Source organism: Hipposideros armiger, unplaced genomic scaffold (genome assembly GCF_001890085.2).
Source record: "Hipposideros armiger isolate ML-2016 unplaced genomic scaffold, ASM189008v1 scaffold_904, whole genome shotgun sequence".
NCBI lineage: Eukaryota > Metazoa > Chordata > Mammalia > Chiroptera > Hipposideridae > Hipposideros > Hipposideros armiger.
In genome coordinates this window covers 171,435-235,693 of record NW_017732254.1, presented here as the reverse complement: position 1 = coordinate 235,693, position 64,259 = coordinate 171,435, and the positions used below count along the sequence as shown (strand labels likewise).

The following is a 64,259-nucleotide window of genomic DNA, read 5'->3' as shown; positions in this document are numbered from 1 at the left end:
CTACTGCTTGAGCAACGTTGACCAAAGTGTCCACTTGTATACATTTTTTTACCCCCTCCCCCAACCCCGCATATCACCTAGTCATTCCTTTGCATACAGAAGGAACAGAAAACAGAATTCTCCTCTGTGTCAGAAGTTGCATGTTCTCTGGGCATAGCATGAAGAAAAGTCCTCTTTTTGCCCTAAGCAAAATGTTGTCTGTTAGCTGCCAGTATCTGGCTCCTAGAAAACAGATCAACCCTAAGGTCTCTAAAAAGTACTAACCACAGACTTCTTGCACCTCCTAACTGTTGCATAGCTTTCTCCCTGGTGCTACCCAGTCAATGCTCCCTTTTATGGCTGCATATTGGCCTTGCAGAAGCTATTAAAAAAAAAAAATCAACAATCTGAGGAACCTGGACTGAGATCCCAAATGCATTCCTCAATAAAAGCTGATTTAAACCTCCAAACCATTGTTCTTATATTTATTGCCATAGTTTCTATAGATAACTATAATTTATTAAATGCATGCTATATACCAGTGTTTTACTCATACATGCATTAGCTCTAAGGTTCAGAATGTTCCAATTTATAGATGATTAAACTGAGGTTTAGAAAGATCAAGCAATTTTCCTAAAACCACAAAATTAGCAAGTGTTAGAGTTCTGGCTGAACCGGATCTGTCTCAGTCCAAAACTCAATCTCTTAGCAACTCTGACCTGTAATGGGAAGATAAGAAACACATTAATATTAAACGTAGTAAGTGATAAAACATAAATTATCAGAAAGATACAAATTGTCAGTGTTCCTCTTACATTTTCCGGTTCCTTTATCTTCTAGTCATGGTTCATTTGATGGGAAAACTAGAAGAGGTGAATGATGTCAGACTGAATGAAATGCAGAAAATGTAGGAAGCTCTGTTTCTGTTTTGTGCACAGCATTTCTAGAAAACTTCCAGTAGGTGGCAGTGTTTAAGAGCATTGCTGATAGCCACAGCTTGACCTCAGGTGATTGGGTGTCAAATAAGAATCTAGAAACTGGCCCACATTTGCATTTCCAGTCACTTTATTCATTGTCCTTGGAAAGGTTCAGGAGCTAAAGCATTACCATTTCCAGATAGTTGTTTAATTTAAAGTTCACCCTTCAACTTTCAGATACAGAATACTGACTTTAATAATTACCATAAATTTGGTTAATCTTATTTTGGGAATTCTGCGTAAGGTCCTTGAAATTGTTCCGAAAACCAAGTCCATCTTGGGAATTTTGTGGGCTAAGCTTACAGAGTGGTATTTAAATAGCTATTGTTTTGCATTGTGTCTCAAATTCCTAGGTGATGTGTGACATACAGGGTCACTCTCTGTTGACATTGCACAGGATTTATTAAGAATGCTTATACTTTGCCTAGAAACAGAAGAGGCTATCACATTCCTATAATAGCTAAGGTCTTTTACAAACTGCTCCGCATTCATCTTTTCTTTACAACACTGCAACCCGCATCCCTCAACCCTGTGAACATTCCTGCCGTTCCCACATTCAATCTCTCTATTAAATAATTCCTTGCATCATTTTTTCTCAACCCATGTACCTACCTTGCTTCAAAATGCTCTTCAAAAACATTCTCTAAGCATCATTTATTGACTAATTTTGTGCATTTTCTCAGATCCTATGAAACCAATTTTCCATAATTTCTATTCTTAGATATGTTTATCCTGAAAATTTTCAATTTAATATTTATTCAATACACATTAAAAACTATTCTGAGATTTTTATATATCCAAAGAGTCATCTGTTTCTCATATTAAACATCATTCTATTTCTCATATTAAATATCTTTAGAATTTGCATTCTTTTAAGAATTGGGATTTCTTTCAAAGAGCAGAATTTGTTCTCAGGTACTTAAAATCAAATGTGCATAATATTCAATGCTCCTTTTTCTTTGATTGCTATTTTTTATATGTGTGCAAACTTGTTACTGCAATATAATACACATACAGAAGAATATGCATATCACAGGCATAGAGATGATAAATTCTCATTAAGTAAATATAGCCATGTAGCTGTCGACAAAAAACATCCAGCCTAAGAGAAAACTTATAGGAGTTTATTTGAGCCAAACTGACGACAATTGCTGGGAAGCAAAGTCTCAACGGATTGAGAAAATGCTCCAGAAAATGGCCATTTTGCAATTTATTTTATACATTAGAATCAAAGGAGGAGGGTTACATGAAATCCATTGGTTGTAGATTAAGAGGGTGGGAGAAAGCAAAGCAGGGAAATCTCTGGGATTGGATACGAAGTAAAATGGAAGGCACAGACTATTTTTACATTGGTGGGCACAGGATAGTTAACAATTAACATTTTACAGCACACAGAGATCTTATTTAGGGAACAAGATAACAAGGAGGGGTTCTGTGGTCTTATGCTCTGGTGCAGTGGGTTGTGCCCTGAGTGGTCCGGAAAAAGGGATTACTCTGACATTCCAAGGGTATACTATCTTAGATGTAAAACGACAATAGACAGGCTCACTTAAGGTGACTGACCTTTGTCAAGGAAGCTACAGGCCAAGGATGTGACTTCCCACCATGGCCCACCTTTGTTAGGAATTTTTATGTTCACGCCGTCCTTTGTGGTTATTTTCGATCTCCTGAGCTTCTCAGGTTTAATAAGTGGCCCCTTTTCCGTCCACATAGCCAAGACTTAGATCTAGAGACTGAAGGTTATCAGAACCTGGAGCTCTATCGAGACCTCTTCCAGTCACAACCCCCATCACCACTTCCCTGACTCCCAACACCATAAATTCACATCTAATTTAAAAATGTATAAATCATCTGCATACTAGTAATAGATTAAAGCAGAAAGATGTGTAGGATAACATAACTAACTAGTGACTGTACTTCATTTCCATTTATTTATGTAATTCCTACAACAACCCTATGAGTTGTGTCCTTCCATTTACCTAATTTTCAGATAAGGGAAACTGAATATTAGAGTAAAGACAACATTTCCTTAAGGGTGCACAGACAGTGAATGGAAAAATTGAGATTCAAAATGTGATTTCTCCTATTTTAGAGACCCAGTGCCCAATCACTATGCTCTACATAAGGGGAAAAAAAATTTAAAAATCAATATAATGAATAAAATTATCATTTATTCTTGGGATGTTTTGGAAGAGGAAGTAAATTAAATTGATAATAAGGTATGTGTCTTAAATATGGGCAAACAAAAAGGAAAGAAAGGTTTTACCAAAGAAGAGAAAGTGTTGGTTCATTAAGATAAAGTCCATTATATTCTCCCTATTTATATATGGTATCTTTTAAAATTAAACCCTTCTATTATATTATTTTCTTTATGTCAATTTCATTGCAGCACAAATAGAATCATAGTAAACTTGAGTGCTGTGACATAAGAATCAATTAATTTAAGAAATGACCGTGTTCACTATTGCTCTCAGATATCATATTTGTATCTCATACACATTCTCATTTCTCCTTCTCTGTAGGTGCACCATGTCAGGAAGAAAAATCCAATCTGCCATTAGAAATGGTTCTGAAACTTTTTTTTTTTAACTAACAAAAAAAAGAGGGTGTCTTTTTAAAAAATAACATCGAAAGAAATTAAGTTTGGTCTAGGCAGGAAGAAAATAAATTTCTGGCCTCATTCATGTGTTTTAGAGTTTTCCTATAAGATTACCTATTTACTTTTAAGTACATGCTTAACAGCTTAGTTTATATAGTCCACACGTAACTAGATGTGAAATAGTTATGTAGAAAATGCCAGGCAGCTGGGAGGACTTGTCACTTGGTGAAAATGACAAAGGGGTTTTGTGGGACCATATAGCTCTACCTCTTAAACACCTTTAGATTCAAAGGGTTACATGAATTTGTGCAGTGGCTACTAGGTATAAAACTAGTGTAGGCTGTCCACACTGGACCCATAATCACCCAATATGGGGCCAATCGAAAAGTTAATTGCTGGAGACTTCCGGTGGCTGAGGTGGTTTTCACCCAATGGGGGGTTGCCCAATGTTTAGGAACTTCTGGAATAAATGTTTGAAAGTTCCTTTAACTCTTTCAAAGTTACCTGCATTTTAGAAGTTTATATAACTAAATAAATATTCATGTGTTGAGTATGGTGTGTGTGTGAGAGAGAGACAGGGACAGAGAGATTGTCAGAAAGAGACACCTTTGGAAACTGCTGGTAAAATAGCTGGACTTTCTCCCTTGGAAAAATGCACATGTGCATATATAGATAGCTTTATATAAAAATTTAGAGGTTTTATAAGTCTTCTGAAAGGTTAGGAAGGCTTACATCAATGGATGGGATTTTAGGCAGTGTAGAAAGGTAAACTAAAACTTTTCAGGAAACGCGGAATGTTAAGAACAGAGAACATCCCTGGTTTAAACACAGACACACAGCCTGAGTTTCTGAACGAAGTTAAGGAAGATGCTGTGCCCACAACCTTGCACTTCATGCTCTGACAATCCAAAGTCACTCGTCGCTCTGTAGCTTACAGTCTGCCATTCCATGTCTCAGAGTCTTTGCGCGGATTTGCCCCCCTTCCTCTCCTCTCGCTTCTCCTCTCCTAAGGTTGAGCTGAGGTTTCTTCAACTCAATCTTAGGAGTGAGTATACAGCTTCCATTTTTCTGGAAGCTTTTCCTGACTGCCTAAACCCTCTATGCTCTCAGGTGAGGCCAGAATGCCCCAAGTATCTCCTGCTCATTAGTACATCATTTCAAGATCTCTAGACTCTAAACAATTTGAGCCCAAGAACTATGAGTTATTTCACTTTGTGTCCTCAGGTCTTAACACAGTGCCTGGAGCACGAAATGTTTTTGAATAAATGAATAATTGCTTAAAGTTCAGATGCCCCTGAACTCCTTTTCAGAAGAACTTGAAACAATATCACTGCCTTTGAACAGGCTTGTTTAAAAGGAGCATGTACCCATGAATAAATTATCCCATCTTCTCTCACTTTCAGCAAAGCATACTCTGAAAGAAAATGAGGCAGCTCCTGCTGAGTGAGTTCCCAAGAGGCCAGTTTTTAAGAAATGAATTTTTATAGTAAACATTTCCCATCTCCTTTCATTACATTTTTCATTATTATTGTTTAAATAAATATAAGTATGTACGGTATAAAATTTTAAAAGCTACCAAAAGATATACAGTGAAAAGTAAATTTTCTTCCCATCCCACACACTCAATCTTCTCCCCCAAAGCAACCACAACTGGCAGTATTCATAGCCTAGGCATGTAAAAATACTTTTCATTACGTTTCAAGATATACGCTCAAGAGTAAGAATTTGCTTGTGGCTAAAATATTCTCAATCTTTAACAGTTGCTGAAAGAAAGGAAAAGCATGCTGTGGAGGCACTTCCTAATGGGCAGGCTGAGTGTGAGGTACCTGTAAGGTACCAGGAAAATCAACCCGGCAGATGGTTAAAAATAGAGCGCTGAGTCTCAGAGAGAGGTCTGGGCAGGAGATGGAGATCAAAGGTAAGAAATGGCTGATGCCACTGGAATGATGTTAATGGCCCAAGCACCTTACATAGAGGGAGGTGAGATTCTGGCATCACACTGATTCACAGGAAGCACCAATACTAAGGTCAGATGCAAGAAGAAGAGCTAATACCAAACCCAAGGAGGATCAATTAAAGATTGTCTTAGGTTAGGCAGCTGTAACAGAATACCATAGACAGGGTGGTGTGTAATAGCAGAAATGTATTTCTCACAGTTCTGGAGGCTGGGAAGTCCAAGATCACGTTGCCAACAGATCTATTATAGTGTCTGGTGAGAGCCCACTTCCCGGTTCATAGATGGCTGCAGTCGTCTCTCTGTGTCCTACCTGGCAGAAGAGGCAATGGGAACTCTTTGGGGTGTCTTTTATAAAGACACAAACTCCACTCATGTGGGGCTCCACGCTCCTGCTAATTAAATCTCAAAGCCCCAGTTCCAAATATCATGCTGGGTGTTAGATTTCAACATATGAATTTTGGAGGCATACATTTAGTCTATAACATGGAGGAATTAATAATGGGGAGATTTTGAAACATCAAAGAGCAAATGTTGCCCTCTGGACACTTTAAATTACACTGACAGGCACTTAGGAAGGCAGTCATTGTAAAATACTGAAAAGAGAGGGATTCAAGAAAGTGTTATAGTACAATGACAGATGCAAATTTAATCTGTCAAATATTTATTGAATGGTTACTGAGTGCCAGGAATGTGGGGATGTTAACAATGAAGAAGACAGATTCTTGCTCTGCCCTTTTACTGGTTCCTATCTTGGTGCAGTTGTAACTCTGAGAGAATGCCCTAAGGTGACCTTCCCTCACTTTGGTGGAACATTCTAAGTAGGGACATCAGTCTCAGCTTGCTCTGATATGTAAATCATCCACTTGAGCTTACGAGTATTTGGAAAGCCCTGCAAATATCTGTTGCTCAAAACCTGTACCTAGAAAGAGAGGTTAGCAATGCAAAAAAAAGGAAGTTTGCTAAAACACATCAAAGAAGAGAAAAACCAAGATGCAAGAGGAAGAAGAGGAGGAAGAAGAGAAAGAGGAGGAGGAGGAGGAGGGGGAGGAGGAGGAGGAAAGAAACGAAGGCCGCAGCAGCAAGAGGGTCTGAGGCTTCCGTGTTTTCACATCATCTTCATTCATTCATCTATTTAAAAGTAAAAATAAGTCATTAAACTGTTTCCTACAGCTTTAAATTGTTTTAGGCACTGAGAATACAAAGATGAAAGACGGCCCTCTAGAAGTTTCACAGATAACAGACTCTACCTGTTGGTGTGAGTAAATGTAGTATCACCTTTCCAGCCCCTTTCACATGCAGAACACACCAGTGTTTAGGCCACAAGGATATATGCAGAAGGTGCAATGGAAGTGGCAAGAGAGACACTTCCCCCTGTTTGGGTTAAGAAAAGATGTTAGGAATTAGTTCTCTTTTGATTAAAGTTATAGGGCATATCTTGCACATTGTTTATCTAATTGAGCTCCACCAACAATCTGATGTCATTCTTATGCCCATTTTATAGGTTCAGAAAGATTATATTGTCTATGCACTTTGACATAGCTAAAAATGGGAAAGCGTGGATTCAAACCCGGACAATCTGAGAATGTACACTTGGGATCATCACTTTTACTGCCTCCTATATTTGCCTGTTGTTTTGATCAAAGGATTTGGCATTGAACTATACGTTTTTCAGAAGTAGAGTAAAGGAGGCAAGATAAAGAGTCAAAGGTAAGATTTTAGATTCTTTAGAGGTTTAGAAGAGTTTTCCACAAAATGTGTGCTTTAGAAACCTGTATCAGAGTTACTCAGACATTTATTAACTATGCAGACTCTTGAACTTGAACCCCGTACTCACTGAAATGGAATTTTTTAATGCTATATTTGAAAAATATTGGTTTTAAGCGTGACACTTAGAATATTTTTTAAATCCCACTGCTAATTTCAAAATGATAAATGTAGTATAGTTTTAAAGAAAAATTCAAACTCTTTCAGAATGCTTCTAAATATGTGATGCCATGAATGTCTGCCTGAATCTTAACCAGCTGAAGCACCTATTTTATTCTGATAAAATAAGAAATTGAGAGAGTGTTCTTGAAGTCTTGCTAATGAAAAGAGGATCTGGGACCATAGATGATATTGGATTTGCAAATGTAAACATCTAGAAAATTAAATAAAATAGGAGAAACAATAGTTTTTAGACATTGGTAAACAGGCATGACAAGACTATCATCCCTGACAAACAGGAGAGAAGATGAGTCTCATAGTTGACCTGGCTTTCTTCCTGGAAGTATTTTTGGACCATGTAAGGCATCCAAGCAATGCACTGAAGTCTCACTGAGTTGAAGAGACAGGAATTGGCATTCAGGAAAATTGAGGCAGCTGAAACATACAGCACATGTAAGATATGATGTCAGCAAAAAACAACTTCCAGGGAAATGTAAACTGAATGATTTCCAAAACCCAAAAGAGATTTCGTGATATTCGAATTCTGATCAGCCATTGTGTGGAAGCCCTGTTGAAGACCGAAGTCTCAGTATATACCCGAAACGTGTAACACCTTAATATGTGTAAACCAACCATAGTGTAAAACTGCTCTAACAGAGCTTAAAAACAAACCTCAACAGAATCAAGCTGATCCACAAATAACAAATACCTTCCAAACAAAGTTCAACACTCTTTATAGAATACAGCAGAATGTCTAGCATAAAAAAAAAAATTGGCTAGATACGGGAAGAAACAAGGAATTATGACCTATAACCAGGAAAAACAATCAGTCAATAAAAACAAAAAGATAAATGGCAGAGATGGTTAAACTTTACACACACACACACACACACACACACACACACACACACACATGCACACACACTCAAACATGTAAAGGAAAATATGAATATAAACAGAGAGCTACTGAAACTATTAAAATAATCAAATGGAATTTCTAAAGATGAAAATATCATTTTTAAATTTTCAAATATGTTACATGGACCTGAAAGCAGATCAGAAACTACAGAAGAAAATGTCAGTGACATAGAAGACAACTATAAAACTATACAAACTGAAGCATAGAGAGAACAAAAAAGCTGACATGCAGGACTATATCACACAGACTAATACAGACGATTTCAAGCTCTCCTGAATTAAGTCTTAGCATCACCACTTAGTAGCTTTGTAGCCTTAGCAATGGATTTGACCTCTCTGTGCCTCAAATTCCTGACTTTCAGATAGGGAGAGTAATAGTACCTGGATTAAAGGGTTCTTGTGAGAATTCAATATTTTGATATATGTTAATGTAGGTAAAGCACTTATAGGTAAAGCACCTGTAGGTAAATGTAGGTTAATGTAGGTAAAGCACCTGGCACACAGAGTAATCACTCAGTGGATTAAAAATTATTTTATTAAATTCCAAACTAGTAAGAGAAAAAAGTTGATCATGGAAAATTACTACTAACTGGCAATCTAAGATTGTTAATTATAAAACTAGAAAATATAATTGCTAAAATTAAAACAATTATTATGAATAATAAATAATTTACTTCTGAAAATGAATAGAATTTATACTAACAAAATTTCAGCTATGTCTTTTATTTAAGATGTGGAGACAGAAAGGAAGCACATTAAATTGTTATCAGTGATTACCTCTAAGGAGAAGAACTGGGAGATGGGGAAACTGAGGGCTTTTGCTTTCCACTTCATACATTTTAAAACTACTTCCTCAAGCCTTTCTAAAATCATGGACTATTTGTAAAATAAAATTAAGATAATTAAAATGAGATTACCTGACAGTATGGTATCACTTAATTAGTCAGAAATTGGCTGATATTTTCTTCTTCCTCTGTCTTTATTAATATTCTGTTGTCTCATTTGATTGTCACCCTTCTTCATTAAATACTATTAGATAATTGTCTCCAGGTCAATAGTGTCAGTACATACTGTCAAAATTACATTGGTTCATTCAAAGCACCCAGTATAGCATCTAGCACATAGCAGTTCTCAATAAATGTCAGTACTCTTATGTCCCATTCCCAAATAGCACCCATTTTTTCATTTAATGAGCAACATCAAGATCCTGTATTTTAGGCATTGCTTTTGGTGCACCTGTTTTACTGTGATTTTTCTTTTTTAGTTTTGTTTCCTTTGTGGATTTTTTCCTTTTTTTCCTTATAGGCTAAAATCAGAGAGAAAAAAATGAGACTCTAAAAATGAGGCTTTTTTTATATTTTAGTGCAGACCAGAAAAGTATGCCTTATCATATTTTTGCTTAGGAAGTACCAATGAGCATTTGGAGTGAAGGGTAAACACAGCTGCAGTGAAATCACTTTCACAAACCCGTGAAGCTAACTGATTTCAAGCACTGGTGATGGATGAGTGGTTGAAACAAATTCCTTTGTGGTGCACAAGAACACTGCAGAGAGTTGTATTTCAACCTGCTTTAAATAATGAGCAAGATTCATAAGTTAGATAATAACTAACTTACATAAATACAATAAATAGCCCAAATGCCTGAGGCATATGTTCTCTGCAACATTTTCTACCCTAAAAGTGAAAGAAAGTCCTTGAGTTCAGTGACACTGCCTAGAAACCTAGGTAGCGCTTGATATATTTTTAAATATTTTATTTATTTTCTAGTGGGAAGAATGATCTGTGCACATTGCACAAATTGTTCAGTATAAACATATTTTAAAAAGCACTCAGAAGCATATAAAAACTGGTGAAATCTAAATGAGGCCCATAGTTTAATTTGTAGTAACGAACCAATATCAGTTGGCTTTAATAACGTACGATGGTTAAATAGGGTGTTATGATTGGAGGAAGCTGAGTGGTGGGTACCATGGGAGTTTTCCAAACAATTTTTGCAATTTCTTGTGAGTCAAATTATTTCAAGATAAAAAGGTTTTAAAAAGTCACTTATATTTTTTAATATTTTGGTGTTGAAACAAATAAAGACTCTGGTTTTAAAATGGGCAAAAGAATGTATCAGTAAAGAACCTTTCTGTGGTCAGTGATTTCCTTATCTGAAAAAGTAGAGTGAAGAGTCTCAACATCCATCAGCTGGGTTCTCTTACGCCTGCCGTCTTCCATTCTTGTTTCTTTGGGTTATTTCCAGTTTCAGATGGTTCTTCTCTTGAGAAGCTACAATGCATCTAAAGGGAGGAAGAGGTAAGAGCAAGACACAAAGTCCCCCAGCTATTTTCACAAGTAAGATGATAGTTGTCAAGTAGAAAAAAATAACAAAATAAATGTGATTCTAGTAGATGCGCAGATATTGGAAAGTTAAAAAAAAAGCAAGTGTTCTATTAATATTCAAAAGGCATGAGGTATAGCTTTTTACCAATAATGAGTTATGTAAATTTAGAACAAAGTAACATTTTCATCTGACAAACTGGCAAAAATAAAATCTTTAGTAAGACAAACGTGGCTGGGGAGCATAAAAGGTTACAACCCTTCTGGAAAACAATTTGCTCATATTCTTTGGTCCAGTAATTTCACTTTCAGAGATCCTAAGGAACAATAAAAATTATCAATGATGACTGTATACAAAGATATTTATGCAATGTTATTTATCAAAGTAAAATGTCTAATGTCTCAAAATATAGGAAAAGCTAGCTATATCACGTCATTTCTGAATAATTGAATATTTATAACCTTTCTGACTTCTTGTAATATTTAAAGTAATATTTTAAAGCAAACAAATATGTATAAATCTGTATTTTAAGAATGATTCTCAAATTTTAAAAGTTTGTTTACTAGCTGTGTGATCTTAGACAGAGTGTTAACCTCAGTTTGCTCATCTGTAAAATGATGATAATAAGAGTGTCTTATAGGCTTGAAATGATACTCAGGTGAGTTAATACAAGTAAAATAAGTATTAGATATCATTAATTCATATAATTGCATGTATCACATGCTGTTGATGTATTCATTACATGCCTGGCACCTGTTACTTTTTATAATAAATGAAAGCTCTTTCTTTATATAAAACAAATTCCTAGATATGTATTGATTTACAGGGCTCTAAGAAGACTTTAGGCAAGTGAACCCCAAGGTTTTCCAGTTAAAAATCTCAGTGATAACATTTCTTACCTTACAAATTGATGTGCTTTAAAGGACTGCATACTCGTCCATATTTTAAATGAGTACAAAGAAAGAAGACAAAGAAGCAGCTGAGCCTCAGGACTACAATTCAAGAAGTCAGGAACCATAAGGAGTTGACCTAAGGACCCGGCCTGAGCATGAGAGGGAAGGAACAAGGAACTATTTATTTTATTGTAAGCATTTCCATTCTATTTGATTCTTTCTCTTTAATTTGATAAAAGTCAAAAATTTTGAAATATGTAAGGCCAGGACACAGAAAAACTGCTTATCTCCTTCAGGATCTCTAAAAGAAGAAAATAAGTACTTGTAACTATAGAACAAAAGCCCTTGGCACCAGAGTGAGAGGTCATGGTTCTAGGAATGAGAGATGTTGATGGTTCTTGGAGGACTTCATACAACGAAAACCTTTGCAATGCCCTGAGGGCATGTGGGATGGGCATCTCTGTTCTCAGAAGCAGTCCCAGGCAACCTCAAGGAAGCCCTGACAACCTGCACCCTATTGAAAGTCATAGGAAAGTTCTGCTTTTTGCTGGGGGCTGCTGGAGCTGGCCTGAGGGAACGTTAATCTTCAGGCAAAAACTGTGAACTCTAATCTGGTGAATAATTCCCTGTGTGAATATTTTCTGCTCAATGTCACCTTAGGAGGAGTGAACCCTCACCTGAAGTGCCCTTCAAAAATCTTTGAGGCGAGTAGTGTCCTGTTCTCCTGGCATTCAGAGTTACAGATGGAGAACTCACTATGATCAATCAGACTAGTAACTGATTGGGGGTGGGGGGAGGGGTGGAAATGAGGGTAGAAGAACAAAATAGAGACCTTGTCTTAGTTTTTCCAGTCCCCCCCATCCCCCCCTCTACCCAAAGACACACTGTTATAAGAATAACAATAAGAAGAAAAATTGGAAATATATTTAGAAGTCTACAAAAGATGTAGATTAACTGTTTTGGAAAGTAGGTGAGAAAGAAGTCGACGGTGGCTTCTAGATTTCCTGGTGGAGGGACTGGCTAGTCTAGCTTCAAACTTCGTTTAAGAGGATTGTAATAATACTTTTGAGGTTATCCAGTAAGTTCTTCCTCTCCCTGATCATCATATTTCAATTTGTAACTGAACTGTATCTTCAGAGCCATTCGGAGTCCTCACGAACTGGACTCTACAATCCTGGAAGTCTGAGGTTTATCAATTCCTCTAGAGATACATCCTTTTTTTTAGTGACTCTTCTCTTTGAATTGTTATACTTCAACCAAACCTCTATTACCACTTATCACATTGTATTATAATTGAAAGAGTTTGTCTACATGTCTGTCTCCTTTGAATTGTGTGCCTCTCAAGAGGCATAGTGTTATATTCATCTTTGTACCTTCAATGCTTGGCACTGAGATGAAATTAAAGCAGCAATTACAGAATGAATAGCAATTTACAAACATACAAACAAACAAAGCAAAAAGCCACTAACTAAAACCTCCCTTTCACATACAGGGAGTTTGTGAGATTGCTATACATGAAAGTATTCTCATTAACACATAAACACACACACACACACACACACAGCTGAATTTTCTGGATACCTCTAAATGCTTCATCATTCACTGTACTGAGGTACCAGGCACTGGGCTGGGTGTTGAAGACAGAGATGAATGGCCAATTGCAGCTTTGGAGTTGCTCTAGGGACTAACAGAGAAACTGCTTCGTACTGGTGGCTCCAGTTATCTGCCCTTGAGACTGTACAGATTTGTACAGAACTTCAGAGGGCAGGCACTGCTGGCCTCACTGCTGTTGTCAGGCAACTAGTAGGCAATGAATGCATATTTGCTGAAGTAGGTGGGTTAAAAAAAATCCACCAGTCATTGCTGCAGCACATGATCTTTATAAGCGAGATGATGTAAAGAGAAAATAGAGTTTTATCTAAAAGAACATTCAGAAGCAATGGAAACATACCACCACCATCTAACCTAGAAACAGCGTCCACTGAATTTGACCGGACCACTGCAGTGTACACCTGAAACTGAATAATAATGAATGTCAAATATATATATATATATATATATATATATATAGTCACTGGATGTGGAGTACAGCATAGGGAATACAGTCAGTGTAACTGTAACACCTACACACAATGTCAGAGGGGTAGCAGATTGGGGGAGGAGGGTTATCACTTTCTGAGAGGTATAAATGTGTAACTATTACATTGTTTTGTACACCTGAAACTAATAATTAAAAAAAAAGTTGACCTGAAAAGCAATATTGAATTTTTTTTTTCTACTTGGACTAAATCTATCTGGACAAGAGCGTGAAAGTCCAGAAGAGGTGAAGATGGTCAGGTTTTAGAAATACCGCAGCCTGTATAAACTGGGAGACTGGCTGAGAGCGGAGGCCGGCTTAGCCACCAGAAGGTGACCCGCTCGTTTGGGGGGGTGGAGGGCATGCACACACTTGAGCCCTTGTCCTTGAAGGGGATTGAGCGAGCCGAGGGGAGGGGTAGGCGGTTCTCAGGTTTCCAATCACAATAGAGAAAGCTAGGAGGCTGCGGCGGAGGCGGGCCCCCGTCCTCCCCCTTCCTTGCAGATCCTGCGCCGGAGGAGACGCACGCAGCTGACATTGTCTTCTTCGCGCGGCTCTTACAACGGTCTGGAGAGCCTTCTCTCTCCTGGTAGGTTTCAGCTCAATATCTGAATCCTGGCTCTCAGGCAAACTGGGTGGGATGCGCAGGGGAGTCCTTGTGTAGCAAGACGAGGGGGGCGGGGGGGAAGGACCGAAAAGGACATCTGTTCTCTGGGGCCCTGAGCGCAGAGCATCCCGACTCGAGCCTTTACTCAACCTCTGGGTTCGGGGCGGCAGGTCGTGCCCCCGGCCAGGGAGCGAGGCGGAGCCAAGGGGCTGCCCCTGAGCCCCTGGCTTTGTCCTTCGCTCCGCAGGACTCGCCTGCAGCCTGCGCCCTGTGGGGGAAGAGACTTGTTGGCATTTGCAGCTAAAACCCGGTTCTCGTGTCCTTGATGGGCTCATTGAGGCCACATCACCCCCAGCGCCTGCTGGCGGGAGCCGGGACAGAGTCCCCTGAGTAACTAGAGGAGGGAGAAGGAACCAGGTCACCTGCGAAGGCAGGCTGACCTTGAACCTAGGGATTGAAATCTACTACCGCGGGAAAGAAGAAATGCCCTTTCTTTTGGGGGGATGAGGGTAAAGGATAATCTGCACTCCGAGTCTTTACCTGGCTGCTGCAGAGGCAGCCCTGACTAGAGCTATAGGTGTATTCATTTCTGGCCCTTTCTCTCGATGCTTCAGGTGATTTGTTTATTTTGCCAGCTTTGTGTGTTGAGAGGAAGAAAGGCCTAGACTTTTTCCCTAGAGACCTTCTCCGAGGAGATCTGTGGTTGCGGCCTCCCCTGTGACCTGCCGCTCTCTGCTGAAGAGGAAGAGGTGGCCCCGTGGGCGGCCAACATTGCACGCTGCGGTTAGGGCTTGGGAGTGAGGGGGAAGGGGAGAGCCGGCACTTGAGTGGAGGAATTAGATGGCAAAAGGTGGCTTTTTAAAAAGTTAGATTTGAGAGATATTTCGTAAAGGGGATCGTTGTTCCTGAACTTAAGGCATTGGTGTATTTCTAAAGATTTATATCCTCAAGGGGTAGGGGGATGGAATTGTAAAGGACCAAGAATCAGAGGTTGTTTGTACCCTGTTTATCATGCTTTTTTCTTACAGCCACCACTTTGACCTTGGCACAGTCCTGCATACAATAGGAAACATTTTTCTCTCATTTTTTATAACTCCTAATACGGAAAGATGAAAGAGAAACACTTTTCTCCAGAAAGATATGAAAGAAAACCTGTACTGGCCTCCAAATTGTAGCTTCTGAAATTCCAAATATTAATTGAAAAGGTCTATCTGAACAACTGATCTGTATTTATATAACAACCATTTCTGGATTTTTTTTCCCACTGTTTACTGGGTTGTCTATATACCTAAAGGACTTTAACTAATGAAAATAAACTCAATGGAGAAAAATTATGCAATTGTATCTCTCTGTTCAACAAGAAGAGATGAAGCATTCTTCTGATTCTGCTCAAAATGCAGGCCATGTATGAATTTAATTGTAAGGTCATCTGTTTGTGGTGACAGTTGCATGCTGTTCTATATTTCTTTACCAAGCACAAGAAACTGCAAATTTGCTCTCTAAAGGCAAAACAGTTTTTCTCAGTTTAGTCCCTAAAGAATGGGGAAAATTTTTTTTTTTGGGGGGGAATAGCTTGAGAACAATATAACTGTTATACAGATGTCTCCAAATGTTAAGTACTTTTATTTTAGCTCAGACTTACTAACTCTTAAAATACACCATTATTAAACTAGGTTTTGTTACTTAGTTTATTGCAGATCAGAAACAAAAAACAAGACTGTGAAGCAGGGATACAGTTTGAAACAGGTACAGTGGCCACCAAGGTGACAGTCGAGCATTAAAAGTAAAAGTCCAACATAAACAATACACATTATAATGGGTTACAATGAAAAAGGATACTTCATTCTGAAGAAAGGGCTTATGATCTGTACCCTTTCTGTGTTTAAAAAGGCAGGGTGGTGTGATAAATTCTGCCATTTGTCTTAGTTATCTAGAAAGCATACCTGATTAATGGCACAGATAAATTTTGTGTAACTGTATAGAATGTTTTCCAACAGGTCTCAATTTAATTGTATTTGTTTTATTTTTGAAAAATTATTTTTTTTCTGTAATGGCTGGAAAGAAACTGATTCAAAGGTTGATACTCTCTTACTGTGACTCCCTGAAAGGAAAATGTATTATGTATCTACCCACCTTTCAATAAACTTCCAGGGTACACTAAAAGGAATTCAGGGTAATTATTTTTTGCACATTTTTCACAAACATTTTATTACTGTATTTATTTAAGCACACACTGTCCAGTACACTGACACACATTAGGTAAGACTTCAGTAGAAGAAAGCAGAAGAACCAGTCAGTACCTGTCTTTCAAGAGTTATAATAACCATTAGTAATAGAAATTATATTCACAACTGGCCATTAATTTTTTTAGACCAAGCTTAAATATGGATTAATGGTGAGCCCTAAGTTACTTTAAATAGTTGGATATATAAATTATTTATAGGAGGAATAAAAGCAAATCAGTTAATTTAAATATGGTGTCTTATATTTTTCTAAAGCTATTTTTCCCCATTCATGTCTTTTAGCCAGTTAATGAACAGCCACAAGACAAAACTGTTACAACTTGTTACGTACTAATAGGAAATCAATCATAGGCTGAAGAGAAGACCCTAAATTCTAATAGGCTTCCTGGAGGTTTTGTCTTGATTAAATTCTCCACTAAATGGGTCACATGGTTCTTTAAAATATATCCTGTGTTCTAGAATATCATTTGGCTCATTTTAAACTATTTTAATTAAAAAGTGCAACATTTTCAGGATTGCTCCCAGTCAGGTTTCATGTGTGGATCTATGGATAATATTTTAATTCTTTTCTTGCAGGGCACAATGGCAACTCTTAAGGAAAAACTGATTGCACCAGTGGCAGAAGAAAAGGCAGCAATCCCAAACAATAAGATCACTGTAGTGGGTGTTGGACAAGTTGGTATGGCGTGTGCCATCAGCATTCTGGGAAAGGTACATTTCACAAACACCATCCATGACAGAAAATTTCAGCATGTGAAGTGTCTCTTTTGACACTTCAGGATTTAATTGTACTTTAAAATATGTTTTTTTCCCCCTGACTATTAGGTCGACGGAAAAGTCATGACGTATTTTTCTATGTTTTTCAATGCAAAAATGCATCATGACTTTCCCGACAATCCAATATTTGAAGTAAGTTGTAGATCTGACACTGCACCCTTAAATACTTGGGCATGTATCTTCCTGACAGAGTAATAGTCTCCTTATCTGACACCATAGAGTTAGGACACTCAGGGAATTTATTGATATAATACTATTATCTAATATACAGTGCCCAGATTTAAAATTCTCCAACTATCAAAATCATGCTTTCTATAGCTGTTTTACCCCAATCCAAGATGATATATTTTATATGCTTGTCATATCTCTTTATTCTGTTACTCAGCCTTTCCATGTCATTGACATTTTTGAAGAGTTCACGTCAGTTTTATTGAATGTCCCTTGATTTATGTTGGTCTGATGTTACCTTGTAATTATGTTCAGGTTATTTTTTTGGGTGGGGTATGACTAGATGATACAATGTCCTTTCCATTGCATTACATCAGGAGCCACGTGATGTTCAACTAGTTTTGTTACTGGTGGTGCCCAAGAATCCTCTGCAGTGGTAACTGCAAGATTTCTCCAAAGATCCCTTTGCCCTCTACAATTAATAAATAACCTGCACAGTGGCTTTTTGAGGTCAGGGAAATATCCTATTATTCCCTTCAAACTTTCACCCAATAGTTTTATTTTGAATAATCTCAAATTTACAGAACATTTACAAGAATAGTAAAAAAAAAAAGTAAAACTTTCACATCCACTTTATCCAGATTTACCAATTCTTGACATTGTTTTAGTTTCTCTCCTTCTTCCTCTCCCTCCAACATGAACCATATTAGTTTTATATATATGCAGGGGGTGCCAAAAAGTTTACACAATTAAGAAAGGAAAAAAATTATTAAAATTGTAATACTCAATATAAATCGATAACAAAAGATGAATACAAGTCACGTTTGACTTCTGCACTTACAAGAGGTGCTCACAGTGGCTACCATCAGCATCCAGACACTTCTGATGACAGCGAACTACTGCTTGAGCAACGTTAACCAAAGCGTCCACTTGTATACATTTTTTTGGCATCCTGGCATATATAATGGATTTTTTTTCTGAACCATTTCAGAATAAGTTTAGATATTATGCCCTTTCCTTCGAAGTCCATCAGAGTAGGAATTCCCTCCCCTTCCGCGCTACCCCCAAAAATGCTGCCTTGTCTTCAATAGAGCTGCCTCTACTAAACACTGTCTCTTTGTATTTATGTGAAGGCTGCCTGAATAACGCCTAGCCAAGCAGGAATTTGAAAAGTTTAAATTCTAAAGCAGCGGTTCTCAACCTGTGGGTTGCGGCCCCTGTGGGGATCGAACGACCCTTTCACAGGGGTCGCAGGGTACTCGTATGTGGGTGTATCTGCATGTGGGCCTGGAGACGGATAGAGGAGCGGTGTCTCGGTTCCTAAGACCATCGAAAATATGTGTTTTCCGATGGTCTTAGGTGACCCCTGTGAAAGGTTGAGAACCGCTGTTCTAAAGGAACAAATTCTGAATATTTACCGAGAAAAAGTTATCAAAGAAATCAACTAAAATGTAGTGCGCAACAATGAAAGTTTTGTTGTTCTGCATTTTTCTCTAGCTAGTTAATTGATTAGGTGTCTGTGATTTAGGATAGCTGCTTCCCAAATTATAGGAAATTTAAATAACCTCAATTTAGTGCTCACTGTTCATGGCAGTAAAAATGAAAAGTATTCCAGCTTACATTCCTTTTATAAAACATTTATTGAGTGTACAACATGTTCAAAGTGTTTTAACTGAAATTATTTTAAACAATAACCTCAAAAAATGGTAACTGTTCATATCCTGTTTTCAGATGAGGTGGCTGAGACTTAAAGAGATTAAGTAGCCTGCCCCCTGTCACTCAGCTGGTAGTGACAGCCGTATTTTGAACCCACGACTCTGAACTCTTAACCATAGTGACTCTGCAACTTCTTTTAATTCTATGCTAGTATTTGGGCAGTTAAAAACATAAAGGTAATAATGATATGCTAGCTAAGGATTTTTCATCCTTCCTGCTCATCTCAAAATTTGGACTTTTCAGGAACCTGTATCTGAGCTATCATGATTCTCTTAGTATCTCTATGATTGTTTGAGTTGTAAATTTAAAATCCTCCTTAGTAAATAATTTAATTGAGACTGTATCTGCAGTTATATAATACTTTGGCCCAATTCAAGTGCTTGAGAGAACAGACCCTGCTGCTAACACAGCAGGAATATTCCAAGTTAGATGCTGTGAGGGAATGACTTCCTTGTTCAAAGACCATTTTACTAATTAAAAAAAAAAAAAAGGTCTACATCTTATTTTAATGGGTAAGGATTAAAGTGTTTCAAAATTGTCATTATATTTGGTAAGGATTATAAGCTCCACTAGTTTACCAGAGAAGGGAAAGGAACACTGCCCAGTGTGTGTGTTTTGCCTCATTTCTCCACAAAAGTTCTAGAAGGGTATTGTCATCTATATATTACTGTTGGAAAAACAGACTCAGAAAGATTAAGTGACTTAATTAAGATCACACAGATAGTAAGTGCCAGCCCTGGCCTTTTGAGTCCATCACTGGTGTGCTTTACAGAGGACACACATTGCTTTGGCTCAGAAAATGAGCAAAGCTAGGGTATCAGAGATAGACAGGTTGAGGAGGCCCACACCTCAGCTAGGCCCGTGAAGGCAACTCAGGCTCCCTAGTGCAATGTGCCACCATTATAGAGACTCAGTTATGTTTTGTTTCTACTCTCGCCTACTCCCCTCACCCTTGTGGCCAACATAAAATAACCATAGCGAGCCTTTCTGAAAACCGTAGCTTGTGTACTTAAAACTTTTCAGTAGTGTCACAGGGCACATATGCTATGCACACAGAATCCTGGGAGGCATCAAGGATCTTTCCCTGCCCGTGTCAGAACGAAGCAGTGGCGTGCACAACTCGGGGCGCCATTCAGTGTCAGTAGCACCTTCCAGTGCAAGGTAGTGGCACGGTCTTTGACCTCATCTCTTACCCTCTGCTCTCTTTCTTCAAAACACCCACCTCATTTCTGCTTAAGCCCTTTTACGTGATTTTCCCTTCACCTGGAATGTCTACCTAGCCCATCCCAGAGTTGACTGCTTCCTATCGATCACATCACTTCTTTGCAGGCAGGTGTTCCCCGACTATCCAATACAAAGTGAACTCCCTCCCCAGTAACTTCAGCCTTTGGTATTTATAGCACTTCCATCATCAGAATTGTCTTAAATCGTTGGCTTAATTCCTGTTCCTTTCCTGATATATTCCACGGGAGCAGGAGGACTTTGACAGATTTGTTCATTACTGTATGCCTGATTAGTAGAATAATGCCTGGCACATTCAGTAATGAGTATGTATTAGATAAGTGAATATTCCTGCTGTTACTAATAAATTGCACTTGCACTGGTTGAATTTTGACCAGAGCCTTTTTCTTTTTCATGGCTTCCGCTGCCAAATATGACTTCTGCCCCACTACAGTCACAAGCTCTGCATTTCGCTGCCAAGTCCTTTCATGTTGTCAGAGTCATGGAGAGCTTCCATGCAAGGTTATTCTACTCTGAGCCCCCGTGTCCAGCTGTTTTGGGTTGGAGTGTCTATTCTTAATTCAGTCAACTGTAGCCACGTTCTTGTGGTACAAACATAGCATAAGAAGTCTGTTAGAAGGAGCAGTGTAATTACAGACATATCGCAAAGTAGTGTTTGGCTTAAAAGTGAGACTTAATTAAAATTTGGGATTTGTACAAGAATAGACAGGTTAATGGAATAGGCTGAAAGCCCAGAAACAGGCCCAAGTAACCGTTAATAAGATAAAAGTGTCATTCCAGAGAAGAAAAACAAATTATTGGAAAAATGGTGCTTGTCCAATTAGCTAATTATTTGGAAAATGTTATGCCTTTTCCCTACACAAAATTTCACCTAGACTAAACACTTGAATATAAAAAGACAATCATCAACTATTAAGGCATTGGTGGCGGTAATGTATTAGCTAAGAGGACCAAGAGGCAGATTATGGCTGGCTGTGTCTGGTCTATGCAAAACTTGAGATTAAAAGACATTTTTGTAGTATGTGAAACAAGGTTTCAACATTGATGTTCTTGGCCTCTACCTGACCTGGTTCCTTACCAAGTTATTGCTTTTGCAATTAATCTAAGCCCTGCAGTATCAAACATTTTAAAATATATCTACAGCTTAAATGAAATATATGGTAAATTCATACGCTATACAGTACGTGACTGCAGAAGATGTATTTAAGTCACACAGCAGCAGTGGTACTTAGTCACACATCTTCTATTTGCCTGCCTCCACACTTGGAGGATATTCAGGGGTACAGATGCAGCTAAATTCAGTGCTGCAAGTATTATTTTTGAAAGTGTTGGATCTCTTCCTTCCTTGCCAGCTGAGGATGCACGTCTCAGGCAGCTCTCTACACCCACTGAAACAAAAGACAGGATCTGCGATCCTGTGACATCCTTTTCCACTTAGCCCCAAATTATTTTGCCCTGTTGACTTCAACAGCACACATGTGATGTTACTAAAATTAGAGTGATGTTCCCTGTGCTGGTGCCTTCACAGAATGTTATGGCTGTTACTAAGGTATATTGTACAGCAGTTTGCCGGATAACGTCATTTTGTTCAACAGACATCGAGACGATGCTGCAGGAACTTAGCTCTTGTTTATATCAGTTAGCCTATGGTAAATGGGTTTTCTTAATACATCCTTTTACTGCCGTTCCAAGAACCTGTCAACGATGTTAAATGGGAACTTACTGTATTAATTTAGGACTTAAAATTACACAAGTGAGGGTTTTGTGTGATCTTGTCAGAAGCTGCAGAGGAACCAAAGCCATTTTAAAAATGTAAAAACATGTGTTTTAAATACAATAAGATGAACATTAATGCCAGCATTTGACATACATGGAAATGAGAAAATATTTCCCAAGTAATCCTTAACTCATAAAATGATCATTTCCGAAGTTTGCAAGTAAATGAGTTGCTTGGAACTAAGAACATATTCAAACATAATGAGGCCTGAGTTTCAGAAAAACCGTCACAAGCAAACCCTCACAGCTGACTTCGCAAGGCTAGCCAGTCCCTGGGGTTCCAGGGACGGTGGTGGTGCTCATGCCCTGGCTCCTGCAGGAGGCGGGACCTTTGCTGCCAAGCTCAAGGAGGTCAAGTTTTTTTATTGGCCATCTCACCTCTCACTGGTTTTTCTCCTTTTGCTGGTCAGCGCCTTCCTGACGCCCCCAGTTCCACCCTAGGCTACTCTATCCTTCAAAGTTCTTCCTGAACCCCAATTGCCTACCTTTTATCCCATCAACAACCTTCCCCTGTATAGCTGCTCACACTATCCTCAGAAGACGTATTTGCTTTTTTAAGTGGGCTCCAGTATTGATATATCATAGTAAGCTAATTAGTTTTGCCAACAGCCTTAAAAGCAGTAGAGGCAAAGACCAGTGATGTGTCAATGGGAGGAATAATTTAAAAGATTTTGCAAATAATGCGTTTCCAAAAGATCATCAAATATCAAAGCTGAAAGGTTGTTTAGGTGTATCTAGATCGACACCCTCTGCCCTCATTTTTACAAGATCAAGGACTTGCTGAAGAACAAACATGATTACTGAAGGGAACATCCAGGTTTTTCATTTTTTTCTCCAACTATTCATGTAAAGATATAGAGAACATATAAACGCATCAAATATGTTACACATAAAATATGGTTTATAGAACATGTGAAATTATGATACTAGATCAAGATTTAATAGTATATTTGTTGATTTAGGGTTTATTTTGGATGGGTGGTATAGGATGATAATTAAAACAGAAAATGAGAATTCTTGAAACCCAGCAAGTTCAGATTGATCACGTAGGGACCCCTCTGTCCATTAGACTCTTCTTTTCCCCACCAAGATATTCGAGTTGGTCAGAGCCAACCTGAGGATTCCAACCTTTAATCAGGGCTTTGAATGCTACTCTAAAGTGAACTCAAACTTTTGATGGTTTAAACTAGAACTGCCCTCAGAAATCCTCCAAAATGGGGGTGACCTCAGGGTGGACACAACTGCCCAAGGTTGTTTCTGGATCTGGGTGAATCTCTTACTTCACCACCATCCCCCATTAATGTAAAGATGTGCACCCTGAGACCACTGTTGAACTAAGTTGGTTTCATCAGGAATCTTTAAGTCTACATATTCTTAAAGCAATCTGTATTGTGCTAATGGAATCCTAGTTGAGTACCAAGAAGTGAAATTCTGAAAAGTCAGGGTCTTAAATGTTAATGGTGCATGACTGAAGATGTTTTATCATGAAATTGTTTAAAGAGCACACCTAACTCCATGGTGAAATTCTCGGGGATTTTAGACACTTGGTACTTAGCCATTTAAAGGGCCTCTGGGTTGTATTCTGAGCTGAGGAGTCCCAGAATGGTGTCGGGGACTAACACCTGTTTTGCTGTTTAGTCTCTGGCTGATGAGCTTGCTCTCGTGGACGTTCTGGAAGATAAACTCAAAGGAGAAATGATGGATCTGCAGCATGGAAGCTTGTTTCTTCAGACACCTAAAATTGTGGCAGATAAAGGTAGTTTCATGTCCGACGTAATCTATCTACTAATAAATTGACATCCTCACTCTGATGTACAATTAGTCTTTCATCTCAGTGAATCTAGTGTTTGCAGTTTCTTCTTCCTTTCTGGTTCCAAGTCATCCTGGAGGACAAACACAAGTGTTACCTCTGTCAGCCCTCCCCCACGTGACTTCCACACATTTGGTACATAACAGTTTAGGAAATTGTACATAACAGTTTAGGAAATTGTATCGTAATGTTTGTGTGTATCTAAGAACAGGAAGGTTTTAAACTGGAAAAAAATATTTGCACAAACTAGTGTAAGTGCCTTGAAGAAGCTAAAACGTTTATATTTTAGCTGTCTTTGTTTTGAGTTAGCACGTTTATACAGTGATGCTTCCCCACACCATGGCTGTTTGTAAAGATAGAGAAATGTGGGCCTCCAAAATAATATCTAATAATACCACTACAAATAATAGCTGTATTCATTGAATTGTTAGCTTTCTGGGTACTGTGAAACTTTTTATATGGCTCATTTTACTTCATCTTCACAGCAATCCTATGAGAGGTAGGTAATCCTATTACCCCCATTTTATGGGATAGGAAACTGATAAAGTATTAATGACTGTCAAAAGTCACATAGCACAGTTTAATTATATGAGTCATCCATAGCTGTTGAGTTGAATGATTGCATCAAATCATAACATCTGTATATTTTGGGAAAAGACATACTTCCTTGAGGAAAAACGAAAATATTCTGTAGAGAAACTCACTGTTAAAAGTGAATAAGCTTCCTTAAAATATTGAGTATTAGAAATTAATTTCTAGCCAAGAACAAACACCAGTCCTTTCTTCCTCTTCAGAGATGGAATTAACATTACAAACCTAAAGTTACCATTAAATTGCTTTTTTTATGAGAGGGCTGCCTGTTGAAATTTGGAATCACTGTCTATGCTTTGAATTATTACTGGCAATCCAGTATCCTCCAAAGTCAACAGCACATTGAATTTGTTAGCCAGAAATAGAATTAAGGGCCTTTATTACCTGGGTCCATTCTCTGAGCCAATTTTATGGGTGCCATGTTCCCATATAGAAAGAAGCAGCCATAGGAACACTGCACTTCCAAACCTTACAATATAGAACATGTAATTCTCATATGAATTTTAGAAGCTTATGTATGTTTAGGCTTCTAGAGGATATAGGTTTTGATGAAGGGTTGTATTTAAAATACCTTTTCCCCCGCTCTCCTTCCAGATTACTCTGTGACCGCCAATTCTAAGATTGTGGTGGTAACTGCTGGAGTTCGCCAGCAAGAGGGAGAGAGTCGTCTCAATCTGGTACAGAGGAATGTTAATGTCTTCAAGTTCATTATCCCTCAGATCATCAAGTACAGTCCTGATTGCATCATAATTGTGGTTTCTAACCCAGGTAGCATTATAATGCCTTAAGGTTCAGTTCTGTTATGTTCAATGGTTGGGAGTTTTATTTTATTTTGTTTTCTGGACTTAAAAAAATTTGTTCTGATATTCACCAGCAGAAGCAATTCACAGATCCTCTGTTACTTGACCGTAGAAGAGTGATGTTTGCAAAACACGTGGCACTGCCCCCGGCCAAATGTTTAAAAATTGGAGAAAAGTTTTACATAAAAGCAATTTCATCTGTTTGTTTAATCTAGGTGTGTTGTAGAGTCTAAAAGCTCTTAAAATTTTTATAAAGATTATCCTGGGATGCATAATGAAACGTTTGAATATGGCTTCAATGTGTAAGAAATGTTTTAGCATATTTGACCTTCTGTTTTCCAGAAAATGCATTCTAGTGTCCTTAACTCTAAAACTGTTCAAAATTGAATCCAATTGAAGTTGAAAAGAGTTTAAGAAAGCCATTAATCAGTTCAGGTTTAAAGGTAGAAATAGACTATATTGATGGACAAATACATATGAACACCAAATGTAACTTAAAACTTCTATTTAGAAAGAACTGCATGTTTTTAACCTAAAGAGTAAAAATTCAGTCTCTATTTCACACTTCTTTTGTCTATAATTTGCCACCAAACTTATTGTTTATTGGTGTGCATAATACATACATTGATAAAACGGTAAAACTGATTATCTCTGACACTTCACATTGAGAAAGATTGTGAATAAGAGCCAGAGGAACCCTTATCATTTATGAAATATTGAGAGTTGGTAGCCAGCAAGGACAGAGATTATTTTAGTCTTCTTATTCTCAATCTTAGTCGCAATCCTGGATTGTGATTTACAAAGTAGTTTAGTCTTGCATCTAAAACTTCTCATAAGTATATAGTAACAAATACTGGAGGTGCCCAAAGACTGTATACACATTTTTAAGAGATGTTAACACTTTGGTCAACATTGTTCAAGCAGTAGTTTGCCATAATCAGAAGTGTCTGGACACTGATGGTAACCACTTTGAGCACATCTTGTAATTGCAGAAGTCAAATGTGACTTGTTATTTATCTTTTGTTATCGGTGTATATTGAGTATTACAATTTTAATACAGTTTTTTCCTTTCTTAAAAATGTGTATACATGTTTTTGGCACCCTTTGTAGATGCAGAACAGGAATGATAAGTAGCTGCATTAATCCTAAGGCAGAGGATTAATATAACTGGTTATACAACTTTCTAGGTATAGTTTCAAAGTCTTAACTCTCCAGGGAGTCGCTCCCACTGAATCCAAGTTGCCAAGGTAGAGTTTATAACATCTAGTCCAAGTGACCTTTCAGCGTCTTAGCCAGTTTGTATGTATGAGTGTGGAGGTGGACATTGCAAGACTAACCCCTTGCCTTCCTCGTGTGCATATATTCCTACTTTTACAGCTTAGCCTGTAAGTACTGTGATCTGTCTAGACCAGCAAGCTTTGCCTCTTTGCAGTCTCGGGGCTTCATCACAACAGAATAAAGGCTCTGGCGTACAGGTCCTTTCATTAAACAACAGGAAATGTTACTACCTTATATTATCACAATCGTTTACTGAATAGGTTCTTTGCCCAAGAAAATTTATAGTAGCATGCATTGTTAATTTAGTAACCAATGACTTTTAGTTTATGATGACAGTCATTAACTAGGGAATGTTAGAATTGGATGGAAGAAACTAAAGTGACGATCTAATTCAACCCTTTTCCTCTCCCTTTCCACATTACACTAAATTAATTAATCTGCAAGATTCTTATGTATTCTTGTTTCAAGTAATAAGTTCAAAACCACAGTATTGCATGTTTCGTGTTTTACAGTTTCTCTTAATATAAAGCTTAAAGGGTTTTTCTTGTCTCTCTAATACCCATTATCTCTAACTGGAAAGTCCAAGTAATTCCGTCTTTCTGGCCACATCTCTTTGGGGAATGAGGAAGAGGGGGAGGAAGAAGCCAGGGTACCCACTAATTGACCTGGCAGTTGAAATCAGCTTTGATTTACTTACATATTATTTCTAAAAATTTCAGTGGATATTCTCACATATGTTACCTGGAAACTAAGTGGGTTACCCAAGCACCGTGTGATTGGAAGTGGATGTAATCTGGATTCTGCTAGATTTCGTTACTTTATGGCTGAAAAACTTGGCATTCATCCCAGCAGCTGCCACGGATGGATTTTGGGAGAACATGGCGACTCAAGTGGTAAAAAAAAATAAGAGAGAGATAATATTTACCATGTTTTTATGGTATTGTTCTTGCCATTCTGAATTTTTTGTTTGTTTTTAAATTTTAGTTTTATGTATTTTCATATACAGAACATTACAAATGAATACTTTGTGGGGGTTAACTTTGATACTGATTCTTCATCAATTTTTTACTGTTTAGTATCAATTAGTGACTCTTGGTTAAATATTACTATGATAAATGTCAAATAGGATATTCTACCCCATCATTTCTTCTATATTTATTTGGATGCCACTGTTAAGAGAGAGCTTTCTTTTCTCCATTTATTATTATTTATTTATATCAATGTAGACTCCGATTTTTACTTTGTATTTCACATAGGTTCTGTCACCATTATTGCAATGCCCAAATTGTCCCAGATTTGTCAACTGACAGGCTCTTCAAGCTGGCCCCTGTGTCTTTTTGATGTGTCTCACCATTTTTTGAGCCCTTGCTTGCTTTCTGGAACAATAAAGTGCACCAGGTTCATCTTATACTTTCCCTTTACCGTCACTAGAATCATCTGTTTTTCCAGTGAGCCCCTGTTTTCTTTTAAGGGACATAGTATTTAGAAACCAAGATCTGGGATAGGTGTGCTCATGCTCCTGGTATGTCTTTGCTTCTAGGCCCTTTCAGTGGACAGAGCTATGATAACCATCATGTTTATTGAAGGAGGAATAAACTGGGTAACAAAAGCTTTTAAATAACCAGTATCTACTATTCGATTATGTAAAATAAATCTTGCTTCAAATGAAACCTGATTTTTAATAAACCATTAATCATACCGATCAATCATTTAAGTAGTAAGAGACCATATGGTAAATCTCTCAACTATTTTCTGTAGGAATTTAAATAGAATTGTTGGACATAAATTAGTAATTGTAAAAAAACCAACATTAAAATTATATTGCACTTCTATTTATTTTATAATGTTTTGTTTTGAAACAGTTAAAAACCATTTATTCTAAATGTTTCATTTTAAGTTGATATTTCTCTTCATTTAAATTAATATTTCTGTTCCAATTTTATATAGAAACATTTATGAATAATTATGATTATATTTGATAATTCTAAACCTATTTATTAAACTAATAATCTAAAACTTTAATATTAATGATAACGATAATCTGTGTTTTACTAGATTTATTTCCACCCAATTGCAAGGAGCTATTTTCTCCCTAAAAGGCTAAGGTGTAAATTTTCCTTTGAATTTAGTGGGCGTTTGTAATGTAAATTTGATAAAGAGTTTACCTTGGTATGATAAGAATTTGGTATTACAATTATTGCTTTTGTGCTTTTTTATATAATGATGTTGATTGTTTTTCTGACACAATGTACCACTTTTTTTGCTTTTCATATCCAAGGATTTGTCTGAATTTATGTCTAGTACAATATCTGGTCACAATATAAGTTTAAAAAACTGCTAGTTATTGCAAATATACAGTTACTAGAACCACAGATCTGGAAGTGATATTGCATGTCCTCTAGTTGAAGACTTGCATTTTAATGAGGAAAAAAATTGAAGTAAAGCAAGCTTGTTGGAGATTCTTTAGCTAGTTGGTAGCAAAACTACAACTAGAATCATATCTTTTGACTCCTGTCCAATGTTCTATTCACTCATCTCTGTGTCATTTTTTCCAAAACTTCTTTATTCCCCCTAGTTCCATACTGATCTACATTATACGTGTATACATGAGATGAAAGAGAATTAAACCATGCTCACTATGGCATGATTATGTAGATCCCGTAGCTTTCCAAGACCATAAAAATGCCCTAGTTATCTGCACAGTTAGCCTGAATTCGCAAGTTGTGCACTAAAGGGAGGTCTTGTTGGGCCATGGGCAGCTTTGCCTTTCCTAGCTGGCTCTAGCCTCAGTGACTTCACCACATGCCTTTGCTCGTATTTCCTCAGTCTGCAGTGCTTCTCCAAAGGTACATGAGGAGCACACAATTATTTCTCAAGGCCCAGTTTAAAGACATATATTTTGTAGCCCTTTCTGACACTTTTTTTCTCCTATATTAAGTAGACCCTTTATGTATGTTTTATTATACTTTCTCCATACTTCTGTGAAAGCTTATCCCATTGCTTTAGTTTCCTTTACTTATTTCTCCCAGTAGATTCTGAGCTGGTTCGCGGCACAGAGCATGTCTTATATTTCTCTTTGGATGCCTATATCTTCAATATGTGCTTTTGGCTGAGCAGGAGGTCTAAGGGGGTTGTTTTGGTGCATCAAAGCCTCCAAACGATACAGGCATGATAGACAACACCTTTGTCTGCTTTGACGCTGGAGGCATTGTTGGAGAGAATATAGGATCCAGTAAAGAGCAGAAAAATTCATTGTGGTTACATGAAATTTTCTTCAAGAAATAGATTGAACTTGAAGCATGAGAAGAGATACTTTGATTATATTTGGGTCTTAGCCAAGGATTTTTTTTTTAACCTCCAGAAAGAAAGGGGTTTATGTTAGAAAAATAAGCAGGGAGAAAAGGGAGAATTCCTCAAACCAAAAGTTTAGGAAAGTCCTGAACTAGAATCCCTTGAGACTTCACAAACCTAGAGAAATGCAAGAATTTCATATTTTCCATAAATATGATACGGTAATGCTGTTTTGCACCAAAATGGTTGAAAGTTGAAAGACCAGATGTGTCAGCCTTTTGGGGAAAGTATACTGGAATCAGTTGTTGTTGGAGCAGTTCCAGGGATAACTTGCATCAGAGGTGAAATCTGAACTAAGAGAAGAAAGTACTTGTTTTAACAAACAGTGTCAGAAATACATACATTTTTGTTTTGTGCTGTTTTTTACAGTGGCTGTGTGGAGTGGAGTGAATGTGGCAGGCGTTTCCCTCCAGGATCTGAATCCAGAAATGGGAACGGACAATGACAGTGAAAACTGGAAGGAAGTGCATAAGATGGTGGTTGAAAGGTAAGTGGGAAGGGGTTTAAGACTAATTGCATTTTTACTTAGATAAAATTATAAACAGTTTCCATGGCTGCCTGCTCAGATAAACTCTTACTATAGAAATATGCAGCTGTTATCTTCTGAAACAGAGAAGTATAACTTATGCTGATCAAACTTGCTATGCCAGCCCCCCTAGGGAAGCAAATATTTTTCTAGAGAAATTCTGTTATAGAGGTAAGGAGCAAAACATGGAATTAACAAGTGAGAAGGGCTTCAAAATGAGTCCTATTGACAGATAAAGCTGACTTATTTAGAAAGGTAAACCTAGACCGGTTAGTCTCATAATTGCCTGAAATAAATACTTGCTGATTGTTGAAAATGTTTAAGTTCTGCTGTTTTACCTTTTCACACTCAACTGAAGATGTCCCACTTTCCCTCCATTTTTTTTTCTTTCTTTCTTTTTCTTTTTCCTTTTAACTGTCTCTTTTGTTACTAACCACCCTCTCTGTGACTTTCGTGCTTATCATAAAACAATGGACAAGAGACAAGAATATGAGCATGGGTTTAAATCATGGCAATGACACTAACTATATAGTCTTGGGGAAGCCATTTAACCTTTAAGTTGTATCTCAGTTTTCTCCTCTGTAAAGTCATATGGTAATAGAATTATTGTAAAAATTCAGTAAAAGTGCGTGCACATACATCTATGCACATGCTTATCATTGATAAACATCCAATAAATGTTAGCTGTTATTTGCAGAGAATTGTAACAAGATCACTGTCTCAAATATGGAAGCATTTTATTTAGTTCAATTTTAATGATTTCTTTTCAGGAATTTGACCTGTATAATGAGAAAAATAATTTTTAAAAAGTTGAAAGTGTCCTTAGAATTTCATTAACATAAACTTTTTATTTTACAAATGAGAAAACTAGGGCCCACCCAGTAATGTAACTTGTCCAAGGGCTTCTACTCTGTGATACATTGCATTAAATCCCAATATCCTAATACTCAGTTACTCCTGCTACCTGTCAAGTACAAGTGTCTTTGTGCATTTTGAGGTGTACAATTTGTGCTCAGAAAATTTCCAGGCAAGGTATTGTCATCACTTTGCTCTTAAGTTAGTTGGTCATCGTATTTTAGGTGATAATTGTAAGTAAGTGGGACCTCAAAATCAAGGTACTTTGAATGTGAAAATTCTTTTACTTTCATTGTTTCCTGATTTCATTAATATCTTTGGAAATATTCATGTTTATGAATAAGATTTGTTGGAAAATGTAAATTTTTACCACTGTGACTATATTTACTTATATTATACAATAGCTATTTACATTTATTGAAATATTTACGTAGCACCTACCTTGTAATGTTTAAATTTGAAACATTTTACATATATGTTAATGCATTTAATAAACTTATGAAATAGATTCTATTGTTATCCTCATTTTACAGAAGAGGACACTGAAACCGGGAATGTTAAATAATTTACTCAAGATTATACAAACTAATAAGAGACAGAGTAAGAGTGAAACCCAAAGAGTCTGGTTTTAGTAACTATTGAGTTTGTTTTAAATGATCTCTTTTATGATATATATATTTTTCTTAGTGCCTATGAAATCATCAAGCTAAAAGGATACACCAACTGGGCTATTGGGTTAAGTGTGGCTGACCTCATTGAATCCATATTCAAAAATCTATCCAGGGTTCATCCAGTGTCAACTATGGTGAAGGTATGAAACTTAAAGCTAGAAACTGATTTCTAGTGTTGTATTCTATAAATAGATTCATTTAAAGACAAACAAAACATGGTCTAAGTTCACAGATACCTCTGTATTTTAAAGTTTTATGGAGAATTTTCTCCTTTTTCAGTCAAGTCCAGGACAACAAGAGTACATACAAACTTGTAGAGGCTAAGACATCCAATAAATTTTTAGAATTTTCCTTTGTATGATATGGCAAGTTAAATATTAACTCTGATCTTATTCTCTAAATAGATGGTCATTTAAATAAATACAATAGTTTCATTTTAAGTTGGTGTATTAAATTGTACATTGCCTTTGATGTCACACTTGATACCTTAGCAAATTTATTTTAATTCAAAAGCCATGATACAGTTAAGTATAAATTGATTTAATTTATACTTAATAAATTAAGTATAGATTTAATAAATAAGATTTAATAAAAATTGTATTAAAACATTGTATAAGATAACTGACTCATTTTCCACAAGTCAATGGCAAGGATGAACAAGTAATGGAGCGGGGATACAATAGGTTAAAAGAAGCATTCAAAAGAGATAAATATAGAGGCATCTGGGGGTAAAACATGGTGTTAGGTTTTTTTTTTTTAAATACTATAACAAAAATTGAAAGAGCAAGTATGGCAAAATTGGATAATTGCTGAGTCTTGAATTGCATATATAAGAATTTGTTTATTCTCTCTACTTGGTGTATGTATAAAATTTTGGAAATTAAAAGTTTTAAAAAATATAGTAAAGTAATATGTTTAATATAATTAAATAATTTTATTAATTATGTAGTTGAATTGACCCTGTGAATAAATTACTTTATACAAGCTAGTAAAGTGTTTTGGAAGTTGTACTATTTTTGTCAGCAACTCTTGGGTGTTATAAAAATCTTATTTTTCTGTAGCCTTCAACCACTATTCTGTACATTGTAGGCTGGCTACCACCTGAAATTCTCTTCTTAACTAAAGGATTTTAAGAAACAAAATTTCAGGGCCGGCCGAGTGGCTCAGTTGGTTAAGAGCTCGCTCAAGAGTTTGAGCTCTGAGCAACAGCGGTTCGAGTCCAGCACGAGCTGAGCAGCCGCTGAGCTGCCAACAGGTAGCAGGATGGCTCAGCTAAAAAAAAGAAACAAAATTTCATAAAAAGAAGCCCATTAAGAAATACATTTGAATGCAATTTAATTTGAAGATATATATATATCAAATTCTGTTAAAGTATATCTAAGAGAAAGAGGTGTCAATAAGTTCAATAAACTACTTATTACTTACACATTTGTAGTTTTATCATAGTGTATATTTGTCTATTCTATGTATGCAACCTAATTCAAAACACACATATTAGGGAAATGTGGGCCTTGTAAGTGATGAAAATGAAAGAGTGAGTTTGTGCTTGTCAAATTTCCTACAGTTCCTTCTGTTCAAACATAGGACCTGTGATCATCCTTACCTGTGATTTCATTTCTTAATCGAAATGCTTTTCTTGTCTGGCAGGGGATGTACGGCATTGAGAATGAAGTCTTCCTAAGCCTTCCATGTATCCTGAATGCTCGGGGATTAACTAGTGTTATCAACCAGAAACTGAAAGATGAGGAGGTTGCTCAACTCAAGAAAAGTGCAGATACCCTGTGGAACATCCAGAAGGACCTCAAAGACCTGTGACTTCAGGCTTCTAGGCTGTAGAAATGTAAAAACTACAATGTGATTAACCATGAGCCTTTAGTGTCCATTCAAGTACATGGATCACAGTTTGCTTTTATCTTCCTAAGTATGTGAATCTGGGCTCATGGAATCAAAGCCCATGCCTGGTTTAATGCTTGCAATATGAGTCACTGGACAAATAAAACTATCGTAGTGTTCTTCTGTTTCTGGAATGCCTCCTTTAATACTTTCTGAAAGATTTCAGTGTTTTTCAAATAATTCTTCCCCCACATCATAAATTTTGCTAAATTCTATTCTCTGCATTTCATCTTATGTACTCCTCTGACCAAACAGCACAAAAATTCTTTGTCACAACATGTGCTGATTTTGTGATTGTCCTGAGAATATGATTACCATTTTTAAGGGACTTTTTTTTAGAGCAGTTTTAGGTTCACAGCAAAATTGAGAGGAAGGTACAGAGACTTCCCACAAACCCCTTGCCCCTACACATGCATAACCTCCCCCATTATCAACATCACTCACGGTAGTGGGACATTTAGAATCGATGAACCAACATTGGCACGTTATTATCACCCAAAGCCCATAGTTTACTTTAGGGTTCGCTCTTGGTGTACATGCTATGGGTTTGGAAAAATGTATATGGACATATATCCATCATTATATTAGAACTATTTTCAGTGCCCTAAAAACCCTGTGGTTATCATTTTAAGGTGACAACTAAAGAAGGAACTAGAGCCAATGGATGACATTTACAAGGAAGTCCATTTTATTCTACGAAAGGAAGAACCTCTAAAACAACTTTCTAAAATTGGAATGAACTTTGTTAGAGTTAGTTCTACTTGCTAAAGAAGAAAAAAAAGTTTGGGCAGAATTATCCAGATCCAGGTTCCTGGGAGACAGCATAATATGGGGCTTAAGTGGGGGACTTACGACATACTTCCTTTAACAAAGAGTTTACATACATTGTTTAGGGGTCAGTTTCGGTGGTGTTAAAAACATGGAATTTGTTATCACATAAACCTGGATTTCAGAGCTGGTTCAATCATTGATTTCGGGTAAATTACCTACATAACTACACCTCAGTTTTATCACCTCAGAAATAGTGATGATAATGGTACCTCTTCAATATGTCAATTAAATGAGAAAATGTAAAACTCATACCACAACGCTTGGTCATAACAGTACCTGACACTTAAGTAGTGCTTACTGTTCCAAGTGCATTATATATATTAAGCCATTTACATAATCTCAGCTGTCTTACAAGGTAGTATTTCTCAACTTTGGCACTATTGATATTTGGGGCTGGATGATTCTGTGTTGGGGACAGCATGACACATTGTAGAACGTTTAGCAGCATCCTTGGCATTTACCCACTAGATGCCAGTAACACATCCCTTCCAGCAGTTGTCTCAACGAAAAATGTCTGCAGACGTGCCAAATGCCTCCTGGGGAGAAGATCACCCCTTGTTGAGAATCTGCTCCAAAGTAAATATTTAAGTCCCCATTCTACAGATGAGACTAAAGCACGCATGCAGAGATCACTCAGCCACTAAGCAGCAGAGTTGGGATTCAACCCAGGCATGTAGTTTCTTAATCTGTGTTCTTAAGCAATGTACTACATTGCCGTAATATTACTTATTGCTACATTTTTGTACCAGAGTTCATAAAATAATATTGAAATCATTCTTTCATTTAATGCTCCCCACATATGATGATATTCCCATATTACAGAAAGGGAGATTGAGACACAGGTATTAAGTACATATTTCAGGTCACATTTCCAAAACGACTCAATCTTTTGGTATGATGATTGTATCTAGATGTAAGGAGAAAGGTTATTTTTATTTATGTCTCTAATTCATTGTTTCAATTTCTATCTGAATGCTGATTTACAATAAGCCCCTGGTTTCCAAGCTTGAATTCATGGGCCAGTTTAAATTGTTTTAAACTTAGTTAGGGATAATGGGGAAATGAGTACTTGTGAGGAGGGAGCTAGGGAGCCTCCACATAAATTTGCCAACATTTTATTTTGCCAAGTAAGGACATGCACACACAAAAAAATGACCACATAGTCTCACCATCATACAGACGAATAGACATTATCAGGCCAAAAGCAGGGGAAGACTATGATCTCAAATTTATCAGCTGTTATGGATGATGAGCAGAAAGGCAAAACCCTAGGGATGGAAGAGCCAAGAGCTGAAAGAAGTCTGGGTTCTTGGTTTTCATGGAAAGACTATACTAGCTACAGACTGCCTGCTTCCAAATTGCTTTTACATTAGGAGGAAATAAACTCCTATCACTGTATCTGTTTCAGCTAGCAAATCTAATTCTTCGTGACACATTCTGTAAGGCTTTATTGGGAACAAACCAACCCCAATGCAAAGCACCAGTTAGCAAATAACTTGAACTTTATCTAAATGAGGAGATAGACATGAATGATAATTTGCAAAATCAAGAAAAAACTGAGTCTTCACGTAGTCAGCCTTTAATTATTTTCTTATTCTCTGGGGAAACAGAGCATGAAATAGCTGACATTCCCTAGGAATAGAGTAGATGCCCAGTAACACCTGACTCGTTCACACATGGATTCAGACATTCCGTAGGGCAATATCCAATATGCAAAAATCATGCACTGTTTGGGACTGATATAGTTTACCCATAAAAGACATTTTATCTCATATGATTTTATCATTGGAAGTGACCTTAGCACAAGCTATTATACAGAAGAGAAATTGAGAACCAAATAATCTGATTTACCCAGATGCAACCAAGCTATTTTGTGGGTCTATTTTTTAGCATTCCTTCAAACTGGCTAAAACAAAGCCAAACTAAAAGGAGGAAGGATTTATTGGTACACCTGACTGAAAAGCCTAGAAGTGGAGCATACATTAAGCAAGATGACATCCAGAAACAAAAAAAAAGTCACCGGAGTTATAAGTTTTTCTCCAACCCTCGGTCTTTTCTCTCCTCTGTATTTTTATTTGAAATTCAGGTTCTGTGTGGTGGCAAATTGTCTATAGCAACTCCAGTCTTACATCCTTTCCTGTTCAGGTTTAGTAGAAAACTGTATCTACTGCTTTCCTGGAAACTCCAGAAAATATCTCATTGCATCTTATTGGCTCTCATTGAGTCAATCACACATCCTTCAACCTGTCTTCTTGGCCTGGGAGGTGCAGTGCTCTCACTAACAAATGACTCAGTTTTTCTTGGAGCAAAAACCCATGAGCTGAGAATGGTGGAGGGAATGGATCCCAGAAGAAGTTTAAGGTATTATGACAAGATATTGGGGGAAAACAGATGCTAAGTGATAAAAATAATAAATATCCTGAAATCCTGACACTTTCTCCTTTCCACTGCCCCATTTTACTGCTTGGTATTACTGTCCTCCAATCGCTATATATAAAATGCTGTCAATTATATCTTGATTCTGCCTTAGTGAGTTTCTTAACTCAAATGCAGATATTCTGAGGGAAAACCACTATATTTTCCATTCTAATGTCTGCCTTAGCTTTATTCCTGTTATTACTGGAGCTCCAATATAGAAACTCTCGTTATTGCTTTAGAAAACTGGGAGGTAAGGAAACCAGAAATCCTGGAGCCAGTTTGGAGCAAACAGGTCTATGTAAACAAAAGTAAGCAGTGAATTGACAGGAGAAGCCATAATACATAAAATTAGCCAATAAACAAATGTTTATTGAGCGTCTGGTATAAATAACTTTTCTAGTTGCTATGGTGGAAAGACAGAAGACATAGCCCATGTCTTCAAGGAAATAAAACATAAAGTTGCAATAATATGACATTTATATGTTTATTATAGTCACAGAGAATTACACGTGTCCACTTTGCAGAGTCATGGCTTTTCTTCAAGTACATTTAATCAGAATGTCAGATTCTTTACTTAAAATGTAGTGAGTACATGAGAAGACATGTAGGAAATAACTTTAGAAATTGTAAAACCCCACACACATATGTTATTATTATAAAACAACAGTACAGTGGTGAATTCCCAAGTGTCATGACAGTTCTGAGAAGTAAATCTTTGTGGACTGAGAGACACTTTATGAATATGATTTAGAAAATAATATTTATATAAGTTTAAATGTTATGAATAACCCAACATCATGACTGGAAAAAAATGTATATGTGCCCTACACCCTAAACCAGAACAATTTCTAAATGAATCAAATATTTAAATTCAGATAGAAAAATATATATGTAAGCTCTAAAAGAAAATATGGTATTGTCCTTTATTACCTGGAACTTGGGAGGACCTTTCTAAATAAGTTTCCAAATCTAGAGTCATTTTTAAAAAAGACTGGTTCAATTCAACCAGAATAAAAAGAATTGCCTGCTTGGAAAAACAACATAAGCAAAGTCAAAGACAAAAACAAACTTAGGGGGAAATATCAACTCATATCACAGGTAAAGGGTGAATCTTCCTAATGTATATAGACCTCTTAGAAATTGATTTTTTAAATGCCATAGAAAAATAATCAAAGAGACATGAACACACAGTTTACAAAAAATAAAGCAAGTTACTATGAAACATATGAAAAACTCGTCTACTTCTTTCATAAGAAGTGCAAGTTAAAAGTATACTGATGTACCATTCTTCATCTAATAGGAAAAATCCAAATGTTTGATAACACACGCTAGTGGCATGTCTGTGGGAAAATGGAATTCATATATTGCTGCAAAGAGCATGAATTGATATAACCCTTATGGAGGTCAATTGAACAATATCTATCAAAACTGTAAAAGCCTAGGGCCGGCCGAGTGGCACGATGGTTAAGAACTCACTTGGAATGCCAGAGGGCCCCGGTTCGGATCCCACATATGAGGGCCAGTGACACTGCCCTCTACAGCTAAGATGCTGAACAACAGCTCAACCTGGAGCTGGGCTGCCGTGAGTCGCTGGCGACGGCGTAGGCTGCAGTCCCTGTGGCAGTGGGTTGCCATGGGCTACCGTGTGTAGCCAGCAGCCAGCAGCCAGCATGAGCGGCCAGCAGCCGCAGTGAGCGGCCATCCAGAAGCCGGCGACTGATCTGCCTCACCCGGGAAGAGCGCAATGATGGTGCCAACTTGGGCCAGTGAAGCAGCGTCCTCCACAACTAGATTGAAGAACAAAACGACAGCAACTTGTCTGTTCCCCTTCCCCCAATTCCCCATCACTGTTCCCATCCCCCCAATTACCCAATAAAAATCTTTAAAAAAACAAAAACAAAACAAAAACAAAACTGTAAAAGCCTATGCCCTTGATTCAGAAGTTATAGTTTTGGGAATTAATCCTACATACCAGCACAAGAACAACATAATGTGTGTTTTAGTTTAGCCAAGCAGCGTTGTTCATAACAGCAACAGATAGTAAACAATTGAAATGTCTATGAATAGAAAACTGTTAAAGCGTATCTACTCACTCAATGGAACATAATACTATTCCATTGTGTACAAGAATGAGCATACTCTTCACAGATCAATACAGAAAGAAGTATTGATAAGTGAAAAGAATTGCCTGCAGGAAAATGGAGGGAAAAAAGGAACATATTTTATATTTGATTGTATGTCCATTAAGAAACTATAAGGCTGCATAAAAGCCTATGGGAGGAAGAGTGAGACCTGGGCATATGAAAGGGAGCATTTCAGGGTACAATTTTTATACTTTATGGTTTTTGAAGCAGGTGAATGCATTATTTATTCAAGTTTTTAAAGAAAAAACTGCTTTTAATGTAAAAAATAATAGCAAGGACATTAAAATCTTCAGAAATTCTGATAAATTAATTTTGTCTTGTTTCACTTTTTTCTCAGCCTCCTGCACTTTGGAAAAATAACAGAAAAAGCTATATTCTTTTATGAAGTGTCCTTTGCAAATATTCTGAATGTTCTAGTAAAATATTTTTGTTTTTTGGGTTTTTTGTTTGTTTGTTTTTTGTTTTTTGTAATTTTCTTGCCTGGATCATAAAATAAAGCAACCATGCCTCTAGGTAATTAGATTTTAAGAGCTACTTGCTATTGTTTATATAAGTCAATTTCCAAAGCTTTTTTAAATTTTAGTGCTTTCCCTTGTCCCTTGTGAAGCTTTGAGATTTTACTAAATGTTACACTATATAAGATATTTTCATTATATAACATGCAATAAACATTATTATAAGAAATAAATTCTGTATCTCTTTTCAAACCTATGCAATAGGCTGTTTCTGAATAGACACTGTGTTTCAAAGTCTAGCATTGGGATGTGTGTTTCCTTATTTCTAGATTATTGCTTGAAATCCTAATGAATCTAATGAAGCTAATGATCGAAGAAACACCATTCTCTTTAAATATTCTGTATTGCTGTATCTGTGCTCAGAAAATAGAGAATAGACTGTATAACATAACAACCAATAGGTTTAATGGGGTGATAGGAAGGAAAAAACAAATTCTTACATCCCTAGAAGATAGATTTAATTTAATTTATTGTGAAACAATCAAGAAATTATATTACTAGGATCAGAGAAGAACAGACATATAGGTGATGAGATCATTCTGAGATGAATCGGGTTTGGGTAAATACAACTTTTTAAGAAATATCGAAAACCCTGAGGCGTAGAAAGGTTAAGTAATACAGGGAATTTTTCTCCCAAGAGGAAAATAAATTAATCAGAAAGTGATGATAATTCACTTCCCAGGTTATCTCTTGTTTGTTCTACTTACATGGTATTTGGTCACCCACGTTACAAAACACTCGAGGTTGCCAAGCAAGTCCTCCTAGCAATGAGAAACTAGATGGCTGCCTGCAATTTGTGACTCCCACATGATACCAGGCAGCTGGTGCTTTCAATTCACAAAGACTTAAATAGTCATTTCTAATCAGCTACATAATTCTAAGAACAATGCATAGGGTATTTTTAACAGTATCTAAAATACATACACACACACACACACACACACACACACGTCAAGGGCTTTGCAAAGAGACATCATAAGCTTACTTAAAATTTAAAGATTTATAACATTCTGTTTCTATATTAGGGATAGAAACAGAATGTTATAAATATTTATTTTTATATATATATAAAATATTATATATATATAATAATATATATAGTATATATATATATATATATATATATTAGGGATAGAAACAGACTATATATATATATATATAGTGTCTAAAAATGTATACACATGACTTGTATTCATCTTTTGTTATCAGTATATATTGAGTATTATAATTTTAATACAGTTTTTTCCTTTCTTGAAATATGTATACATTTGGTAGGTACCCTGTGTGTGTGTATGATGAAATATTGTTCTGCCATAAAAGAAAGGAAATTCTGCCCTTTGCAACAACATGGATGGACCTTGAAGACATTATGCTAAGTAAAATAAGTCACACCAGAGAAAAACAAATACTCTCTGATCTCACTTATATGTGGAATCTAAAAAAAAGAAAAGACAAAAGAAATAAAAAACAAACAAACAAATAAACAAACAGAAAATGGGCTCATAGATACAGAGAATAGATTGGTGGTTGTCAGAGGTAGGAGGTGGGAGGGAGTAGGTGAAACGGGTGGAGGGGTCAAAATGTACAAATTTCCAGCTATAAAATTAATAAGTCTTAGGATTTAATGTACAGCATGGTGACTATAGTTAATAATACTGTAATGTACATTTGAAAGTGGTTAAGAGAGTAGATCTTAAATGTTTTCATCACAAGGAAAAATATTGCTACTGTGTGGTAATAGAGGTTAATAAGGCTTATTGTGGTGATCATTTCACAATATATAGAAATATCAAATCAAATGTTGTACACCTGAAACTAATATAATGTTGTTTGACAATTATATCTCAAGAGTAAAATAAACTTTAGGAAAAGCTGCAGGTACTGTATCCTGTAAGATCTTGTAAGCCAGGTTTAGGATCCGTCAAGTGGCAACAGTGGATCCTGGAAATCATCACAAGAGATGATTGTAACTTAGACAAGGGTGATGGAGAAGTAGAGAAATGCAAAAATTCTGGAGATATATATGAGGCTTAAGAGAAAAAGCAGTGATTAGGCCACAGTGGTTAGGAGTACAGATTCTAAAGCCAGGCTGGCTATTGTAAATCATGGCTCAGATACTTGTTACCTGTGTGACTTTGAACTTATCCATTAACTTTAGCATTGGCTTTCACATCTGTAAAATGAGTATATTATTGGTACTTCTATCCCAGGGTTGTTGTGAGAACAAAATACTTAATAGACATAAAGCACCTAACACATAGCCTGCCACAAGCTCTAGATATGTTTGATGTTATCAGCTTGGATACGGGGAATATAGATGGAGAAGAGGAGTCCAGAGGACTCTCAGAAATGATGTTTACTGTATTAAAATAATGCTGAAATTGATTAAGAATGAATTGTTTAAGAGCATGAAATTGTTAAGCTCTAAACAATCGATAAGAAATTATTGTGGTTTTACCGAATGGGAGAAAATTTTTTCCAGCTCAGACCCCCATTAGGAAATCACACTCCTTCAAAAAGTTATTAAAAATCAAAAAAGAACACCATTTTTTTCAAGGAATGCTCAATATCAATGAGCAAAAACACAGGTAGCTTCCCAGATATCACAGAGCATTAATATTAAATGAAAAAAAGAAAGAAAAAAAACAACCAACCAAACAAACCACTGTTCCTTGAGCAATAAGGAATTAGCAGCAAACTTCTTAGGAAACTATTGAGACACACTCATTCATCTATTCTTTCAGCAAATATTCCTGGAGTGCCTATAACATGGCAGGCAATTTGCTAGATGCAGAGATACAACAGTGATCATGACAGATAGGGTTCTTATGTGCCTAAAGATTGATGTGGAAGATTGATGTTAAACAAAATCCAAAGAATTATTTAAACTAAAACTCTAGATGCAGGGCTATTCCGGTCAAACTGGCAGAGCAGGTAAATGCTGTGCTTGCCTCCTCTCATGACCACATCAAAATTACAACCAAACTATAGAACAACCATCACTGAGAATCACCTGAAGTCTAGTTGAACCAAACACATATAGAAGAAGCCACCTTGAGACTGGTAGGAGGGGCAAAGACACAGAACAGGCTGGTCCCACTCCCGCGTGGGACCATTAAAAACTGGGAGGAATACCTTGGCTATGGAGGTCCCCCCTGAGGAGCAAAGTGTCCCAGCCCCACACCAGGATCCCCAGCCCAGGGTTCCACTGCTGGGGAGAGAAGTCCCCATACTTCTGGCTGTGAAAATCAGCAGATTGTGGCTGAGATGGGAGTGGCTGCAGTTCCAGGAGCTCCTCTTAAAGGGCTCACACAGACTTACTCGCTGATGGAATCACTCGCTTTGAGCTCCAGCGCTGGGGTAAGCAGCTCAAAAGGCACCAGGGACATATTCGGGAGGAACTGAGTTGTCTAGCTTGAGGAAGAGAGCTGGAGGGGCAGTTTTTTCCCAGGGATAGGAGCTGGTGGAAGCCATTGTTTCTTTGTTGAGCCCTCTCCTCCCCCAGCGTGCAGACACAGGTGGCCACCATATCACACTAGTGATAAAGGCTTTAAAATACCTATGAATAAATTAAATAAGGAAGGAAAATAAAATTAAAATCTTATGCAAATAAAATTATAAAATTATTAATTATAAATTATAATAAAATGATTTTATAAGTTATCAAATTTACTAATGACAAAAAACTTGAATACAGAGCTATTTTATATTCTTGGGTGGGAAGACAATCTCATAAAGATATTTGTTTTTCCCAATATAAAAATTTACTTGCATTCATTCCAAGCAGAATCTGAATGAATTCATGTTTGGTTTTGATGTTGGTTGAGTGGGAGGTGCGAGGGGGAGAGGATAGTTTTGGTGGTGGTAGATTTATCCAAGTGCAATGAAATTACATGACATATTTAAAGTACTGTTGCAATGTGGTCATAGTGTTCAATTAAAATGATACCTAGAGACTAGTTAGGATGAGGAGGAAGGCTAAGACAGTTAATAGGTTATAGCTGAGGATGACTTGGGCCATAGTCGGGCGAGGCAACAGAGAGAAATAGACTTCTTTGAGCTATACTGAAGATAAACAATTGATGGGACACAGGGCTTTAAACCAACTTTAAATATTTACAGACACAGAGTAAATAATTTGGAAGCATTAGTAAAACCCTGGCATCAGATAGTGACTCCCAGTAAAGAGTGTCATGGAACAGATTGCTCCAATAAAACCTGGGCATCTCAAACAAAAGAGAGATCCAGAAATGATGAGGAAAAAAAAGACTTTTCTGTCAGCCACAAATAGCTAAGGGTTTTCAGCAGCTCCTTGCAAAGAAGAAACCAAAAGTTAATAATAGAACTATCATTTGTATTTTCCTGCATAGATTATGTTTAATTTAAAATTGTAAAAATTGTTCATATTATTCATGGCATAATGTGAATTCAGTTATTCTTACCTAACCTTGCTGTTTTCATAATATCCTAAATAATTAAACCCTCTAAAGATTGCTATATGTTAAATAACTCCACTGGGTGGCTGCTACATGAATTGCACTCAAGCTTCTGGTATCCAGGGTAAGGTAACCAGATGAGAGTATTTCTCATAGAATTTTGTTTTAAGAAGCCCAATTTCTGTGTGATACAGTGACTCCAGACAATAAATTATGGTACTAGGGGAGGATCAATCCCTTTCTACCTGACTTCTTAGGCAAGTTTCAGAAGGTCAAGTCTCCATGAGAATGTTTTTCAAAAATATTATTTTGGCAAATAATTACCATCACTAACAAGAGTAAAAAGTCTAATCACAACAATCTTCTGAAGCCCTTAAAAAAATCATAAGAGAAAGAAACAGAGGTTTAAAACAGACAATAACTTTCTCTTCCCGTTATTCTATAAACTGCTCTGCTCCTCCCCGAAGCAAACAAAAATTTTTATTTTAAATGATGTATTTTTGTAGAGGTGAATTTACAATATTTTATATAACTAAAATAAAATTCTTAATTTCACAATATGCTCACAGGCTGATACACATGTCCCAGCACATCTCCAAAGTTCCTGTGGTGTGACGAATTATGCCAGGTATTGAACCAATAGTAGTTCACTGAAATCTCAAATAGCCATTTTTTTTAATTAATAGAATCCACCCAGTTTCAAACACAGATTATTTTCTCTTGTAGAAGTAATTGGGTATATTACATTTTCTAATTAAGATCTATATGGTTTGAGACAAAATAAACTTCCAAACAACTTGCAAGATCTTTTTCAATTTTTTTCCACAAGTAATCTTGTGAAAGCTGTATGTTCTATTCCTGAATCAAGACCTAATTTTAACCAGTTGCAAAGTGGAGAGAATAAATGCTTTCAGAACAAACAGTATCTTTGAACTTCAAACCAGAAGTGAATTTGGTCTAGAATTTAAGGGTTCAACATCAGTTTTTAGTTACATACCTCTAACCTATAGTGTCTCCATGTATTGGCCAATCTCCCCTTGAAGGAAAGAACTGCCGGGCAAATTGCCAAAGAGATACTAAATTGCTTTTAATTTTAACTCTTGTTTGGTTATTTTAGAAGATACTGCATGCTTTATATCCCGATTGTTCATTTCCTGAACTTACTTGAGTGGTATCTGCTTGTACTGCAGTTAGTTTATCTTTTCTGATCGGTTCGCCCTCAGGAATATGCTACTCATTACATAAGAACTATTACTTAATTATAATATGACATGATATATATTCAGGAAGAAAACATTTTTCATGATTATGGATGTAAGATGGTTACCCAGTTTCATTCTTTTGCAGGTGGCTGTCCAGTTTTACCAACACCATTTATTGAAGACACTGTCCTTTCCCCATTCTATATCTTTGGTGTCTTTCTCATAAATTAATTGACCATATATGTGTGGGCTTATTTCCAGGCTCTCTATTCTGTTCTGTTGATCTATGTGCTGTTTTTCACGCCAATGTCATATTTTTTTGATTACCATAGCTTTGTAGTATAGTTTGAGGTCAGGAAGCACGATACTTCCAGCTTTGTTCTTCTTTTTTCAAGATGACTTTGGCTATTTGGGGAGTTTTGTGGTTGTGGTTCCATACAAATTTTAAGATTGATTCTTGTATTTCTGTGAAAATCTCATTGGAATTTTGACCGGGATTGCATTTAATCTTTAAGCTGCTTTGGGTAGTATGAACATTTTAACAATATTGATTCTTCCAATCCTAGAGCATATAATATCTTTCCATTTATTTGTGTCTTCTTCAATTTTTTTCATCAATGTCTTATAATTTTAACTCTTATTATTTTAGAAGATAATGTGAATTTATCTTCTGTGAATTTCAGTTCACAGACCCGATATATAATTCACCACCCTCAACATCCTTTAATTACTTGTTCAATACTGGCTTTCCCCGCTGGGATATAAACTTCGTGAAGTTGAAGGTTATAATCATAGCACCTGACATACTGCATTCAATTTTCCATTTTAATTCTGTTCCTGTCGTCCCAACAGCAACACATGTATAATAAGGTGCAGACAACACACAGGTGAGAGCATAGAAATGAAATACGTAGGGGTGCCACCTTGGAAAACAAAAGCACTCTTTTTAATTTTAAGAGGAAAAGAATAAATGCTAAGTATCTAATTTCCACTGCTGCTTTTATAACATTGAGAAGAAAATAGGAGATTATTTATATAATGGATGAAGTTTCACGTTCTAGAATGTGTGACTGATTTGCAGGCTCCATAACCTCAGACTCCAAGCCTCCTCTCTTGCTCTTCTCAAGATTCCATTAAATTGTTTCAGAGCATAAATGAGACCACATTGCTCCCCTGCTTAAAACCACCCAATGACTTCCTATTACAACCTGGACAAAATGCAAGCTCTCAAGCAGCGTCTCTATGACTTGTTCCCTGCTTTGCTCTCTGACGTCCTCCCCTCCAGACTTCCACTCATTCTTTATGCTCTGGTTTCCAGGCACATCTTTCTGTCCCTATAAGAGTTAAAGGCATTGCTATATTTTCTCCCAGATCTTCAAGTATTGCCTTTTTCTCATTATTTGTGCCTCAGTTCAAATATCGCTTCCTCAAAACAGTCTTCCTTGCCCTCCCCAGCTAAAACACCCATTTCTATCGAATGGCACTCCACCATGTTGCAGTTTTTCTTCCTCAGAAACTTAGCAGCACTTGAGATAATATAATTTGTTTATTTGTCTACATGATTAATGTCTATCTGTTCACACAAAGGCAGGGGTTTGTCTACTGTTTACTGAAAAGATCTTCAGCTCCTAGAACAGCAGCACATAGTAGGTGCTCATAAATACATTAACTGAATATTTCTGGATATGCAAGTACAGGCTAATCAAGCCTTTGAAATTCTAGACTTCCAAGATGATTGCAAAATGTGAAAGCAAATGTGTGGTTTTCTAAATCTATCTAGTGACCTCTGCTGGAATACTTACCAAGGAACCTAACATGAACCTTCCGTTTTTCCTAATTGTCCTCTCCCCTTTTTTTATTGAATGACAAAATGTTAGAGTTTGAAATTAGGGATCAGAAATATTTGATACACCTTCTCCCTTTTTGGAGAAACCAAACCTCCCTCTCTGGATGACTGTTCCCTTCTGCTATCTATTCATTAATTTGTGCTTTTAGTATAAATCTTAGAGGAGAGTAGTCAGGATTTTCAGAGTATTAAGGAAGCAGAGAACTTTCTCTGAATCTCCTCCAGACATTATTGCATAAATGAGTGCCTTTTTCTCACATATTTCTGAAAGAGGGGGATTCAACCAGATAACATGGATAAAGATATATTTGATGGCCTTATTTCATATGGTTCCACTTATTTCATCATTGCTGATTCAAGGAGCAATTTTTAAAAAGGCATTCATGACTAAAAAGCAAAGACTTGGCAAAGTGTGTCCTCATGTTGGGATAACAGGATCAAAGGAGTCTTATAAGTCTACTTTGAGGGGTCCTTAGGAGATGATATGTTGTTGAAAGTGCTGGTAGTTGAGGCAAAACCTTGAGTGCCAAGAACCAGGAATTTCAAAAAGTCAAACTAATGAGAGGGGGAGTGAATGAAATAATTATGAGGTGATCTGATTAAGCTTTCAAAAACTGTTTTACTTATCCTGTGTATAGTATGAATATATGCATACAGATTTACTGCAGAAAATTTGTAGAACACTAGTAAAGAAAAAGGACCACATAAATATTAATCGTATTCACTACCACCTAAAGAAAACCATTGTAAGAATTTTGTTCATATCTGTTTCAGTCTTCTATTCATACATACTTCACGAGTAGAAGTGTATGTATACTTTCATACAAAATTGAATTAATCATACTATCTATTTTCTTTGTGTGCTACTTATTTTTATTTAGTATCCATGAAATATTTTCATTGATGTAAGGTCATTTCCCCCCCCAAAATGTAATTAATTATTTGAGCAGATAACAAATATATGCATGTGGCATAATTAAAAAAAAATAAAGGAAAATAAATAAGCTTCCCTTTTATTCCTTTCCTCTTCAATTGTAACCATTGCTTCTAGAGAAAGCTTTTAATAGACCACTAGACCAGTCTTTTCATATAAGACTGCAAAGTTACTGAAGTAGTTGGTATAGTGCCAGGAACTATATTAAGTATCTTATAGAAATGACCTTATCGCCATTTTAGTAAGAAGACCAAAACTTAGGTAAGCGGCAGATTGAACTTGCCCCAGTCACGTGGTACCTGGTACATGAATAGAGCCTTACAGTAGAATTTGGATATTGAGAACTGGCTATCCTAGGGCTTGCTCAGCCCTGGAAGAAGCAATCTCAGGGTTGCTGCAACTAAACACTACAAACCTGATGCTCTGTCATCACCCTGCCATCCCATTCTCACTTCTTGTCAACATGCCTTTCTGTTTGGTTTTACTGAAATTTGTATTTGCAGGACTCCCAGGAGTTATGTCAACATGAGCAAATAATTTTGTGAAGGAAAAAGTTATTTTGATAAATTGGGCTTCTATCTTGACTATTTTAGTAGTTGATTTTCTTGATTAGCCATATAACTTTTTTTCTTACCATGTGACTGAATAATAAACTACTTAAATTTACTTTTACAAAGATAAGAATCAAATATGCCAAGAATCATGGAAGACATTTAATCTACTTGATTGACTTTGATTTATTAATATCAGATAATAAAATATGGTTTTATCTACCTTAAGTCATTAAAATAGACTTAAGTCAGGCCAACTATATAGAAAATGGCTAAAGGCCTAATAAAAGGTTACTAATAAGTAACAAATAGTGATAGTAGTAATAAATAATAAAAATAAAAATAGTAATAGTGCTAACAAGTAACAAATTATTTTTTGAGAATTCTGCTTGCAATTCTAATGTGAAGGATATTTTGTGTGAATTTCAATTCTACTGCTATAGTGAAAGATAATGTAAAAATATTGATTATAGGCTAAATCTGTAAAGTAAGATGTTTCAAAATGAAGCATGCTTGTGACTGTCAGTCAGTACTTCATTTAGGAACAATATAGAATGTATCTGTGTGTATGTGTAAATAAATTAGCACATACATACTTATATACATATAATCACATGAAAAAATAAATATAAGGCATTTACTGGTAAGGTGACCCTGGTCGTATTTCAGAACCTAATATATTTTGCAATTTTCCTCCGTATTTGAATAGCTTTACATCAATTAAATTATTCTTTATCAGTTTGATAATATTTGAGGTAAACGTACAAATAGGACTAAAATTAATTTCTACTATCTCATTAAAATGATAATCTAATAATCACTGATGGGTCAAAACTACATTTTGATTATGTTACGTTCAAAGACACACTGGCGTTTGTACTTTTTCACAGGAAAATTTTAAAGAAAAGTGATTCAGAAAAGGGAAGCCAAGCTCTGTGCTTATCTTCAAAATTAAATTTGTAGATATAGAACAAAATAACTAGAAATAAGTTCTTTAATGCTCTAGAAATGAGAATCGAAGAACAATACTTAGGCAATCTAAAGAGACTGAACACATAGAATCACGTCTCACTCAATTTTGCATGTAATCTGAAACGGTCTGCAAACTTTATAAGGGGAATTGCTAATCTTGGATCACTTTGGGAATGATGCAATAAGCACGGGTGACCGTGTGAGTATAGGAATTCAGTACAAAGTACAAGGGCTAAAGGTCTGGGCTTGTATCATGATCAGCCTATGAAGATGCCACCATCGGAGGGGGTGCTTGCCTAAACCCCAGGCCCAAGGGTTTTACTTGTGATTTCTCTGGGTCGTCTGGGTGGATTCTGACTGGAGATACTGTCCTCAGTGGACCTGCCCAGAAAGACTGTAAAGAGGGGCTGAGAATTCCTCCTTCAACCGGGAGTTCTCTGAGAAGCACATGGGATTTCATTCCTCAGGTTTCGTCCTATGAGAAGCTACCAGAGCCTGGGATCTACCAGCTTTGAGCCTGCGTGTCTCTAAAGCGCACCGCTCCTGGGATTACAGTCAGTTGAACGGGGGATTCAGAAAAGTTTCTGAGGACTGAATAAGAATGCTCCGAGGCCGGTCCCTCTCTGTGACATCCCTGAGTGGGCTTCCTCAGTGGGAAGTTGAAGAACTTCCCGTGCAGGATTTACTGCTCTTTGAAGTCGCTTGGGAAGTGACCAATAAAGGTTTGTACTGGCCCTGAAGGTGGTACTTGCCAGGTTGCTGAAGAATGTAGATGAGGAAAATGAAAGAATGAGAATGAATTGCCAGTGAGGAAGGAAAGTATTCAAACTGAATGTTAGTTTTAGGCTACACTTAACCTTGTATATATTTCAACAGGCAATGAAAACTTAGACTTGTGTATGTGTTGAAGGGACAGAATGTTGAAAATATTAGTCTTTGCCATGGAATGTATATTTAAATTAAAATTTGAAATTTAATGACAAATTTATGACAAAATAGAAATAAAAAGTTAATATTTACTTTTTTGGTTTTATGATTTGTTTTCAGCAAAAAGCACAGTTTTGTACTTTATTTTAGGAAGAACTTTACCTGATCAAGACCAATTAGAAACTTTAACTCCATATAATGTTAGCAATTATATGAAATACTTAATAATGTTTCTAATAATTCAACATTAGCTTGGAATTAAAGTTTTAACTTAGAAGCAGCTGAGAAGGCATGATATTGAACTCTTATTAAAAAAATAAAAAGTAATTTTTTTCAATAATATATACATAAATTATAAAATAAGAAAGGAAATCAAATTATAATTATTTCCCAATAATGTATAATCTCATTTGTGCTGGATTGGAGTACTGCAACTAAATGATTTTAATAATAAAGGTATCTGTAAAATTATAAAAAATAAATTTCTTATGGGTTGATATTCTCTAGCTTAAAAGTGTCAACACTACTGAGGGAATATTAGTAAGCAAAAGTAAATTTTGAAAGTTGAATTGTTCAGGGTCATCCTGGACCAGGTCAAGTGATTGATGGGTAAAAGGCAATGGTAACTTGTAGAATTTAAATGATCTGAAATGATAGCATGAATGTGATATATTACTTCTTCCTTTTGGCTACTCAGAGCTTCCATAACTTCAAAAGTAGAGGAATTATATTGGCATTTGTTCATATTTTCACCTGATGCTAAATATTCAAAATTATCATGTGTATGCATTCATAAAATTCATAACATCATGAATATCAAAATTAAAAGTCAATGCTGCCTATGCAGAAATGCACAGAATACATGTAGAAGTAAGCATAGCCTTCTTCTGCAGTTCAGTGAGAAGGAAGCAAAGAGGACAGAAATCTTATTTTGTAGAAGTGAAGTGTTTTACAAATAGCTGTTTCTAATGTTCTTTTTCCAGGTGTTTAAATATGTCCAAAGTTCCTGAGTACAGAGCCATCTCTAGTACACATAAATACCAGACTGTGCCTTTAAAGTTTTCTCTACAGAGTAGGCAGGAACTCAAGGATATAGCTTGTTAGTGGAAGCACATGGGGGAACTCTAGCACCAGGAAACAGTTAAGGTGTCTGTGTGGGTTCCAGTACCTGAGCAGGCCCCTTCTCCTTCCTCCTTTTCTCTTCATTTAGCAAACATTAATGGGGCATTGTCTCCTGGAGCCGGACACACACTGGTGAAAGCTGACTCTTATCCGTGGATCTGATATCCTGATAATGTGTATGCTGATATCAAGGCCTAGAATGGTGCCTGGCACATGGGAAATGCTCACAGGGTTTTTTCATTTTGAATGAAGGAATGAATATATTTATTTTCAGCCCCTATGCTGCCTTTGATATTTAATTTTCTTTCATTTCCCATGCAAAAGAAATGGGGCTTTCTTGACAAGAGAGGACCCACAAAGTGTTTTAGCTAATTTGATATCATCTCCAACATATCTTTATTTTAAGATTTATTTCAGTCTGAATTTTAGAAATGTTTATATAAATGGACAATTACCGTGTTCATCCTGACGCCATGTATTCACTGACACCCTAGATTCTTGTTACTTTAAACTTTTACTCTCCTGCAGTTCATAGCAGCGATAAGAGGCATCTTAGAGATCATAAACCCAACTCCTCCATTTCATAGATGAAACGGATGCCTATAGGCATTAAATGATCAAGTAAATGGCGGGGTTGGGACTAGCATTTAGTCCTCCTCGGAGTCCACTTATCTTTTTTGCTAATGCACAAGAATAAAAATTAGAGCATCTATTGCCTAAGGAAATGTACTACAGATGACAGAGCGTGAGACTTGTAGTAAAAAATCATAGATTTCTGAGACTGTAAAAACGTCCCTTAAACTACCTGAACATCACTTTCTTCATGAATGAAATGAATATAATATGCTTCAGTCATCTTACAGTGGTTTGTGGAAAGCAGCAAATGTATTTATATCCAGAAAAAGAAAAGATTTCTTAGAGAGGAAAAAAATCCCTCACTGCCAGAATTTTTTTGCCAAAGAACAATGAAAACGTATAAAATATAAAAATAAGAGAGTCATAGTTAAATTATTGGATGTTAATTCTCAGACCTTAAAATAATCTTTTACACTTATTCATATTACCCTTCAAGTGTATTGCTTTTATTCATTTATTATTATTGTCCACTTATTATTCAGCAAAGATTCATCAACTGTCTCTTAGGTGTCAGTCACTGGGAGATGGGGGTGGGGCATAGAGTTTAACAATACAGAATTGATTCCCAATCCTCCAGAATTTACAAACTTGCAGGATGATAGACATTGAATATGCAATTACAGTCAAACGTGAGGAGTATAAGGATAAGAGAACAAGATTATCTAAGACTATATATAGTGTGTGTGTGTGTGTGTGTGTGTGTGTGTGTGTGTGGAGGGTCCCATCTAGTTTGGGGTTTGAGACAAATTTCTTACTATAATCATTTCTTTTGCACAGACTTACCCAAATCATTGTAGACTACGGACCAATTATCATGTTGAGAGTATTTAGGATCATTAAAAAGAGTTTAATGAATATTGTCACAAATAATGAATGCTAATTTAATACTTCTGAAATTTAGTCATTAAATAATTGCTTCTGTTTTAAAAGCAACTAAAAACAACTTGTTTTAGTCGAAAGCCAGCATATCGCCAGAGAATAATATTTCTACCTGCTCCCTCCTTAAACTAGATGCCATTGCAGGGGGCCACGTGGTAGGAACGGCACATGGAAAAATTCAGGAAAATACAGTCAAAATCATACAGTAGAAGCTGACTGTGATTGTGAGCTCACTGTTCTGAGTCAGGTGTTCTAAAGGTGTTGTCAGGTCCACTTGATAAAAGTGGACTTCAAAGAGTTTGTAAACCTTGTAAAATTGTATCTGAAAATACCTGCTCAGATGTGTAAATGCTTTTTCAGAGAAGAGGACTGAATGCTTTCATCAGATTTCCAAAGGCCTCAAAAATTAATGTGAGAACCACTAGCTCTGTGTTCTCTGAATCCCTGGGTTCCCTTCTGTTAACCCCGAAGTGCCTAGAGCCAAAATGTCAAAATGTAGACGTTATGTCCTTAAGTATTGTTTTCCAAAGGCTTTTCTCTAGAGCAGAATGGAAGGGATTCCACCTTCCCCAACTAAACAACTAAAGAAGTTTATCTGTTTGTGATGCTGCTCACTTTCTTCCTCTGTTCCTCCCACCACCACTTTTAAAGATCCATCAACCGGTTCCTCCACACAGTTACATAGTTTTGCTGTCTATACCTTGTGGGCTCTGGAGTCAAAGTGCTGGATTGGAATCCCAACTCCATCATTACCTATGTGATGTTGGATCCATCTCATAGCTTCCCAGTGCCTCAGTTTCCCCATTTAAAAATAAGATAATAACATCATCTACCTGTAATGGTGCTGTGAAAGCTAACAGAAATACCAATTGTAAATAACCTATAACAGTACCTAGCATTTAATAAATACTCTGTAGGTATTATTATTATTATTATTTCTTCGTAAAGTGTATTCATAAAATGAGGGAGTTGGGTCATCCATTATCGTAATGGCTTTGACTTTGAGTGATTCCGTGGGTCAGTTTTAAACACAAAAGCAGAAAAGTGGGGGAAAAGACATGGAACAGGGTTGCTACAACCATGGGGACACAGTTACTAGGGGTTGAGGTTTCTTTGCCTGGTGTAGATAGATGTGCAGTGGCCTTGTCAATGGCACCTTAAGCCACACCACATGAAACACAATCTGTGAAAAAACCATGCGTGGCTCACACAGCTTCAAGAGAAACACTAGTCTCCCACTTCCTTTTCATCCTTTGGTCCTCCTCTATAAAACACGGTGCTGCCACTCTGGTATAATCAGGGTGGGGTGTGCATGTGGTCTTGCTCTAAGCGTCTCGCCTCCCGTTGCTCAAGACGGCAGCTGCTTTGATTTGAACCACGGACCCAGGAAAGCACTGGGCACATAAACACTTGTTGACCGCTGTCACCAGTAGCATTTACTCTCTATCCCACCAGCCCTGCTACCTCAGAGAATGGTGTTCTAACTGTACAATGACTGCCCCTGCTTCTGCAACTGTGTCTTGAGATAGGAGGGTCAGATTGTTAGCTATGCATATTAAAGTCATAGGATTTCCAAATTCTGTAACTTGTAAGCATTTAAAAATAGTGAAAATACTCCCATATTATATGTAAGTATAAAATGCCTTATTTTGGCTCCTGTCCATATTCCATATTGCTTGGGAATCCTGGTTTTAGCAATATCAGCAGTGTTTCTAGATGAAGCATATATGTCGTGGGAGCTCATCTTTTCTTTCTTGTGAAAGGTCTGATACTTTGCCCTCACACTAAAGATAGCTCCCATGTTGTTTCAGAAAAAAATATAGATCAATAAAATACAAAGTACATGTTTGAAAGTAAAGGGTAAGTTCAAATTCAGTGGCCTATGCTGTGTTAAAACAATAACGCATTACAAAATATGTGTTGGTGACTCTCTGGTTTACACTCCAAATTTGAAAATGAGAATGACCTTGTGTCTAAGCCATCACACTCACCTATAATTAGCGTGCCAAGAGAGGAGTTTGTAGTAAATAGAGTAGAAATTGAGGGAAACTAGTTGACATGTAAATATGGGAAGCACAGGGGAAGGGTAAAATCATGCTTGAGCATATGAAATGCAGTAAGTGGACCTCCCCACAGAAAGACTGTACAGGGAGAGGTCTAGGGGAAGAGATTTATTTACAATCAGGCCTCAACCAATACGGGATGGACTTTTATTTTTAAATTTTATGTTTTTATTCCTGATAGACGGAAAGAACATAGCGATAGAATCTATAAACACTCTAAGGCTATTTGGGGACTATCCGTATTAAAATGGAAGGCCGCAAGTGGGAGAAAGAGGTAGAAAATGAACTATGTTTATTTTTACATTTAAACTCCCAAATCTAATCATTCATGTTTTTCATATAAAGAATTTTTCCTCTCCCTTATGTTCTCCCTTAAGCAAATAAAAGTGTGTCTGAATTTACCCAAGTGTATTAGAATTTGAAACACATCATTTAATACACAAGGATGTTATAAGATCTCTGGATATATAGTTGCAAATAAAAGAGTTTTCAAGAATAGGACTGTGAATAAGGCATTAAATAAATGTGAGCCATCAGAACCCAATAATATATTACCCATGATGATGAAGATGAAGATGAAGGAAACAAGTCTATGGAAGAGAAATAGTTATTTGAAGGTTTTGTATTTTGTATATAAAATGGTTATATATATATATATATATCCAAAACATGTATATGTATACACATTTTTAAGAAAGAAAAAAAAACTGTATTAAAATTGTAATAATATATACTGATAACAAAAAATGAATACAAGTCACGTTTGACTTCTGCAATTACAAGAGGTGGTCAAATGGTTACCATCAGCATCCAGACACTTCTAATTATGGCGAACTACTGCTCGAGCAACGTTGGCCAATGTTGGCACCCCCAATATATATATATATATATTATACTTTAGAGAAAAACTATTTTTAGTTGCCCTTGCAAACAATTTCTCTAAATTTGTTTTTCCTTAACAAATAGTTTATATGGCTTATTAAATTTTCTGGAACTTGGGTAAATAGTTAGGTGTAGTTGATGTTGGCATCAATTTATATAGATTCAGATTCATTGTTGAATGGTTAAGTAAATCAGTCTGGAAAACTGCTTGCAGGATTTGCAGATCCTCTTCATGTGTTCCATGCTATGCTCATCACCTGCCATCTGAGCTGTGATAGATAGTGTTTTTATTATCAGACTCTGCTCAAGTGACAGTTTGAAGTACAGTCAAAAAGCCTTTTCTTAACAATGAAGTTCTTAAGGACAATAAGTTTATGTAAGCTCATATGAAAATTGCTTGCATGTAATATTTACATTTTGGGAGTTGTATTAACTCTTCTCATTTATAAATTAATGAATTCTGCTAGCATCATATAGTAGTACCAACCTTTGCCTTTTGTGTCTTATCTCTCAAAAGGCAATTTATGAAAAAGTATTATTTTGAGTTGTTCAGGCTTAAAGAAAAATTTGCAGAGTGCAATTCTATCTTTTGGCCATAGATTGTGACTATCTATTAGATTTATTATTTAAAATCTAAGTTACTGAAATAATAAATTTAAGAGATGCAGTTGCTATCAAACCCTGTATCCTGATGAATTGAAACACCTTATGAAAGATTAGTGAAAAATAAGAAACTTTCTTCTCATTATACAAGTAATAAAATTGCTCTTGGAAATGGAGTTGAAGATTGGTGCTAGGATCTGTATTAAATTTGAGAGTTCACACAGAATATCTGGAGTCATCCCCTTGCCTATAGATCATGGACAAAGTATTGCTCAAGAAATTGATTCAGAGAGCAATCCAAGATGGCGGAGTAGATAAACACTGTGCCTGCTTCCTTCCATGAGCACTTTAAAATTACAACTAAATTATAGAATAATAAACCTGGAGAACCAGCTTTGAAATCTGGCTGAACAGAATTTTTATAACTAAGAATATAAAGAAGAAGCCCTGTTGAGACTGGTAGGAAGGGTGGAAACATGAAATAGGCTGGGCCCAAACCTCGATGTGGTGGTTGAGAAACAGGAGGGATAGTTTAGCCACAGAATTTTTCCCCAGAGGAGCAAAAGACCCCAGCCCCACACTGGCCTCCCCAGCCCAGAGTACTGGTGCCGGGAAGAGGAGCCCCATAACATCTAGCTGTGAAGAATAGTGGGGGTTCCACAACTATCTGGGTGGAATGGAAGGCTGCAGGAAACCCAGAGATTCTCTTAAATGGCCGGCACAGAGTCTCTCACTTGCAGACACTCACCTTGGGCTTCTGTGGAGGGACAATAACTCGGGGGGAGGGGGGAAACATCAGAGACATACGGAGGCAGACTGAGGAGTGGCTTTGCAGTGAGGACTGGAGGACAGTCCCCATCTTTGCTATGTGGGGTCTTTTTCCCATGCAGCCAGTAGGCAACTGCCATCTTTAATGTGTTGAACCCTCCCCCACAGGCCAAATCTAAATCTGATTGGCTTGGTGAGCTCTGCTGTTCTACTCTGCTGACAACCTGAGACCTCGCACCATCCAATTTGCCCAACACTAGAGGTACTTTCTCCAAAAGTAGCCAACCCCACATGTATTATACTCTTCCTTGAAAACTATGAGAACTCACCGGACCCACGTGGGTGGCAGCTAGCCATGGTGTGCTCTGAAACTTTTGCTGAATAGCTCTAGGCTTAGCACAGGCACCAAACTAGAGTTTACATTAACCAGTTGACCACAATTCTTCCCACTCTAGGGACTCTCTGAGACCCTGCCTCATCCAACTCTTGTACTGCAAAAGGCTTTATCAGAGGCCAAACCTTAAGGGAACCAGCAGATGACAGCACACCTTGGGGTGTCCTGGCTTTTTGTGGAGCTACCCAGGTCCAGTAGTGGTGACAGCTATCCTATGTATTAGGTAAATCTACCTAATACATATCTATCAACAATTACTTTTAATGTAAATGGATTAAATGCTCCAATAAAAAAACATAGGGGGGCTGAATGGATAAGAAAACAAAACCCTTACATCGCCTGCCTTCAAGAGAATCACTTCAGATTGAAAGACATACAAAGACAGAAAGTAAAGGGATGGAAAAAGATATTTCATGAAAATGGAAATGAAACAAACAAAACCGCTGAGGTAGCACTACTTATATCAGACAAAATAGACTTTAAAACAAAGGCTATAAACAGAGACAAAGAAGGACCCAGTGATCCTGCTTCAGGGTATTTATCTGAAGAAACTCAAATGGCAAGGGGACATGTCTATCCATATGTTTATTACAGCATTCTTTACAATGGCCAAGATGTGGAGGCAGCCTGGGTTTCTGTCAATGGAAAAATGGATAAAGAGGAGGTGGTACATACATACAATGAAATATTATTTGGCTATGGAAGGAGATGGGTTCTTGCCATCTGCAGCAGCATGGATGGACCTGGAGGGTACTGTGCTGAGTGGAGTATAAGACAGTGAAGGACAGATGCAGTGTGATTTTGCTTATATGTGGAACCTAAAGATCAAAATAAACAAATGAAACAGAAAAATACTCTTAGATACAGAGAACATATTGATGGTTGCCCGATTGGAGGGAGATTGGGGGTGAGTAAAAAAGGGGTAGGGATTAAGAAGTACAAATTAGTCGTTACACAGTAGTCATGGGGATGTAGGGTATAGCATAAAGAATATATAGTCAATAATACAATAATAACTATGTATGGTGTCAGATGGGTGCTAGATTTGTTGGGGTGATAGATGGGAAGGGGTTAGGGTGAAGGTGAAAAAGGTGAAGGGATTAAGAAATACAAATTGGTAGTTACAAAATAGTCATGAGGATATAAAGTAGCACAGGGGATATAGTCAATAATATGGTAATAATCATGTATAGTGTCAGTCAGGGGGATCACTTCTTAAATTGCATAAATGTGTAACTATGTTGTACATCTGAAATTAATATAAAATAGTATTGAATGTCAACTATAATTAAAAATTTTTAAAGGGAGGAAAGATGAAGGGGAATGAGAGGTCCAAATTTCCAGGTATAAAACAAATAAGTCATAGGCATGCAATGTACATCATAGGGAATATAATCAATAATATTGTGATAGTGTGGTACAGTGTCAGGTGGTTGCTGGACTTACCATGGTGATCACTCTTTCAGGTATATAAATGTTGAATAACTATGGTGTATACCTGAAGCTAAAATAATATTGTACGTTAGTTATATTTTAATAAAAACCTTAAAATAAATTTTAAAAGAAAGAAATTGACACCGACAGTTCTCATATTCTCATGTGAGATCATTGTTTAGATCCAGCACAGAAAATAACCTGCCTAACTTTACTGACGGTCTTCTTCCCCTTGGTCCTATTCTTCCTACCTGGTTACTGCACCTCAGGTCTTTCTTTCTGAATGCTTATTACTCTCCATGTGCACTCTGTGTTCCCAACTTAGGGCTTTGGTTCTAACCCTTCCTTCTGCCTGAAAAAACTCTTCCCTATGATTCACCTCCCTAATTTCTTCATTCTTTTAAGTGTACTTACTCAAATATCACCTTTTCAATGAGCCTTAATTTTTTTTTTTAAGATTTTTTTATTGGGGAATTGGAGAAGGGGAACAGCCAAGTTGTTGTTTTGCAATCTTAGTTGTTGGGGGTTCAGCTAGCTCAGCTCCAGCTGTAGTCACCATCCAGCCACCTGTCAACAGCTCAGGGCAGCTCAGCTCCAGGTGCTGTGTTTAGTCTTAGTTGTGAGTGGGCGCAGCCCACCATTCCATGTGGGAGTTGAACCAGCAACCTTGTTGTTAGGAGCACGTGCTCTCACCAGCCGAGCCATCCTGCCACCTGCTGGCAGCTCAGTGGCAGCTCAACTCAGGCGCAGCTCACTGGCCCATGTGGGAATTGAACCAGTGACCCTGTTGCTCAGAGCTCACACTCTTTTTTTTTTTTTNTGAACAAATGTTGGTTGAATGAGTGATTTGTTTGAATAAATGAGACCAACCACAAAGAGATTTTTAAAAACTGCTGATCCAAGGATGCTATATAGAGCCCTGATTCAAACATTTTCAAAGATGTTTGCAAATATTATAGTCAAGAAAGAATATTCTAGGAATTTTCTTGTTCAAATCTTTAGAATCATCTAATGAGTCTTCTTTTTAAAAATGTTTTACTCTATATGATGCAGTAATTATTGGGACTGACTTGTTAATTGAGTCAGAGTCAAAATGATATAAAAGTAGGTGAGAACACAAGCTTGGAGTCAAACTGATTTGGGATCAATTTAGGGCTCTGCTAAAATGCTTAATAGGCATGTGACCTTGGTCAAGTTCCTTAACTTTTAAAAGTTTCAATCCCCCTCCATAAAATGAAGACAAAATATGTGCCTCAGTGGTTTATGAGGATTAAAAAAATGATATTATGCTTAAAACAGTGCCTAATGCATAGTGTTTAAAAGTTTTTAATCTTTATTATGAAAACAGCATTGCTGATACAACTCTAGAAATTATACAGTGTTTTCTCTTAGACACTGCTACTTTCATATGCAGCTATGTTAGTGATAACCTTCAATAACTAAGCAAAAAATGGCAAAAGCCCACAATTGTTGCCAACTATTTAAATAATTGTTAGGGGTTTGGCTCACTATGGTTTTTTTAAAAGTTAAGATACGCAGAATAATGAATAATTGCATAACATAAAACTCAATCTAATTAAAGTAACTGTACACTCCTGAAATTATATGGTGGTAGGACTTCTACAACCATGGGAAAGCATTTGCCTCTTCTCTTTGTCAGGTTCCCTTTCAGTGAATTAAAGATGATAATTATCTTTAGTTTTGGTATCAAGTATAATGTCAGCTTTATTTCATTGTTTATGCAGAAAATCTGATAAGGAACTTAAGGGAAAAAATTAGCTCAATATTTATAAAATGTGGGGTAAGCAAAGGTATAATTAAAATCCAAGAAATCAAGAATTCCATGTGAAAAAAAAAAAAAAAAAAAAAGAATTCCATGTGATTATAACAAAGTGGAAATATAATTTCCTTAGAAGGCTAAATAGTAGTTTAGAAGCAGAAATGAAGTAAACAACACCTTTTTAAGNCCTACTTAAAAATGAGAACTCACTTCCATGCCTTTATCCTTTAATTTGAATTCCTAACCTGATAATGATAATGGGACCTTTTCTTTTTAACAGTTGGTGGCATCTATACTGTGATCCAGACAAAGGCCAGAACAACAGTGGATGAATGGGGAGACAATTATTTTCTGATTGGCCCATATTTTGAGCAAAACATGAAGACACAGGTGGAACAGTGTGAACCTGTAAATTATACTGTTAAAAGAGCAGTGGAGACAATGAATAAACATGGCTGCCAGGTAAAGGATACTGATGGACACTTCATTTGACAAGTCTTAGTAAACTGTTATTGGAAAACAGCCCAATTTACATGAACTCACAAGAGAAGACCATTCATTTACTTAGGGAAAAGAAGCAGGTTTGTGAGAAAGATGATGACTTGATTTTAAGCAGGCACATTTTTGAGGCACCTTGTGAGAACCATAGGAAAATATTGAGTTGTATAATAGCTTTGGAGCTCAGCAGAAGGTATAGAGTAGATACATTTGGGGGGAAGTCGTTTGTGTCTAAATTGTAGTTGACATAATGAGTGTTGATAACAGTATTCAGTGGAAGTATATACACTAAGAGCAAAAGTTTTGAGCCAAACCTTGGGGATGTTAATGTGTTAGAACATCTACATTAAAAGAAGTCAGAGATTGCAAAAGTAGAAACAACAGCTAGTGATGGAGAACCAAAGATGTCCAAGTCCTAATCCTCAGAACCTGTGAACTTGTTACCTTATACAGCAAAAGGACTTTGTAGATGTGATTATAGTAAGATGGGGAGATTAGCCTGAGTTAGCTGGGCAGGCCCAATATAATCACAAGAGTCCTTATAAGAAGGAGGCAATTGAATTAGCATCAGGGAGGAGATGTGACCGTGGAAGCAGAGGTTGGCGTGATGAGTTTTGAAGGTAGCCAAAGGGGCCAGGACCCAAGGAATGTAGGTGGCTCCCCCAAACCTGTAAGATAATCAATTTGTGTTGTTTTAAGCCACTAGGTTTGTGGTAATTTGTTGCTACCACAACAGGAATAGTGAGGTCAAGGGAAAAGAGAGTTTCAAGTATAAAGAAGGGATTAAATAAACAAAGGATTGAACCAGGGTCAATTGGGTTTAGCAATATTTAAGGTCACTCATAGTAAACTTGTTAAATATAGCCTCAAAGGAGAAGGGGAGGTTAAATAAGATTGCAGTAGGTTGAGGATTGAGTGTATGGTAAGAAAAAGGGTACAAAGGTTGTGGCTATGTCATTTTTCTATGAAAAGGAAACAGTTTCATTTTGACATGGTTTTGAGAATTAGTGTTTTATTAAATGTGAGTGAGACCTGAGTATATTTATATGCCAAAAAGAAATATCTAGCAGACAGGGTGAAGTTGAAAGTTCAGAAGAAATGGATGACTGAAGAGAGTAAGTTCACAAAGAACGGGAGAGGAAACAAGATCTGAAGCACTATTGAAATGATCTTTCTTGCTTGCTTTCACTTAAACAGAAAATAAAATACGAATGCAAGTAGAGATAAGTTGATGAAGATTTCAGGATGGTCTCACTCAGGGTTTTTGATGATCTCACTGTAGTAGGGGTTAAAGGTCATCTTATGAGAGGAGGCAAGTTTTAAAATAAGATAATTTGAGAGAAGTTCTGAAACAATGCTTAAGAAATAGATAAAAGAATTCCTGGACACCTTTGATGTATAGTCATGACATTTTAGTGTTACAAATATACATGACTGTGACTGCCTCCAGCAGCAATCAGCAGCCTGCATGAAAGGGCAGGAAGTTGAATAGGTGGAGATTCAATGTTGTTTAGTTTCAGCATTTGTGCAGTGGGGCAAATTGGCACAAGTGTTGGAGGTAACTGTGCGATTGACTAAGCTAATGGTTGAACTGATGGACAGTCAATTTAAAGAATGTAATAGGGTAGACTTTGAACTGCTAAATGAAAGAGATAATGTATCTTGGGCAATATATTTAATTAAAATCTCTGGCATCCACCATATTGAGAAATACTTCAAGTCACTTTTTTTTGAAAGGAAGAATAAGAGAAATCATATACATTTGTCTACAGAAACAATTATTTTTTTCCTAGCAGGAAATATTGTAAGTCCTGTTGCATAAAGAAAAATAATTGACACAGTAGAAATTATATCCATCTACAAGTTGTTAAAGATACAAAGCAGTTCATCTTATGACTATCACACAAAAAAATAGATGATAATTAAATCCTAAAACCATGAGCTCAAGGTCACAGGAAAGAGTATATGATCTATAGATACTTTCTTTTTAAAATGACCAAATTTACTGAAGAGCAAAACTTGGAGATTCTAGATGAATGGATGCAAGCCCATTGCATCTTCAGGTTCAAACATCTGACACTTTGTGTTATCACTATGATTTCCCATACAGTTTGTATAATCTGCTATTGAGCTCTGAGTAAAGCTTGTATCTTCACAGCACAAATACATTTTCTTCCCTTGCATTACTTAGCATTATTACATGGCTCTGTGTTCTTTATATGGCAGGTACGTTTTGGAAGATGGCTGATAGAAGGGAGTCCTTACGTGGTGCTCTTTGACATAGGGTATTCGGCTTGGAATCTGGACAGGTGGAAAGGTGACCTCTGGGAAGCATGCAGTGTCGGCATCCCTTATCACGACCGAGAAGCCAATGATATGTTGATATTTGGATCTTTAACTGCCTGGTTCTTAAAAGAGGTACAGCTCACAGTTGTATAGTTCTATACAGGAGGGCAGCGCAGTTGTGTTCCATG

At 36.7% G+C, this 64,259-nt stretch overlaps 2 protein-coding genes across 3 annotated transcripts in view; both read left to right on the top strand.

Annotated features, from left to right (window-relative positions):
- The first annotated feature begins 14,124 nt into the window (after window positions 1-14,124).
- Window positions 14,125-34,069, top strand: LDHB (lactate dehydrogenase B). 2 transcript variants are annotated; one of them, XM_019630375.1, is made up of 9 exons: window positions 14,125-14,235; window positions 15,941-15,999; window positions 17,073-17,207; window positions 23,814-23,931; window positions 25,171-25,344; window positions 27,374-27,547; window positions 30,375-30,492; window positions 32,074-32,197; window positions 33,705-34,069. In XM_019630375.1, exons 3-9 carry the CDS (start codon window positions 17,079-17,081, stop codon window positions 33,870-33,872), a joined length of 1,005 nt encoding a protein of 334 aa, XP_019485920.1. In that variant the 5' UTR covers window positions 14,125-14,235; window positions 15,941-15,999; window positions 17,073-17,078; the 3' UTR covers window positions 33,873-34,069. The 2 variants fall into 2 exon arrangements, with proteins under 2 accessions (XP_019485920.1, XP_019485919.1); XM_019630374.1 differs by lacking the exon at window positions 15,941-15,999 and having other exon boundaries at window positions 14,127-14,235.
- A 15,981-nt stretch (window positions 34,070-50,050) lies between these two features.
- Window positions 50,051-64,259, top strand: part of GYS2 (glycogen synthase 2) — a gene marked incomplete in the record, with an annotated part of 53,021 nt that continues 38,812 nt past the window's right edge. The window contains 3 exon segments of the mRNA XM_019630363.1: window positions 50,051-50,521; window positions 61,568-61,749; window positions 64,012-64,203. Of these exon segments, the coding sequence (XP_019485908.1) occupies window positions 50,401-50,521; window positions 61,568-61,749; window positions 64,012-64,203 (495 nt within the window).

Coding starts and splice junctions, on each gene's coding strand:
- LDHB (XM_019630375.1), top strand. CDS start 17,079: ATGGCAACTCTTAAGGAAAAACTGATTGCACCAGTGGCAGAAGAAAAG. Junction 17,208..23,813: donor CCATCAGCATTCTGGGAAAG/GTACATTTCACA, acceptor TTTGCTGTTTAG/TCTCTGGCTGATGAGCTTGC. Junction 27,548..30,374: donor AGAACATGGCGACTCAAGTG/GTAAAAAAAAAT, acceptor TGTTTTTTACAG/TGGCTGTGTGGAGTGGAGTG.